This window comes from Mytilus trossulus, chromosome 6 (assembly GCF_036588685.1).
Source record: "Mytilus trossulus isolate FHL-02 chromosome 6, PNRI_Mtr1.1.1.hap1, whole genome shotgun sequence".
NCBI classification, from domain to species: Eukaryota; Metazoa; Mollusca; class Bivalvia; order Mytilida; family Mytilidae; genus Mytilus; species Mytilus trossulus.
This window is the reverse complement of record NC_086378.1, coordinates 72,207,866-72,279,954: the sequence shown is the minus strand read 5'-3', so window position 1 is coordinate 72,279,954 and position 72,089 is coordinate 72,207,866. Positions and strand designations below refer to the sequence as shown.

The following is a 72,089-nucleotide window of genomic DNA, read 5'->3' as shown; positions in this document are numbered from 1 at the left end:
TCGACACGATACCAAGCAGTTTGAAGGCCATATATTTATAAGAAACAAATATTACCGTGCCATTACCTATTTTTGATTTTATTCTTGTGCTAACTTCTGACTTCAAAACAACAAAAGGTATTACAACATTTAGGAAGTAGTTTCATTGCGTTTTTGTTGCTCTAGCTTGTCCCGCCAGCCTTTGTCGTTTTCGCAATTTTTAGGCAGTTTTTCATTCTAACTTTAACAATACTAGCGCCATCGTCGTGTCTTCTGCAAACAAAACGCGCTTATTGCGTAAAGAACTGTATGCTTAGTATCGGTCAATAGTTATCAAGTAGTTCTTTTCTATGTATGTTTAATTTGCGTTTGATTTTGTTAAACTTGTTTCTAATGTTCCTTTTTCCCTCTTATAGTTGATGTTTTCCCTTGGTTTTAGTTTCTTATCCGGATTCGTTTTCTGTCAATCGATTTATGACTTTGGAACAGTTGTATATTACTATTGCCTTTTGTCATCTTTTTTAAAAAAAAACTTTCTTATAATTTGTCTTTTATACTACTATTTGCTGTTGAGGTTGTTAGTTTATTTTCAAAATAAGCGTTTAATTGTGCCTCCCTCTGGTATCATTCCCCCCTGTTTTTTTCATCCGAAAGCTACTTTGCCGTGTAAAGTCATATGAAACAAGTGACTGGTGAAAAATAATGTTTATCCAATTCTTGAACCAATGCATGAATATATCATCAACTTTGTCTTCTGTTCAAGATTTTAGCAATGTGTATTCATTTATATTGAAAAATTGTAAAAAAAACATTTTATAAGTGATGTATAAATATAGCACTTAATTAGATCTACTTGTCGTGTTTTATAACATGAAAGTAAACAATCAACAAAGAATCATGGATATTAAACACGTGTAACATGTACAATAAGATAATGGTTTGTTTCAATGATAGATCCATGCGTATAGCGACCCTCAGATTTTCACGAGAAAGGGCACACTGGGTTCACTGCAAACGGAAAACATATTGGCGAAATGTTTACTGGAAGCAAACAATTAAAAAAGTCAATTCTTCGTAATACGGACAAATTATAAAATTTTCTTGAGAATAAAAATTAATTTTACAACACAAACTATCATATATTTTTTTGGTCTATCTCGTAGCTAATGCCCCTGTAACAAAGGTATATTTTAGAATAATTACTTTGCAATTGTACTCATTGATATTATCTAACATGTTTCAAAATTGTTTCAACAGTTAGTAAATAGGTGTAAAGAACGCTTGACATATACAAACCTTTGACGATTTCAACCCAACAAAAATTGTATAGCAGCACAACTTGTCAAATGATTTGCAACCCATACACTCAATCATTTGAAACGTATATTTACTTTTTTCCTTGAAAGAAACCCAGTCATTTGATTGTAAAACTAACATAAGTAGTCTATTGTTTTCAATTTAAACTTGCTGTTCTCTTTTGATTGAAGATGTGTTGGTTCGTATTACTGTCTGATTGACGTATACCCAGCATATCCCTTTATTCTTATTTCTAGTTGCTTGACATATTTTGTATTGCTTCCTTTGTTATAAACTTAAATCAATTTCTTAAGGAAGATTGTGCGTTTGTTAAAGCATTCACCGTAGCAGCTCAATGCAAATTTGTCTTATATTTACTGCTTATATAAAATCTGACTAGACATAGAAAAACAGTACAAACCAAAGGAGTGAACATTCTTATATTAATACAACATGGATGACAAAACCATCTTTGTTTGGGATCTATAAAAATAATTGAATTGTATTGTAATTGTTATCTGCTCCTTTTTTACCACACATTTATTAATGATATTGTATAAATTGTCCAATATCTTAAAACCTTCCCAATTATTCCGCGTTAGTGAATTAGACAACTGAGGAAGCAATTTCATTGGGAAACGTCAATAATCTTTCTTTAATTGATATATTCATACCTATAATCTAACCTTGACCACTACTTACAAAGCTTATGAAGAGATCGGTTATTCACTCTCCCTCAGTTGTAGTTTATAACCCGGATTTGGGTTTTTTTCTCAATTGATTTATGAATTTCTAACACCGGCATACTACTGTTGCCTTTACATAGGGTTCACAAAATATCAGAGATCAATAATCTGCATCGTCTACGATCTAAACAAGTTAAATATCGACTGTTATTTCATATATACTGTTTGGTATTGACATTTACTTTGTAAAATATCAAAGAAACAGAATGGTTTAAAAACTTAAATTTGGAAGTTAAATTATGTACGAAGATCACATGTTTTTTTGTAAAATCTAATTAAACAAATAAAAAATCAACTCTGATTTCCAAATTTATAAAGAAAAAACCTCAATCCCATTACTATATACGCCAACATTTTGAAAACAGCTTCTTCCTAACGCAAGAAATAAGTGTTTATTCAGGAAGCATAATATTTGAACATTTTGAATTCATTAAGTGTAAGAAAAACGTTTCATGGTTGAAACAACTAGATGCATAAGTTCTAAGATATATGAAACGTATCCATAATGTATTTGTAATGTATTGCTGATGAATCAATAAACTAAATTTCTTTCAAATTATATGCAGTTCGACAGTTTTTAGGTAAACCCCGAGGGTATCACCAGCCCAGTAGCCAGTACTTCGGTACTGGCTTGAAAATACGGATTTTTTGTGTTATTAAAATTTGCTGTTACAAAATATTAGAAATTATTATAAATTAAGGAATGTATCTCCCTCATGCAAAGCTCTGATTCCTTTCACGGATTTGGCTATACTTTTTGGACCTTTTGGATTATAGCTCTTCATCTTTTATATAAAACTAGTTCCTTGCAGTAACCAGAATAATGCTGTCCTTTTATAGTTCATACTTCGGTATCCATCAAAATGACTCTATCTGATTGTACCGTCAGACGGTGTTTGTTCACTTGACATAGTCATTCGTTAATTGTATTGTTATCTACTCTTATCATAGTTTTTGACGTTTAACATAGAGTCCTGCATTGCATTTTATCCTATTATATTCCTTTATCGCCATAATACAGAACACACAGAAACTTCATGTTTAGTGTCATTTATTTTGTAAGCTATTTTGCGACAATTTTGATAATATATACACAGTAAAGTTAGTTACTACGAAAATAATTATTGGTTATTATTTATATAATGAATGTCGAAATGAAAACAAGTATATGCTGGAAACATGTTATGTTTACTTAGCTTACAAGCAGAACAAATATCTCTATGATGCTTGTTGATAATACGTGAAGCCAAAACTTTTACCGGAAGTTTTGAGTAATCCATCGAATTATATCGTTGCAATCGATATGATAAATATAAACAGCCTGCATGTTCAAACATATCTACGCGTGAAGAGAAACATTTAAAAATTATATTTTTCTATACAAGGAAAAGTGAACTTCTATATTGAAAGACCCTTACCATCTAAAAAGCTTATCAAAATAAAAAGAATAGTGTGCATTATATATGTGTATGACGTCACTGTTTTTCAGAATGATTGGCGATATAAATCAGTTCATTGATCCTTCAAAATTAAGATATTTTCAGAGATAAATTTCTTTTGATCTAGAATAATAAGAGTATTATAAATATATTGTTGTGACCTTCAAATTGTTTTATATTCTAACATTGAATATAAATTAATTGATTGACTCTGTGTTTGATGCAACATATACCTCGAAAAGATTGTTTAGTTTTTATTAGTTAACATGCCGATTGTTTAACAGAGGACTAATTGATAAAATATTTACTCAGTCAAAGAACATTATATCTAAAAACAAATTGTTTTACATAAAATCTATTAATTGAATAATTAAAAATGTGTTAATAAAATCGATTTAACCACATGCTTTAAATGTTCATTTTTAACATTTCAAAGAACATGCGAGACATTTAAATTGTACAATGGGTATTGGGCAGTACAATGGGTCTAAGGTAATTAAATGGGTACCGTTAATGTTATCAAACGCATTAATACTATCCTTTATTTGTTTAATATCTCTAAACAAATTGTGTTGATTAAAACGTTAAGGAAATTTGCCAAATGAAATGTTTCATCCCCCCTTCCTTTATTGTCAATGAAAATGTAAGTTGTTTATGTTCTTTATAAATTTGTGATGTATTCAATTAACAGCGTTACGATTTAATTGATCTATTATTGAACAAATTAAAAGTTATCCCGATAAATAATTATCAGAAAAATTAACATTTAAAACTATATTTTTAGAGAATATGGCAAAATAAATTGCATTTCAATAATATAATCACATAAATATCAGTCTTGTTTCAATTATATAAACCTTAAACCCAATTTGAAAAATCCTTCATTGAGAATATTCTGGTTTTGTAATATTTTGAATACTTTTATTTGACAATGTCTTTATAAAATTCTACATTCAGACAAAAAATCCTACAAACTTGACTTAATACAGATACTGGACATCATTTAAATTGAGAAATAGTGTAACATGATTTTTACAATTTTCGAATTAATTTTGTGTTTTTTTCATTGACCGTCATCTGACTTTAGTTAAGTACTGGAAACTGTAGCAGTGCGACATTGATCTTTAATTGTCATATCAATACTAACCAACATTGAATTTGAAACGAATCTTTAAGTTGTAAGACAAATATTATCTTATGAATCCAAACATTCATTTCCGTGCACGAGTGTTCAAATTTCAACCACTTGCATGCAGGATTATTACGGCGAAATTCGATGCATTTTCATGAAAGATTGGTGTGTATGTCAAAAGGAGGGTAGGATAAGTCTTTACCAATGTGTTGTGCTTTGTCGGTATGCCATTTTGTTTTTCTTTGTTTACATTATTATTTCTTTTTATACTGATTAATGTAACAACACAATAGTGGCTGCAGTACTCCTATTTATGACTTTTTACCTTAAATTCTTAAAAATTGAGTTAGGAAATTGGGAATATGTCATAGAGACAAAATCCAGACAAAAGGGCATATACCAGCCGGAGACCACCAATGGCTCTTCAATGCAGCGAGAAAAGTTCGTACACGGAAGTGGGCCTCATATGGCCTCCAAATAAAAATGTGTACTAGTTCAGCGAAAATGGATATCATACTTCACTCCAAAAAATGAAATTAAAAATCTTACAAGACTAACAAAGGCCAGATGCCTGTCCGTCTGTTTTGTTCAAATATTGATGTCAATATAATGCAGTTTTAGGCGACTGTCAAACAAATGAGGGGTTAAGCTAGCTATAAAATCATTTTCTTCATCGGGGAATGCATAACCAAGTCAGGAATATGACACTAGTATTTCGTTCGTTTGCCATTTGATAAGAGCTTTCCAATTTGAATTTTTACTGGAGTTCGGTATTTGTGTTATTCTACGTTTAATCAAGGTTAGATAATGATTTTGACCTTGACCTTTAAGTTTGAAATCGCAAATAACAAAATAAATTCTAAATTATTCATATTTTTGAAATTGACACGTGTTATATTATTTCTTCGTGCTATCTATTATATGACTTAGATAAATAGTCAGTAACTTCTGCGTTCTAATTAATTTCCTTTTCAAAGTATTCACATCATTCAATTGTAGTGAAATGATGTGGTAGCATGGGTATTGTAGTCGTATTAATCAGTGTATGGATACAATTACAATGCCCGGATGTTGTAAAGATGTCTGATTTCCATTTGCTTTTATTGCTAGAGTTAAACGACGTTTATTATTAAAGAACATTGATAGCTTCTGTTGTAATTGAATTCTCTTGTATTTATAAGGAAGTTAACGTAGCTTTATTTATAGTATCACTCACTCCATTGGACAATGTCACGTCATTTTAAATGAATTAAAAGTTGAACACAGAAACAAACGATTGAACAAAAATTGAATAGGATCCGCTGTGTTCAGTACTTCAAAGAGCTTTCATTGAAAATTTTGAAAATTGCAAGCAGGGCTAAAAGGACTCGGATGCTTCAATATTAAAGTTCTTTTTCGGAAGTCTACATTTATTCTTTTATTTTTAGTATTCAGACATGCTGAACATGTATATGCGGAGCTTAAATGAATCATATATTGATCAAACTTTTAAATACAATCAACAGTAGTTAACCGTTGTTCGAAATTCACAAATCGATTGAGGGAAACACATCAAATATAAGAGGAGAATAACGACACAACAGAAACACACCAATAAAATGTAACAAACACAGAAACGAGCTATAATATAAAAGTTATCAAAGGTACCATGATTATAACCCAGTACGCCAGACGCGCATGTCGTCTACATAAGACTCATTAGTGACGTTCATATCAAAGCATTTACAAAGCCAAACAAGTAAAAAGTTGAAGAGCATTGAGGATCCAAAATTCCAAAAAGTTCACCTAAGTTCATGGCTAAGGTCATCTTTGTCTGGGATAAGAAAATCCTTAGTGTTTCGAAAAATTTAAAAACTGTCAACAGGAAGTTTAGAAAAAATGACCACATTATTGATATCCATGTTTACACCGGAGTGTTGTCACTGGGCTGGTAATACCCTCGGGACGAAACGTCCACCAGCACTGGCATCGGCCAAGTGGTGTTAGAGATATCAAAGGTACCAGGATTATAACCGAGTACGCCAGCACGCGTTTCGTCAACATAAACTCATCAGTAACGCTCATATCAAAACATTTATAAAGCCAAACAAGCAAAAGGTTGAAGAGCATTGAGGATCCAAAATTCCAAAACGTTGTGCCAAATACGGCTAAGGTAATGTATGCCTGGGATGAGAAAATCCGTAGTTTTTCGAAAAATTCAATTTTTTGTCAATAGGATATTTAGAAAAATGACCACATTATTGATATTCATGTTAACACCGGAGTGTTGACTACTTGGCTTGTAATACTCTCGGTACGAAACGTCCACCAGCACTGGCATCAACCCAGTGGTGTAAAAGTTATCAAAGGTACCAGGATTTAAACCTAGTACGCCAGACGCGCGTTTCGTCTACATATGACTCATCAGTGACGATCATATTAAAACATTTATAAAGCCAAACAAGTAAAAGGTTGAAGAGCATTGAGAATCCAAAATTCCAAAAAGTTGTCCCAAATACGGCTAAAGGAATCTATGCCTGGGCTAAGAAAATCCTTAATGTTTCGTAACATTCAAAGTTTTGTCAACAGGAAATTTAGAAAAATTACCACATTATTGATATTCATGTCAACACCGGAGTGATGACTACTTGGCTGGTAATACCCTCGGGGACGAAACGTCCACCAGCACTAGCATCGACGCAGTGGTGTTAAAGTTATCTAAGGTACCAGTATTAAAACCCAGTACGCCAGACGCGCGTTTCGTCTTCATAAAAAGGGACGAAAGATACCAAAGTGACAGTCAAACTCATAAATCTAAAACAAACGGGAATTTCTCGTTACATTGAAGTACTGGTGGTGACCTTCTGCTGTTGTTTTTCTATGGTCGGGTTGTTGTCTCTTTTATACTTCCCCATTTCCATTCTCAATTGTAAAATTGTTTGATTAACTTGTTGCAGATGTGTTTAGTAGTTACAATCAATAGTCCTATCAGAAACCAAAAGTGCCACTAATTTTCGTCTCTTCTCTTTATTACTGTTTTTTAATCAAATATATTAAAATGATGACCTTTACTGAAAATAAAATCACAAAAATACTGAACTCCGAGGAAAACTCATACTGAAAGTCCCTAATCCAATTACAAAATCAAAGGATAAAACACATGAAACGAATGGACAACAACAGTCATATTCCTGACTTGGTACAGGAATTTCAAACGTAGAAAATGGTGGATTGAACCTAATTTAACAGCGTTAAACCTCTCACTTGTACGTCAGTCGCGTCAAATTAAATAATATTGATAATGATGCTTGAACAAAACAAACAGACATCACTTAATGATTGAGTGACTAATGACAGGATCCAATCAAATGAACTTGTTACAATGACATAATGGGTAGAGTCCAGTTAATATTTAAAAGGACAATAAGGGTTTTTTTAAAGATAGGATCTAGTTCAGTTTTCAATTTGTGCCCTTTCATTTTTTGTGGATGTACATTCCAGAAGCACCTGCAAATGTAGTATTTTCACCCAGTTGATGTTATCCATGTGTTGCGTTTCATATCCTAATTCCTCTGAAAGTGTTCTAATAATGAAGCTGTTTTAGGATAGGATTCAAATGGTCACTTCTTCTAAAGTTGTACAGATGCTGTCATATTTGTTATACCTGGTTTAAAACACATGTGCTGCAGATGACCATGGACACAAAGAACGTTTAGTTTTCTTTTCAAAAATACATCATCAGAAGATATCAAGACCTAGTTGATAGATATTTTATATCAAAATCACAAATTATATATGATGGTAATGAGTATAGATTCTAGATAATGACGTTGTTTATCATAATAATCACGTGTTATAGTGCTATTTATTTTGTCTATGTAAAATAACAAATGTTACTGTTAAGTCCATTTTGTTAATATTCTTTAGGCAAGGCTCGGTACTTATGCAAACCGTCAATGTGTTTTTGTGCTGTGGTCATTTTGTGTCTTCTTGTTTTTCATTTTTAAATATGTGCTTTGTCTATATGCCATTTTGATTTTCTATGCTGACATATGTGTTTGTTTTCATAACGATAAAGACTATAACCCAATGTTGACTGCTGTTCCACATTATTTTTGAAAAAAAATCCCTACTGTGTCTGTTTGTTTTTTTCACACACTGACTTGATGTGATGTTAATGCAACTATCGTGAGGGCTATGAGACGTATTTGAACCACATGTTTTACACATATGCCAGTAGTTTTTCATTTGTTTGATGCGTTTGAGGTTTTGATATTGCCATTTGATAACGAACTTTGAATTTTCCTTGGAGTAAAGATGTTTTGTCATTTTACTTATTCATGTAAGAGGCCTCCTGTACAATCCAAATGGAATGACTTTCTTCATGATAGACAATATGGCCGCTCTAAAGATTAGAAAATTACACAACATTTTGACATATGATAAGGTGTGTTAATTACATAAAAGGTTTAAATCCATCTTCCTTTCGTTTATGTTTAAAACAAAAGTTCCCAAATACCTGCAACTTATGGTTGAATGAATCCTAAGCAAACAAAAACACCCAGTGGTTTTGCTTATACATTGCTTCTTGTAATAGCATTAATATATATATAAAAAATGTTTTATTACGTAAGATTTGGATAACAGATGTCGAAAAAGATCATACTATTTGTTTACTTTTGAAATGCGATTATTGTGGTGATTTATCTCTTAGACAAGTACTTATATTTATTTTCTTCCAAATTGCACGTCTACGGTTTCCGTGAAATATGTTATATTGGATACTGTCGAATCATTTGAAAGAAAAAAAACAGATAACACTCAACTGAAGCGGTACCAAGTACATATAGGTTCTAGTGGTACGAATGTCCTCTTAACCAAAAGCTGTTGTATAATGCTTGACCACTAGCTTGATCATATTAGTATGTTTCATGTGGAGTAACGTGACAAATATGACAAGTGGAGACGCATCTACTGCCCTTTCAGGAGCGGAGCACCTCAATTCACCATCGGTTTAAGGTGGGTTTTTTTTGTAAATTAGCCTAGCTTATAGGTTACAATAAACTATAAGATTTTATAGGCGCAACCATTTCAGAAACATCACTTGGTATTCAGAATTAAGAGTGTGCCCAGCAGACACATCAACGTTGATTCAACATTGAATAAACGTCAGATTAATGTTGAATAACTAGAAAAGGGTTAATGTAAATTGAAACTGGAAATATGGTCAACGTTGATGATAGGATGTTGAATATTGGTTAAATTGAGGTTTGTAAACACCTAAGTTTATTAACCCTTATTATATCCACCAATGCCATTGTATATGTCGCAAAACATTCGCAAAACTGTATAAACTGAGTAGGAGTAGTTATATTCGGTGGTTGATGGCTACTCCTGATTGGTCGACATGTACGCGCCCGTTATTTTTTTTCGTCATTAAATAAAGAGACTTCGTGCACTCCGCATTATACCAAATGCAAAACAAAATATTTTCCTTAGCCTAAACGTAACTGAGATGTCTTGTGAACGCTAGGATGAGACACGTGTTTTAAGTGCAAAATTGTAGGCATGGGAGATAAGTACAAATTACTTTAAGAAAAGCAACGTGAATATTTATTCTTTTGTTGTTCTCTTTGTCCATAGTAATATTTTTCCTACTGCTTCTGTTTTTATCACCCCTTATATATTTTATGTCTTTCTATCTTCATTCTATTGATTTAACTGTAAAAATAAAAGTGTTTTTCAAAAGCCTCGTCAATCTTAAAACAGTTTAAAAAAACTCATTACGAGATGCAAATATTGTTTTAAAAGCCCTGACGTATTAGAGCGGTAAACATAATTAAAAGAAAACATAAAATAAAACCACATCAGATAAAATAATCATTTGCAATGCAACGGTTTTTACAAGAAAATAATTGCAAAAACATTCTAATGGTTTTGAAAAGTGAAGTCAAATCAACATATTTTGAAGATACGCACGTTCAGTTGACACATTATTCAATTGAATTTAATGAAGTGAAAATACTATATCAATTTATACTTTTTTTCAATTATTTGAAATTTCAATCTTAAAACTTTTTAAAAATCTTTTAAGTTCGTAAAATGGCCTTTTCCATACGTCTGCCAGGTAATGCTGTAAAATCTTTTTAATGGTCTTAGTGATAGCAAAAATTCACTACCTTCATAGTGTTTATCTGAAAATGTAGATTTGAAAATTAATTTCCATTTGCAAAACTGTCTCTTCTTTATGTGCTTTTTTAAATTAACTCAGTTTTCTCGTTTTTCAGTTTTTCTCCAGTAAAAGTTCAGGCAACCTCTGTTACAAATAAAGGTTACAGTAGCTTTCCGCTGTTCAAAAGTCATCAATTGATTGAGAGAAAACAAATCAGGGTTACAAGCTAAAACCGAGGGATACACATTAACTTTTATAGGAAAACAACGGAACACCAGAAAAACTAAAGTGCAACAAACGCCAATATACATTGAAATGATTTAAAATTGTTTTGATCTACAACATTTTTCGATGAAATGGTGTGTGAGCCTTGTATTATATCTAGCCAAACCTCCCGCTTATATGACAGCTTAAATAATTTTTGCTAAAATGACGAAATTAGGCATATTAGGTGACAAAGATACAGTACAAACAAACGCAAGAACCTCAGCAAATATAGGTCACCGTACGGCTTCTTCAATGTACAAAGACCATTACGCATAGTCAGCTATAAATTAAAAGTCCCCAAAATAACAATCGAAAACAAATATAGGTCACCGTACGGCTTCTTCAATGTACAAAGACCATTACGCATAGTCAGCTATAAATTAAAAGTCCCCAACATAACAATCGAAAACAATTCAAACGAGAAAACATCGGCCTAATTTATGTACCAAAAAAATGAACGAAACCCAAATATGTATCTCACCAACAGGACAACCACTGAATTACAGACTCCTGGCTTGGTACAGCCACATATATACATACATAATGTGGCGGGGTTAGACATGTTAGCGGGATCTCAACCTTTCCCCTAAAATGGGACAGTGATGAAACAGTTCAGCATAATAACGATGCCTAATTTAAAGAAATGATGTGACGACGTCATAACTATTTGGTATAAACACAACATCTTATCTATGGAAAATGAAATTTCCACGAATATACTGACAAATAAGACATAGTAACGTACAATGTACCAAAAAGAGAGTATTATAACACATAATACAATATCAAACAGTATCAACAAAGTAACATTATAACTAAATAAATGAATATTGGATGTATAAATATTATACCAAGACACGTCTAAGACGTGGTAAAAATGTTGTGATAAGTTTAGACACAGACATATCGAATAAATCAACTAATTTGTGACGTTCTTCATACAATTTTCAATCTTTCCGGCACATAATACTGATGGAGCAGTCTAGCAGGACAATCCTGTAAATGAAATGCGTATAGTGTGGACATGCACGAGCTTTACGTTATTAATTGTGGGGTATGTAAACACCATATGACGGAGAAGAAGGTATGTTTCTGCTGAGAAATGTAAATTTTTAATTGGGGAGTTGAAATCATCCCGTGTGTCATAGATTTGTGTTTGAAGTCGTTTATATGTATCAATGTTGAAGAAATAAGCACGATTTGAAGCAGGCCGTCGCTCTCGCACAAACCACATAATTGCACCAAAAAGTAATCGGTTGCTTATTAAGAGTTTCTTATAACTAAGACCAATTATAGTTTACAAAAATATTCAAAAATAAACATTTAAATGTGGGCATGTCTTATCTATGAATAATTTAACATCGTTCTATGCATATATTAATCGAATTCGTTTTTTCATGTAAACATCATCTTCTATTGCAATGATGTTAATCAGTTTTACAAATGAAATTAGATATCTTTTGTATTTTTCAAATTACTGAATAACGCAATAACCACCCCCACAGTAATACAGGGTAAGGTTTATTATTCCTTAATGATTTCATTATCTGCATTAGAGTATTCTAAGTTCATAAGGATGCTATTATTAAACAGATTTTATTTTTGTTACATAATGCAACAGAGGTAACAAACTTGGCCTATTTTATAACTTTCATTTCAATTTACTGTCGTCATTAATTTATTGAAAAGCATTTCATTTTGTTTTTTCTGTAATCTCCATTTCATAAGTTAATGTCATTGTGACTGCTCTCTAGTGCATTATTAACCTTAAATAGTTTTATTACGCTTGTTGTTTTGCTCTCCAAAAAGTTTCATAAATTGTCTTTGACTGTCTAATTTTTATTTCGAGTATACTTGGACACAGGTATATGATATCCTTGTTATGCCTTTTTAGGGACATAATGCTTTTCAATCTTTGTGTCCAGCCGTCCGTCTGTCTGACCCGCTTATATTTAACGTTTTAGTTCAAGGTAGTTTTTGATGAAGTTGGAGTCTTATCAACTTGACACTAAGTACACATGTTTTCTGTGATCTTTCTTATTTAATTTCAAGTTAGCGTTTTAATTATCATTTCAGGGTCCACTGACCAAAGAAAATGATAATGTGAGTGGGTTATCTATGTATTATAGACACGTTCTTGTTTTATAATAAATAATATTTTTTTTTTTAAATTATATTTTAAACGATGAGTTAACTATTTTTTTTAGTTTATCGTGAATACAAATAACACTGGCTGTTTATATCAATTTCATACGTCAGAAGCGCACGATCAACCTACACTAGGGACTCAAAAACGCTAGATTGTATAGCCAATTATTTTCCTAAAAGTGACCTTAAAGAAAAGACTCAGCATTAATCTAGGGAGATGGAGCATTACATTTTCAGTTCCAAATTAATCAAAGACGAATTTAAGAAAGGTATGTTATCCATCATGTACAGCGTTGACTACTTAGCTGATGATACCGATACAAGCTATGAGTATCTAACGTTACATACATGTAACGAGCGTTGACTACCTAGCTGGTGATACCAATACAGGCTAGGGGAATCTAAACGTTACTAAATAGCGGTTCTGTGTGCGAATCAAGCCTCATGAAAGAGCTGTCTAAAATATAATCAAATTCAGCTATTATTTGTGTCCTTGTCATTAAAGAAAAAAGGAGACTAAAAAATAGGGTGTTATTTGTTGTTCTTGTGCCAATGCACATGAAACGTATTGTGCATATATTGAAATCGTTGAAAAAATATTGAAATAATCTTTAGGAGGCATTTAATCAGAAGTGAATAACATTTCGTTTTTTGAAAAGCGTACATGATGATAGTTACACTTATATGTATAAATATTGCGTCCGGTATGACTGATGAAGTTCAATAACTCTGGACTCCCAAACCAGACAGGAAATATAAAACGAAATCAAAAGCAAGTATTATTTAGACAATCATAACAGTAGTGTTGAGTGTGTAGTAATATTAGTCAAAGTCTCATAACTCGCGGGATCTCAAGTCGTTTTTTATAAATCGAACGGTTTGTTATGGTCTCCATGCAATCCAACATTTATCTACGTAAAACAAAAACATATTAAAGTTATCATGGTTATGATATAAACATGTGAAAAAAATCATGAAGCTGACAATTTCCCCAACACGCTAGAACAACTTACCAGAAAATTTCAAAAATCAAAAGGAATTTCCATTTTCAATTTGTGAAAACCAATCATTACAGAGCGATATGTTATAAATTATAATTACCTCAATATCTTTTGTGTGAGTTGTTTGTGTGCCTCGATTCGGTCATTTGACTTAAGCCAAAACTAATCGATTTACAAGGTTGGTGGTTATGTTGAGCTGTTACACCACTGTTTTATTTAAGGAGTGTGAGCACTCAAAATAATGTCACAAGAGATACGATATATCAACTCGACCAAACAGACATTTGAACAAAAGTATGCAATGAAATTGAGAATTAAAATGGGGAATGTGCCAAAGAGCCAAGAACCAAACCAAAGAGAAGAAACCAGCTATAGGTCATCATTGGATCTTCAACATAGCGAGAAAACCCCGCAGCCAGAGTTGGGCATCAGGTGGAACCTTACACATCAATACGAACTGTAACACACAATTCAAAAGGAATTCCGGGACCGAAGTCAGAATTGGAAACACAAAAAACTTATCAAAATGATAATGCTACATATATTAAAGAAAGACTACTATCAATTACTGACTTTCGTGATCTAGACCTCAATCAGATTTTTTGAAAGAAACATACACTAATCGAATAAGTTTGATCTATGACACAATATATGTACAATATTAAAAAGGTAAATGCAATATAACATAGACGGTGCAGGTTGTAATAAGTAGTATTATATAATGAATGAATATTCGTCTGTATATAATCTAATTTTAAAATGAGTGATCTATTTTTACGTCCGACAATCCAAATCACCTTAGAAAAATGACATTTTGAAATTCATTGAATATAGATATCAGTTTTCAGAACATACGTATACGCCAGAAGCACGATTTGCCATCACAACCCTTCCGTATCTATGTTTAAAAGCCCAAAAAAAGGAACGAAATTTAGGTCAGAAAATGGCCATCGTTATATAATACAGAATATGGCCATCGTTATATAATAGTTCGTTTCTGCGTGTGTTACATTTTAATGGTGTGTTTCTGTTGTGTCGTAGTTATCCTGTTATATTTGATGCGTTTCCCTCAGTTTGAGTTTGTATCCCGGATTTGTGGAGTTTTTTCTCAATCGATGTGTTCATTTCGATCAGCGGTATACTACTGTTGCCGTTATTAAAGAGCAATTAGCCAAAATCATATATTTTTCTCAATACAAAAAAAGCACCTGATACAAAAAGGCTTCAAAACAGATACATAATAGAAAATTCTTAAAAGATACAAAATGAAAGACATTTCATAAAAGCATCAATGCATTTTCAGCATTATAAAGTCAAGACCAAATTGAACAGAAAGTATTGTTCTTCGTTATGTCAAATCTGTGTATTTGCGGTAACATTATACAAATAGAAAAGTTACTCGTCGTAAAACTGAACTTTGAAAAAATTATTTCATGACCTCAACAACTGCGCTGATCTTATTCATTTAGAATATGATTAAAAAGTTGAAATGATGATAGTCAGGTAGACAAAGTCAAGACGACAGTGATAAGTTATAGTTATTAGTAAACGTAAGCTATATCCCTTCTTCCTTGTGAAGTTAGAAAAGTGTAGTTCATTGGTATATAAGCTTTATGACGTAGGATTGTTATTTAGTTGGGGAAATTTTTTATTCTGAACTATTTTACAAATTTATCATTTTTAATGTTGTTTTTATATGTCTTTATATTTATAGATCATAAATTAATTTGTTTAGGAGAGACCTATATAATTTGTGATAAACGTGTCTGATTCTTTTTGTAAAACGTAGTAGCAAATGAAATATGTAATATGAAATGAAAAACTACGTTCCTATGTTTGCATGTAACATTCTAACTAAACAATAACATCATTAGACATAAAAATCTATTTTGATCTTCGTAATATCTTATACAAGCATGTTGAAACCATATTACTTTTCAGCTATCTGAAAATGAATTTGATTGCACCTTTGTCATGATTGAAAAATTCAACGGACCAAATAGTGAAACCACACTCCTAATTGCGCATTGCTACTTTAAGGTTTAGCGGTCATTAGCTTGTAATCATGATTTTCTGGCCGATTCGTGTAATCTCTTACTTATATCTTAACACAGCTTGCTTTCATTTCGTATAAATCTTCAATACCTTAGCATTAAATTCTTACATTAACAGCGTTTTAAAATAAAATTCATGTTCACAACATATGAATGTGAATGTTAAGCTTTTAAAAGCCCGTATTTTTCCTCGTGAAAGAAGTTATACGTCATAGCTGTGATGGAGTATATTAAAATAACAAGATGTAGCATAGATACTAATGAGACAACTCTCCTCCAGATATGTTTTTCTGAATATTTATACGAAAAGTAAGCAAGTAAACATCATGTTTTGCATGAAACGCAAAACCGCTTCTTGATTTGAAATAATTAGTCACTGGCTTTCTTCTCGTATACATTTTCAAAACCACTGCCTTCAATTCTTATATTTTCAGATTTTCGAAACGGAAACTATATTCTTATATATGATCATTTTGAATCTGAAAGGGAAAATTTAAAAACAAAACTTCGGCAAAAAAAGTATGGTAAAATTAAGGATGTTTGCTCCTCTTTTTTTAAATTGTTGATAGATTTTCGGAATCCTCTGGTTTTATCCATTAAAACATTTTGCCCACTGAACCCTAATTTTCTTTCATAATTTCATTACATAAAGTTCAAAAAGCCATATTTCAAAATTTTATAAAATCCTTGTTATTTTTTCATAGTTTTTGAAACAAAAAAGATGTTAATGTTAAATGTATGAAAAATCAAGAGATAATTATTACCCGCCACATTTTCTATGGTTTACATGTCGAAACAACAACACGGACCCTTCATTTTTTCTGCTTTTATTGTTTCTTTTTTTATATACTATCAATTCATAACAGTCTTATAAAAAGCTTATTATTTTTAACAGAGTAGCGAACATCCTTAAAGTTGATATTTCCATGTGACACTGAATCAGTTATAATGTGTAATATATATCGAGTATTGACGTATGAATTTGTCTTTTCCAAAGAAGACGGCTCGTAACATGTTTATAATTTGATAAAGATTAAAACATATTAAGATTACTTTGCATTAACAGTAGATGTCTCAATACTTTTTTTCGGATAAATTATCTAGTATCTCAATTTTTATTTTAGTTAGCATTAAAAAAAATGAGTTTGTTTATTTGGTAATTGAATTCTACATAAACCTTTAGATACAATACATGCTCGAATTTTGGTGTTCGATTGGTTTTAATTGGTTTGAGTATACTTTTTTTGATAGAGTTCATGAATTGTAGGTTTCGTGGAGTCAAAATCTATAAATACAAATATTGCTTTTAAGTTGAAAACCTTTCACAATCAACCAACCCTCATTTGTTATAAATCAGATTAATAATGTATCGACATTTTATGGTTATAACTGCAAGCATCTTATGAAAACTGTTTAATCAGAAATAAGGAATTGAAAAATAAGAATTCATTATAATTATGCTGTTAAATTTTCTTTTCAGACGTAGCTATTCTTGTTCGAACCTTGAACTATTTCGTGATGGTGGTAACATTAGCACATGAAATGAATAAATAAGTTTCAATTTATTTCCTTATAATATACTTGATGAATAACGATTATTTTATTATTTTTACAGTTTTCAAATATAGCTTAAACTATTTAAAAGTTTAACCAGCTCAACAATTTAAAATATTTCCTGGAAATTAATTTCATGCTTATTTTGAAAACTGATCAATACGATTGTAAATTTGGATACTTAGTAGATAGGACGTCACGAAACAGACTTTGAGAGTACAAATTTACAAAGTACTCTATCTAAAATGATATATCCTGGCATTCAAGTCAACTAATAATCCATTAACAAATAATATACGATGGTCTCGGAGTACTGAGTACTGAAGTTGTTTATTATCTTGAAAACGTGTTATAGTATACTTTAATTTGTCTTTATGAATATTATTGTTTCTGTTTTGTCTGTTCTTTTTTAGGTTTTCATTTGACATGGCTCTCTACTAATACATTCTGTCATTGTGTTATTGTTCTATGACAGCTTTTGGGTTTTTTTTGTCTTTCGTTTTTTTTGGTGTGCTTTGTTTTTATGCCTATTTGTGTTTCTTTCTGGCAAGTATCGTAGCTCTCTCTAATTATACATACCGTGTAATTGTGTCATTATAAATGTTTTTAATATATCTGTTTGTTATTGAAATGATTATCTTGGACATTAGTACCTTTAATGTCAGTTTCTTTTGTTCACACATCGTTGTCAATATAGTAGATTTGCATACCACTGTCATACAAGTGAGATGTTTGTCTAGCCATCAATTCAGGTTTAATTCATCGTTGTTTACATTAGACAATGTCTGTACCAAGTCAGGAATATGACAGTTGTTGTCCATTCGTTTGATGTGTTTGAGTTTTGATTTTGCCATTTGATTAGGGACTTTCTGTTTTGAATTTGATTAGAGTTCACTATTTTTATGATTTTACTTTTTACTAGAGTTTTAGTAAACTTTAGTTCAAATTCGGGGTTCTTTTTATCAAACCAATTCCTTCTGCGCCTAAACATTAATTTTTTTTTAATTACTAGACCATGTTATATGTTTATTTTTCATATAGTTTACGTTTTGATGTTATACTTCAAAAACAATGTTGCAACACAACAATCGCATCTTCTTTAGACTTATGTCTGCACTAAAACGCAAATGCGAATACTTGTTCGTCATCTGTTTAAAATGATAACATTTCATAATTTATTCACCGTTTAAAGGTTCGGGCATACACTTAATGAAAGTTAAAGATACAAATATTCTTTCTGTACCACAATAATCCAGTGGTATTACAAGAAATCATAGACTGGCACTCTGTCCTATATCTGGGTTCTTTTTGAAATAGGGATTACTTATATATAATTAGATATGTGTGTGCTGAAAGGTAGATAACCTGTCTAATTGAACCACAAAGGCATTTAAGGTTGAGAATAGTTTTATAATGGTACAAAATTATATTGTAGTATGATAAAGAGACCTTCACACTGTGGTCGGAAGGAAATACTTGCAGATAATACTGCACAGCAAATCAATATATGGTACCAAATACCATCATTCAGTTAACATGGTTAAAGATTATAATATATGAAATGAAAAATATAGTGACAAAGTAATTAAAGCTCCAAATAGACATAATAATTGTATGAGATTATGTTGAAATCAAATAGATGCGAGTGTGAGTGCAAATGAAACACCACTCCATCCAAGTCACAATTTATAAAAATAACCATTATAGGTCAAGGTTTTCAACACGGAGCCTAGGCTAAAATGTCTGCCGTCATACAGAATACAATGAAAATGTTGCAATTTTTTTTTTAAAGTATGTTCTTTCACTGGCACATATAAGTTTTCAGGAAAATGACAAAATTTACTTAAATATATAATAGACAAGAAAAGGAATTAATAAACCAGAACTCGTGTTATCGCATACAGTAAATCATGAATATAAATTCTGCGGCAGTTTCATTCATTTCATAATCGAAATAAAATTACATGCTATAAGTGAAAATACAGAACTGAACACTTGAAGGCCATGGATTAATAAATATGTAGAAAAAAAAGACGCTTGATGACCAAAACATGTCATAAAGCATGGTTATCTTTATCTAATGGAAACTTTGATTGAGTGATTTAGAACTTTAGTTTCTGAATAATTTCTGATTTGATCAGCATGAAATATAAGAAGATCATGTTAATAGTCAATTCATTTACAAACCCTTGGACACTGACCTGATGATAACCCCTAGAATAACAGTCTTCTCAATAAAATGAGGAACTTTGAAAAAGTAAATCATATTTTGTTGATTTTTTACACCAAATCATCATTTATCTCCCAAAAATCTAAACCTGACTTATTACTGATGTCATTGGACATTCGGGATTATTACCAACGGGGCGAATGTCTTCATGCGAGGTGTTAAATCGAAAGCTGCATTGTTTCTTTTTCTTTCCTTCGTGAAACATTTCTAAGAATCCCTACCAAATCAGTTCCACAATGTTGCGTTCCCTGTTGAAATGACTGAGAAATAGAAATTACATCAAGCCGTAATAATATGATTGTGAATAATTTAATGTGATGTTACAAGGCCATTTCAAAGTAATTCATTTATTTTTCAGTCATAACAACAAGGGTGAAAGCAGACGGTATTGTACATAACCAACGATGAACTGCCGACCTGTGGTGACAATGTCATGTCAATAATACAGCTTTCAGCCACGACATTTGCAAATCAGATTTACAACTGCAGTGTCCGTCACAAACCAAGTCGTTGTAGAAGACAGATTTATGCGAAAAACGCTCCCTTTAAACTGAAATGCAGCAGAATTCACTACATAGAATCATATTATTGTATTCTAGTTCAACCATATATATGCAAAACACACCAAAACGGATGAGACAGAACCGAATCAGAAAATACAAACTTCTCGAACGGAAATGTCCGAATGGTGATCACCATTTCGTCTTTGTTCACCCTATGTAAGATGAATATCTTGAAAATAACATATTAACCCCCAAGTACTTCTTTATTTACATTATAAATTATATATACATTATTATACATGTACCTTTCATTATATAGAAAATACTTGTTTGGTCAATACGGAATCACGTGTCAGAGTTAAATTTTGATTTTTTCCCCAAGAAATTTACAGGAACAATGAATAAATAAAGGCAACAGTAGTATACCGCTGTTCGAAAGTCATAGAGATTAAGAGAAAACAAATCCGGGTTACAAACTAAAACATAGGTAAACAAATCAGCTATAAGAGGAAAACAACGAAACAACAGAAACACAGAAAGACAATAAAAAAAACAAATCGACAATGCAACATACACAGATTCGAACTAAAAGATAACAACTGCCACTGCCATTTTCCTGACTTTATACAGGACATTTTAAGAATAATTACACCTTATGTAAGAATCCTGGGTTTTGATTGGTTGATAGCCAGTGTATTGTTCACCAATTTACTGTTATCAACTGAATATCTTTCATTTTTAACGCCGCAAGGGTATTTTCAAAAAGGATAAGCCTTTTTTACCCTCTCTGCCGTGGTATTTGCCAAAAAATAATCTATCCGACTGAAACGTCACGATCATCGATGCGTTTTTTAACATTAACATTCGGTGTAATTAAACAGATATAGCATGTTCTTGAGAGGTATTTGCGAAAAATACCAGTCTTGAGAATGAATTTTCGTCGACCTATGGCTCGCGAAATTTCACTTTCTTTCGACTTGTATTTTTCGCAAATACCCCTCCTTAACATATAAATATATCTGTTTGACAATGGTGGGTTGAAATTGGTTGTGTTGCTAGCCAAACCTCTCGCTGTTATGGCAATGTTTAATATAACACTAAAATGACAACATTACATGATAAGACCACATTACAAATAAATGCAAAAACATTCAGGACAGGGAAATACACAAAACCCGAAGTCACTATCGACCACCCCTTTTATTCCTCGGTGAATAACCCCGACAAATTGAAGCCTCTTTCGAACAACCCCTTTTCCTCACCGGTGAATACAAAATGATCAAGATTTGATTCCCTTTAAAGTATGACGTCAGAGAAAAATAAAATAAAATAGCAACAATCAAGATAAAAGTCCTTCAAATAACGACGAAACACCATACCCTACAATACCTGGAAATTCATCTAGTGTCGATGATATCTAGTGTAAACGGCATTTTTTCGGGGCCATCTTAATTTTACAGAAAGAGTCGACCTTCGTTGTACATTCACATGTCAATAGACACAAAATAGTTTTCTAACGTAACTGTTTTGACAATCCCTAACAACATTTTACTTTTATTAGAAAAATGTTTGTTCGGTTTAATACAAAAATTATGGCCCATTGAGTCGGTGAATATCCAAAATGATCAACCCGAGTAAGGGTTATTCCCCTCGGGCGAAAACCCTCGTGGAATAACCCTTACTTGGGTTGACCATTTTGAATATTCACCTTCTTAGCGGGCCATAATTGTATATTTATTCAACTATATTGTAGTTATCTAGTTGTGGTTCTCTAAACGTAATGTTCGAAGTCGGAGTCCAGAATAAAACAGAAAAGTAATAACGCTTAACAGTAGTATTTATTTTGATCTGTAATGCAATGCTTATCCTTTACAGATCAACAAAAACCCGAAGGCTGTTTTATTACATGAAGTCGTTATGAAATTATGGGAAAATATATCAAATTGTTATATTTCTGTTTTCTGTTTCCTTGTCATTGACCGCCAAGATGTGTTGTGACAGGCAATGACATAAACAGTTTATTATTTGATTTATACAAATGTCTTGGGTTGATGGTCTCAATTCGTGTTATTTTTTTTAATAAATACAAATCATTTAAAGGTGTCATACCACCAATTAAAAGTCCCTATCTGTTCAACCAAATTTTACAATTTTCACAGCTTTCTAAATAGTTTACCTTATGTTTAACTTCATAGAAACAAGATATATCCTGAATCGCACATGTATCAGCTTTCTACAAGCCAGTTTTCAACAATTGTTTAAAATCGTATAAAAAAAGAAAAGGTCTTCCGAAAAGAGGTACCACTAAAAATAACCCCTGGTTTTCTGGAAGTCATAAATTAGTATACTCTGGAGTGCATTAATCCTCAATTAAGAATGCAAACTCATAAATAAGTAAATTCTAGCTCAAAATGGTCTTAATATATTTCTCTTTCACCAAAATTTTCATTTCTGCCAATTTGTAGATTAGTTTATTCAAACAATGACATCAAATGCACTATTTTTTGTCCGAGTAGGCCTTTTTTCAAATACGTTCTAAATTTGAGGGAGAAATTGGTGGTATGACACCTTTACATATGAGCAAATTGATATATGGGTTACAAGATCAATAGACAGTAACCCAATAAGAAACGAGGCTCTACGTTTGTCTCACTATATATTGCTTCGAGTTTAGATGGTTAGGTTTTGCTTGAAACAAACATATAAGTCTACTTGAGATCTGTTATTTCTTCTTTGAAGGACACAAATGGTGATACAATTAATTAACAAACGGGGTTCAGGGTTTAGAATGACCACATTATTGTGTGTAACAAAAGCTTGCGTAGCAATACGCAGTTTGGTTTCACACTTATACCCGATGATTTTTTCGGCATGTTTTATAAGACTTTTTTCAGTTTGCCTGTCTGCATTTTTACACCCATACTTGCTTGAGATCGTAAGTTACGGCAATGTTTTCATACATATATATTTAAGCTCCAGCTTCAGAAAAGGTTTATAACAAAAGAGGGAAATTCTTCTTTTGACCAAAATTGAGGGCATTTGTAAAAGAGGGACGAAAGATACCAAAGGGACAGTCAAACTCGTAAATCTAAAACAAACTGACAACGCCATGGCTAAAAATGAAAAAGACAAACAGAAAAACAATCGTACACATGACACAACATAGAAAACTAAAGAATAAACAACACGAACCCCACCAAAAACTAGGGGTGATCTCAGGTGCTCCGGAAGGGTAAGCAGATCCTGCTCCACATGCGGCACCCGTCGTGTTGCTTATGTGATTACAAATCCGGTAAATCGTCTAATTCGGTAGGTCAAATTCATGAAAGGGAAGGGGATTGTAGTTACGACGTAAGGAACATATCCGATATCATTTGTGAAACGGTTATTCCATAACGGTCAACCAACTCGTGATGGCGTCCGTAAAATTTACGAAGGGATGATTTCAACTTCACCATTTGGAACTCTTGGTTTAATAGCTTCCTTGTGAGCAGTAACCCTCTATCAAGAAAATCATGATAGGAAATGCAAGCACGGGAATATCGTATCAATTGGGAGATATATACCCCGTATGCAGGTGTAACATACATGTATTTACTCTTTTCGCAATGCTTTGTATCAAATAAATGCAGAGCTTGTTGCCATTGTTTTACCACAAAGAGATTTGATATCCCCATTTTAAATTTTGAAAATCATATCTTTGGAAGATAGGTATTCCGTACATATGCACAGACATGACTTATTCTTATTTGTAAGAAAGCAAGTAGTAATTATCAATAGTTACATAGTGTATTAGTGGCCTTATACGATATCTATAGGGTCAGTAAATTCCATATGGAATGAGAGCGAAATTGAATCCCCATATGGAATTTACTGACCCGATATATAGCGTATTAGGTCGCTAGCACACTATGTAAAGAATTTATCTTACCGAACATCTTAACATGTGGTATTAAGACTAGTGTCCTATAAAAGTGATTAAGTCTGCAATACCGTTAATATCAATATCCTACTTACATTGGTCTATACAAAAACAAATGCCAACAACAACATCGTGTAAGCTTTTAATGTATTTTATGAATTTATATCAATTGTTAATTATCAATTTCATCATCTGTTGAAACCTTTAATCTTTAACACCGTGTTCTTTGTATAAAAGGACATACGGCCACTATTAACCGTGTAGTAAAACGAGCACCGCCTACTAACCTAATATGGAATAAACACGGTCTCCACGGGGTTGCTTTTAATCAATCATATTCCTAGAAATGTATAGGAGGTAAGATAATGTTAGTTACAGCATGACATAACTTAGTAAATACATAGAATCTAATTTTGCGTATATCTATTATATATACCAATTGTATCCCCTGTTATATTGAATGTTTGGCGTAGAACATATTAGAGACAGCGGGATTTTCATTTGGGATTTAGTTTTTAGAATCTTAAATTATGATTTTTTTTCTCCACTAAAATTGTAAGAGTTAAAACAAAAAAAATGGGGGAAAATTTGGAACATTACGATACAGATTTATCACATTCGGTTTAAAACCAATCTGTTGACATTTTTAAGGGTTTATGTCATAAGTGTTTTGAATATTTTAAATTTGCTTACAGTTTAATGTATGTTCATGTTCCGGAAATGAGGTCGTTTGCAATTGGTTGGGAGACAATTCACTTAAGAAATAATGCAGCCAGTAGTGCTCATTTGCAAAATGAAAATATGTTCTGCAAGTGTTTCGTGTGATACACTGTTTGAACCCTGCGTGAACATAAAATGTAAAATTGCTTACTGTTAATAGTTATCAAAAGTACCAGGATGATAATTTTATACGCCAGACGCGCGTTTCGTCTACATAAGACTCATCAGTGACGCTCAGATCAATATAGTTAAAAAGCCAAACAAATACAAAGTTGAAGAGCATTGAGGACCCAAAGTTTCAAAAAGTTGTGCCAAATACGGCTAAGATAATCTACTCCTGGGGTAAGAAAATCCTTAGTTTTTCGAAAATTTCAAAGTTTTGTAAACAGAAAATTTATATAAATGACCATATAATTGATATTCATGTCAACACCGAAGTGCTGACTACTGGGCTGGTGATACACACATAATGACAGACATTTTTTTTTATTGTTATTTTTATTGGATGATTTTATAACGTTTTTGATCAAATACCCCGTCTGTGTTAACAAAAGACCCTACCTTTTCACAAATTGCAAATTTATAGATATAAAAAGAATAGTATAATAAGCATATGAAATTAAGATATCTGATAAGCAATAAAGACTCGTATATTGTTTTTGGTTTTTCTCCTAATACTTATACATTAACGTATACATACGTTTCGATACGTTATAATGGTTATAGATTTACAGAACTCTATTAAAGATAACTTTACCAAACAATCGTTAATAATCCATGTTAAAACGAATTTTGATTAGTATAATTAGTACTCACAAAACAAACTCCAAAGTAGTATTGGTCTAGCAAATTTCGTATTTATATTTTTTTAATTTTCTTTTTGTATATGTTTATAAAATTAACATAATCAAGTGAACAATAATACTGAGTGTATTTTTTGTTAAGGTTACAATAAAAAAAAATACCCTTACGTTTTGAACATGTTATCTACATAGTAGTGTTATACTATACCATGTTCAGGACAACCTTGACGTAACCCTTTACTTATTCCGTCTTACATTTGTGGTTGATCCCCTGAACCTTTCAGGATATAATTTGTGAAATTTGTTATTTCCTTAACTTTTGTCATATATTAAAACAAAAACTGTGTGTTACGTTAGGTCAGTGTCCTGGATATATACTACTTCGTACCTGCCAGATTACATGTTCCTTACTGGTACACATATCGTTAAAATGTCACAATAGTATAAATATTTTTAGGAATAAATTGGGTACTTTTTTAGACGATTAAATGCACCTGGACCACCTTGCGTTTCGTAAAGCTCTTACTATATAAAAGGTTGCAGTGAGCGCTTCCGTGATCACACAACCTGGAAGTGAGGTGAAGTATTAAATAGCATGGATATTTCCTTATTTTTTAAAATGAAAGTGAAACGGAATTGCATCATGCTTTACGTATGTCAGTAAATGTTTTTTTTATTCAAATTGATGTTTTGAAAAGAGCACTCAGCTGAAATTAATATGGAATCTACATTTTAATAAAAAAAAAAAAGGATTTCGTGCACGTGATTTCTTATATACTTTACAAGATATGTAAAAGGTATCTACTTGGTGGGGTAAATTATGTTCATGTAACACTAGCGTCTATGAACATTTATATTGATTTCATTTCTATTAAAATATTGCATACAGTAATTCAACATAATGACAATGATTGAAATATTTCTCTAGTGGTATGCTCCATGCTAATGTTAACATCTAGAAACATTATTTATGTCAATTTCTTGATAACGAGGGGACCCAAGTGTAAAATTTGACAAATATGATACTGAGCGATGTTAGAATAATCAAAAGCATGATATGAAAAAAAAACAATCTAAATTATATAGTTCAACTTCACCTTGTAATGGTATCAATTGTTTCGATCAGACAATAACGTTTAATAAAAAAAAAAACGTATGTTTTGTGATTAAAAAAAGAACTTAAGCAAATAGATGCATACCTGATGTTTCATTGAAATCCGTAGTCATCAAAGAGGGACGAAAGACACCAAAGGGACAGTCAACTTTCACATATTTATTCGTTAGGATTTTCAGCGTCGCTGAAAAAAATTTAACTATTATAATTTACCAATGTTTGAATTACAAAATCTTCAATTATCATTACAATTATTTTGAAATGAAATATTCTTGATTCAATTACGTTTAAACATCTTATGTTGATAAAATTTCTAATTATTCGAAACAAGAAGTAGGTTTTTTTTTTGCGTTGAATGGATGACCTTAATAGCAAGACTTGACACATTGTTGTGACTTTTTGGTTTTTTAAAATGATTTGATTTAACGCCACTGATGACCGACATATTTGGAGTATATCTTATTTGTATCCTTGATTATATTCAAAAGTGAATCCTTTAATTTTTAGGTTATCTTTATAATCAATTAATAGTGTTTTTTATTTTTATTTTCATAACTAGAAAACATCCAAATATGTATTCTATGGCCGCCTAATGATTTTTTGAATATTTTTTCAGACAATGGCGTCTTATTTCCTATTCCTGTTTCTTATTCCGGCGTCAGCACTTATTATGGAGGACACAGTTCCCCCAATGTTAGAGGAATGTTACTCTGGGCAAGTTCATAAAAATATAACCCCATATGAGGTTCAAACGAGCTGTTTAGAAAGTTTTTTAGGACAAATGTACAAAAATACTAGTACGTTACGTCTAGGGAAGGAAGCCTATGCCTGGTTAGATTCTCTTGGAAGAGATATACATATTCGGCTGAGACGACAGTCAAGAGGGAGGAATAACCAGTATAACAGAAACATAATGCGCGTACGGAAGGAAATACGAACATTAAGTGAAGACGAAAGGGAAGATTTCTTTGACGCAGTAAGAGCATTGAAGGCAGATAAAGTAAGTCTATGACACTGGTTAAAGATGCTTGAACTATTCTTATAATACTTGTTAAATGATCTGCAAGATTTCGGAAAAAAAACAATAACTTTAAATTAACCTGTTATTGATTGTATTTTTTTTAATTCAGCAACTAGTATTTATTTGAATTTGACACTAAAACACATCGCCATTAATATATTTGTACAGCCGATATTTGTCAAGACAATTTAATAACACACTCTTCGTACAGTACCGTCTAATATAAAAATAAATATTTGCTCATGTTATCTAACGCAATGATAAGTTTGAACTTTGTTTTTGTTAATTTAGACACATTTTCCAAAACACCAAAAAGGTGAAAAATTATATTTTAGCAAAACTCATTTATATGTAATATACTCTTTGTTATACACTTAAATTTAATATCATGGAATGATTACGAGAATTATAGTTTGCTATTTTTTTCTAAAATGTATGTTTTAGTCGGTCAATCCAAACCAATATGATGTGCTTGCATTGATGCACCAAGGAGACGCCGTCGATTCTGCACATGGTGGCCCAAACTTTGTCAGTTGGCATAGATATTACCTCTTATTGTAAGTTGCACATTATTTCTTATTACATATACTAATGATTCTTATATGATTTGCATATCAAATATTCTGTAGTGTACGTTTCAATGCTGTCGCTTAATTAACACCTCGATAAACGTTGATGCCGAAATTCTTTCGTAACTTATTTGAATACTAAGTTCTATTCATGGGCGATATTCATGCATCAGTATAGTTTCGTTTACGATTGTATTGTATGTATGGACAATTTTGGGATTTCGACCAATCAATATTGTTCTTATGTCACGACATGACAACATTTAGTTTTACGATAAATAGAAGCCAATGAAAATCAAATGTGATCGAAAGTTCCAAATATTCTGGTTAAAAAATAAAAGAGTCAAAACATTTTTGCTAGCGGTTATTTGTTGGTAAATTGTTCCGTTGCCTCACAAAGTTTACATAAAAGCATTGCAATTAATTACACCATCAAGATATTATGTGTTAATCCTAAAGTAACTGATTGTCTCAATTAGGAAATTTTAGTAAAGAATCAACACAAAATAATCCCCTAGCAAAATATGTTCAAATACTTCGACAAGAGGTCAATTGATGTCAGATATTTGAGGAATAATTTAAAAACAAATTCCATATATCAGTGAGGCAATATACTTACGTGAACAGTACTTGATTACTCAGTCGATAATGCGATAACAAAACACTAGCCCACAAAACGTTAGAATGAGCAATTCAAACCCCGCCATAAAAAAACGAGGAAATCAATCTCGTGGATGTACAACTGGTCTTCATATTTATTCAGGGGAAAACTGACATTTTGTGTTTATGAGATACGTTGTGATAGATTCCTCATTATCTTATTTCTTAGGATCCTCATTATCTTATTTCTAAGGTTCCTCATTATATTATTTCTAAGGTTCCTCATAATCTTATTTCTAAGGTTCCTCATTATCTTATTTCTTAGGTTCCTCATTATTTTATTTCTAAGGTCCCTCATAATCTTATACCTAAGGTTCCTCATTATCTTATTTCTAACAAATAAAAAAAAGTTAAATAGCATAAATTGTACAAATTGTACTGTAGCAGATGCGAATTTCGTTATTCACTGTCTATTTAGTGAAGCACAGATTTCCCGAAACCTAACACAAATTTCAAAACGGATAAAACAAAATTTGATAAAATTTGACCAAAACATTAAGCCTGACACGAATAAGGAGTCAGATCTATTAATCAGGGAGACAAATTTCATAATAACATCTCAAAATGATATAAATTGGATATAGCTTTGCCACTATTATACCTGTTCAAAATTTCATAAAAAAGGTCAAACAGATTTCGTATGCCTTGATAGAGCGTTATTGTTACTGGCACGGAACATCATCGTAATCTACAATTATACACGCTTTATCGTTACAGAATTATATGAATTTTCAAACGTTCTTTTTCTCCTTTTTTCTCTCTCTCCTCTTTTTACCTATGAAAGCTAGTATTATATTCTATAAACTGTTTGCTCTATATGCATGTCAATTATATTATACTATTATTATAATTTTATATTGTATTAGGGAGAAGATTTCATAAGTATTATTTTTCTTGTGTCTATTCCACTCTGCTTTAATTCAGCAAATAAAATATGTTTAAACTAAACTGTTATATATGATATCTATTAAGTTGTTTTGTTATTTTAAATATAAATTATCGTTAAAATATCACATTTTGAAAATACAGGTTCGAAAATGCTCTTCGGACGAAAAAAAGACGAGTGACTCTTCCATACTGGGATTCAACTCTAGATCACTTGATGGACAAACCAGAGGATACTATCTTATTTACAGAAATATTTTTGGGGAACCCAAAAGGCATTGTGTATTCAGGTCCGTTTGCACTATGGAATACCCCAACAGATCCACCAACTATTTTGAGACGCGACATTCCAGGACTCCTCAGTTCTCTTATCAATCCGCAAACATTACAACAAGTTTTTAAAAAAAAATATCACAGAGAAATTCTTTCACCAACAAATGTAGAGGATGATGCCAATCTTGAGTACCACCATGATGGTGTTCACGTGTGGGTTGGAGGTGAGGATGGACATATGGGTGGCGTCTATACTAGTCCAATGGACCCCGTTTTCTTTCTTCATCATTGCTATATAGATTATCTTTGGGAACAATTCAGACAACGACAAAAAAGATTTGGAATAAATTCAGAAACTGATTATCCACCAACAACTGACACGTACCATTCACCAAGTAGAATTATGGATAATTTGAAACCACCAAAAAAAAATAGTGATGGATACAGTAACTCATTTACACGTAACATTTACAGATATGAACCTGCTCCGTCTTGTAAAAATAATTGTGGAAGAGCGAAAAAAGGATTTTTATTTTGTGATAGAAAGAAGAGGGCATGTGTTGCAAGATCTAGATACGATTTTAGGAATGAAGATGGATTTAAAAGTGTTAGAAACTGGTACCAGGGTGGGCGAAAGATTAGAATACCACAGAGTGTTCAAACTGTAGAACCTGTTAGAAATATAAACCCCAATATTCGAACCTTAGCCGGACCTGCAGCTGATAGTGAAGGAGGAGTTCCCTCCGGATTTGATTTAAAAGTAGACCAACAGAAAACTAGAGCTAACAAGGCTCCAAAACTTACACGAAAATTTAAAGCACGTATCGTAGATCCTAGAACTAAGAGTCGTCAACGTAGATCAATTGATCAAAGGTTTGCAAGTAATAATGTCAGAATTACTTTTGATATAGATATGCATCTGAGACAAGAGATGGGAAATAATAATTCATTAAATTGGATCCCATATAACTTAGACAATTGGGCTGTGGCCCCAATTGCAATTACAAACAAACATGACAAACTACATACACTAGACCAAAATCAAAGGACATTCAACATAACATTTCAAACTGATGGATTCTCCTATCGTGGTAGACATACGGAATACATTACTGTAGACGAACGAACACTCACTTCTGAATCAGTTGGTAGTATTGCCTTTGAGAATCCAGTGTCTGGAGAAACAAAAGCATTTGTAAGAGCATACGACTCCTATGGTAAACTGTGTAAACCAAGTTGTCTGGTATCGCAATCAAGGTATAAGGAATGTTCTGGGATGATAAAAGTCACATCCGATTATCCTCATATGTACGTTGATTCATATAATGGTGCTTCTGATTCAGATATGAAACCATTTTTGAAGTTCGATTGTATGAATTAAGTAAATTTTAACTTTTGTTATATTTCTGTCAGACCATACAAAATATTTTAATATAATGTACTAATTATTCTAGTATAAGATGAAAATAAAAAATAGAAGGGAAAAAGAAAATTATTTTTCGCTACAGTTAATTTTGTTTGTCTTAAAAAAGTCAAATAAAAAAAAAATACCGAACTCCGAGAAATATTCAAAACGGAACTTCCTTAGTCAAATGGTAAAATCAAACGCTAACACACATTAAACGAATGGAAATGTCACATTTCTGACTGGGTACAGGCAAAGATTGAATTCGATTGTGTTATTTAGATAAGTGATCTTAAAATGTAAACTGTATATAGTGTGCAGGATGATTTCCCGCAGATCTTACCATATTATGAATGAATACAACTGATGTGCTATAGTCCTGGTACTATGTTTACTCGGATATCAATTCTTGTCTTCTTTTGATTTGATTGACAAGCAGCTGTGTCCTTTGAAAGGTGTATTTTATGGTTTTCTTTTCCAATAAGGAGATAGGGGATAATTGTAGTATGTCAACAACGCTTGTTTTGCTGAATAACGTTCCTGTAAGTAATCAATATCATTTCATACACTACCTATGTGCAATTATGCAGACCAAAACCTTCGAACTGACTAATCAAATGTTAAGCAGAGAACAGCAGACTAATGTAAATTATCAAATATCTGCATCATATATATACATGCACCAAATATAAAACAAGAACTATCTTTAAAAAAGATATCCGACGTTTTTAAATTTGAGTATACATGTATTTTAAAACTATCATTTCAATAACCTTCAGAAGCACAATGACTTAATGATGCAGAACCTCTTTAATAAAATCTCCATCTGAATGTAACTACAAGAAATTCTTTACTAAGGCTTGTTATATTAAGGCAATAATATATAAGAATATTGTGATGACACCTAAAAGTTTTATTTGTCAAAAAATCTAGTGCAAATATAAAGAAACAAATATACATTTACTACTGTTTACATTAAACTTAATTCATAGTTAACAAAGCTAGAAACTATTGGTAGTATAAGTAGTTTCTTTCTGTTTACATTCACCAAAACCCCGCGGAAATTTCACATGCGTAGGTGCGTTCTAAAAGTCATGTACGTTCGTACAACAAAGTTTACATTAAAAATTATATAATTATATCATTGTCCCGAATAAACAGCTGTCATTGATGCAAAGATCTATTGGAGAAACAATTATTTTAATAAAAATATAAATCTTTGTAAGATCTAGTTCAAATATTTATAGTTTTTAACTTGCTTTCCATCACGATATAATTTTCGAGACGTTTCTTCAAACACAACCAAATCACCCACCAGTACAGCATTTTGTCCAATCACAGAAAGGATTTTCGAGCATGCGTAGTCTGTTGTCATAGTGAAGCGTCCTTAAGTTTAAAGTGCAAAAACCGAAACTATACCGACTACGTCGGGACTACGTCGGAAAAAGATGAGGAATGATTGCCAATGATACAATTTTCTACCAGAGACTAAATGACATAAAAATTGACAATTTTAATCCATGGTACTTCCTTTGGGATAGTCACATACAGAATGTTCGGGTTAAAATAAAATAACTGTATTCTTATCCCCCATTTTCGGTGATTTGAATATAATGAAGGCATTCACTGTTTCATATTTTATATTTCAATTTTTGTCTTATGGTTACACAACTAAAACACAGTGCGTTAACAAGAGTTTGGGTAAAACACATTTGTACGACTAAACTTATAAACAATGGACAATTAAAGACTTCATTTTGATCGGACCTAATTTGAATAACATATTTTAACAACACATAAAACAATACAATTAGATGATAAATCATTTAAAATGCAGAATGATTAACCATGTACTTTGGACTGAACCTCATGTTAAATGCTCAATCCAAAAAGTGAAGGTTTTATAAACAAAAGGAAGTGTATTGACTATACTAGAAGAAATTTTAAATAAAAGCCACATACATCTAACGTAAAAAAAAAAAAGAAGATAATACGATTTACCTAACACTGATGATCATGAATATTTTCAAATTGCAACGACAATAATTACGTTTATCTTTCAAAATTCACTTACTCCGACATATCTCCGAACGTTAGAGCGTGTAGAACAAACATAGCGATCGTAATGTCTCAAACAAATCTTCTCTTCTTGTAGTTATAAGTTCAGTAATAACCTTGCAATATAGGACACTTATAACAATTTACATTTGAAAAAATTGGTGAAAAATTTTAACATTCAATGAAATTTATCATCTGAGTAGTACCGTATAGATCAAACTGGCGGCCATAACAAAAACAATCCTATATGAAACCGTGTCACAAAATGCTTACAGCAATAGTATTGAAAGGATTAATGAACATATTTCTTGACAGTTTCTATGCGAGCGTGTTTACTTATCAAAAATGTAGCCAGTATAGCAAAAGTATTTAAATGAATGTTGCCGATATGAATCTCATAATTGACTCCAAAAAGTAAAATCACAAAAAAAGTAACTCCGAGTAAAATGAAAAGTCCCTTTAAGTTATTAAATGGGACAATCAAAAGCTCAAACACACCAAACGAATGAATAGTAACTGTCATATTACTGAATTAGTACAGGGATTGTCATATGCAGATAAAGGGGTATTCAACCTGATAGTATACAAGAAGCTAGATTAACCTCTCACACCTAATTCCATTATATTCCAAACACGTGCAAGTCGAAACAGTTTGGTATAATAAAGGTTTCCATATTTGAAAGTACTTGAGTGTTCATTTTCTCTGAACTAGTATATATTTGTTTAGGGGCCAGCTGAAGGACGCCTCCGGGTTTGGGAATTTCTCGTTACATTGAAGACCTGTTGGTGACCTTTGTTCTATGGTCGGGTTGTTGTCTCTTTGATACATTCCCCATTTCCATTCCTAATTCTATTGATGTGACTTGAGATGATTACCAACAAGATACGTAATATGTCAACGCACTTACCTTTATCATTCATTTTTGTAATAATAAGCAACACATTATCCCGGTGTATTGCCCCTGTGTGCCAAAAATCAAAAGCCTATGCATACTAATAATGCCATGTGCCAGAACATTTTATACAAATATGTCATGAACCAGTCAATCATACACAAATGTGCCCACACCCGCAAACTGGTATCTTATATAATAGAAACATAAAGATAAAACATGAAAAAAAGGTTATGATTGCAACTCAAAATATTGTTTGTCTATCCGTATATCACTACGCGAATCATTCTTCTGAACATAATCATAGTCTACAATATCTCGTTGTTTCTTTATTTGTCAACTTAAAATGATGAGGTATGATTGCCAATGAGAAAATTTTCCATCAGAGCTCTAGTTATGCATTTATGTGCATCAAGGTAAAACTCTTACATCGATTTCGTTTAGGGAATTTGTTTTCATGATAACCCCTCAACATCGTACATCAATTTATTTTTTGTTGATCGGTGAAGTTTCCGGTAAACATTGTGGGTCAAACAATTTTAAACTGATTTAAGTTCAAATCAAAATAGTAAATAAAGGTTGATATTAGTAGTTACAAAACAAGTTTATTTCGATGATGTATCCATGACGTATCTTTCGCATATATCATAATATATTTCATTTACATGTAAAAGAGGTACGAAAGATACCAAAGGGACAGTCAAACTCAATAATCCAAAATAAACTGACAACGTCATGGCTAAAGATGAAAAAGACAAATAGACAAACATAAGTACACATGACATGCATGACACAACATAGAAAATTAAAAAATAAACAATACGAACCCCACCAAAAAATACAATGATCTCAGGTGCTCCGGAAGGGTAAGCAGATCCTGCTCCACATGTGGCATCCGTTGTGTTGCTTATGTGATAACTAATCCGGTAAAAGTCTAATTCGGTAGGTCACATTCATGAATGGGGAGGAGATTGAAGTTACGACGCATGTAACATATCCGATATCATTTGTTAGACGGTTATTCCATAACGGTCAACCAACTCGTGATGGCGTCCGTAAAATTTACGAAGGGATGATTTCAACTTTACCATTTGAAACTCTTGGTTTAATAGCTTCCTTGTGAGCAGCAACCCTCTATCAAGAAAATCATGATAGGAAATGCAAGCACGGGAACATCGTTTCAAATGGGAGATATATACCCCGTATGCAGGTGCTGCTGGAATGTTGATACTTAGAAATGGAAAGTGTACAATAAGAAAGCTGCAATCATCTCTTTTGTCGTAAAGTTTTGTTTTTAATCGACTCTCATTGTCAATTTCTAGATGTAAGTCAAGATATGAGGTCGACTTAACTGTATCTGTAGTATCCTTTATCTTGAGTTCGATGGGATAGATGCGTTCCACATAGTCACCAATTTTGAATTATTTAGTGAAGAACATCATCTATATAGCAGAAAGTAGATATTAAAGGATATTGCCAACTTCTTGTATTTCTTCCTTAGAAGTTCCTTCATGAAGCCAGTAATAATAAAGAAACAAGTCGGCAAGTAGAGGGGCACAGTTTGTTCCAATTATTTACATGTTAAGTCAACAACTTACTGAATAAAGGTACTGAATAAAGGCAACAGTATTATACTGCTGTACAGTAGACATCGATCGATTAAGCGAAATAAATCAAACTATTAAAAGAAAAACAACGGAACAACAGAAACACTCAACTTTTACAAATATAAAGGTAAACATACATAGAAATGGACTATTTGATAACAACTGCCATCTTTATGACTGAAACAGGAAATTTTAAGAAAGAAAAGATGTGTTGAACCTGGTTTATTGGTTAGCCAAACCTCCCGCTCATATAGCAACGTATACAATACCGTTTAAGTGACAACATTACGTGACAGGGATACAGTACAAATAAATAAAAGAACACTCAAGGCAGTAAAATACATAATTAAGTAATATAATAGTACATTACTACATGTAAACCACAGAAAAGCCATGGAAACTTCCAATTAAATTGATTTTTTTATTTGATTTGATTTTTGGTGTTTTAACGCCACTTTTGAGCACCGCATTTCGGATTTTTCGTGGCGGCCAGTTTTTATTGGTGGAGGAATCTAGAGTGCCTGGGGAATACCACCGACCTTTGATAGGAAAACTGACAAAACCTAGTCAATTGAAATTGGAGTCGAGTGCACCCGCATGAACGGGATTCGAACTTACAACATCAGTGTTGACTGGCTAGGGATTACAGTAGTAATTACTAGACCACTCGGCCACCGGGGCCTTTTTAAATCTACGACAGTTCACCAGTGCAACTTTATAGAGTTCTGAACTGTGCGTCACACGAACGTATCAACGCCACAAAAAGGGACGTATAATTTTTGGTGTTTATTTTATCACATGTAAACTTCTTTAAAAAAATATAAATTGGAATAGAGTTTGTAAAAGTGTGATTATTTGTATGATCAAACAATGTCGGTTTTTATTGTAAATCAAAACTTTGTAACCAATCATTGCGAATGAGACAGCACTACACCAGAGACCTAATGACGTAAAGATTAGAAATCCTTCAGTAATCCTGCCTCACATGAACAAATGACGTAGCAAGTTAGCAAGCAATGATTAATTCTGCCTCACATGAACAAATGACGTAGCAAGTTAGCAAGCAATGATTAAGTCTGCCTCACGTGAACAAATGACGTAAAGATTAGAAATCCTTCAGTAATTCTGCCTCACATGAACAAATGACGTAGAAAGTTAGCAAGCAATGATTAATTGTAGATAGTTATCAAAAGTACCAGGATTATAATTTTATACGCCAGACGCGCGTTTCGTCTACATAAGACTCATCAGTGACGCTCAAATCAAAATAGTTAAAAAGCCAAACAAATACAAAGTTGAAGAGCATTGAGGACCCAAAATTCCAAAAAGTTGTGCCAAATGCAGCTAAGGTAATCTACTCCTGCCTCACGTGAACAAATGACGTAAAGATTAGAAATCCTTCAGTAATCCTGCATCACATGAACAAATGACGTAGCAAGTTAGCAAGCAATGATTAAGTCTGCCTCACGTGAACAAATGACGTAAAGATTAGAAATCCTTCAGTAATCCTGCCTCACATGAACAAATGACGTAGAAAGTTAGCAAGCAATGATTAATTCTGCCTTACGTGAACAAATGACGTAGAAGGTTAGCAATCATTGAGTAATCCTGCCTCACGTGAACAAATGACGTAGAAGGTTAGCAATAATTGAGTAATCCTGCCTCACGTGAACAAATGACGTAGACGGTTAGCAATAATTGATTAATCCTGTCTCACGTTTGTAGTTGAAACCTTGAATTTTTACCTAAACCATTTCTATAATTAAAAAAAATGAAGTTGTTTTTCAAAATAAGAAGCAGGAAACATTTGATAAATATTATTTTTTTTCATCATACATTTAAACTCAAGATGAACAGTTTGTTACACCTGGACAGCATCCGGGATACTTAATAAACCTACTTTGTACCTGCCATATTATATGTTTCTTACTGGTTCGAATATCATAAAAATGTCAAAAATTATAAATATTTTTTTAAGAATAAGTTATGCAATTTTTTTAGACGATTAAATGCACATAGAAGACCACCTTGCGTTTCGAGTAGTTCTTACTATATAAAAGGCTGCAGTCGGTACTTCCGTCAATAGACAACCTGGAATAAAGGTGAGTATAATACGACACAGATGTGTTCTTGTTTTTATTTCAAATTTGAAAAGTAATTTTTTTAAAACAATAATAAACATCCGTGGAATTTAAAGTTCCAGTTGGAAACTTTATCTAAAATTTTAAAATGTTTAAGGTATATCCGCATGAGGATTTTTTTTAAATTAAACTATAGAGAACTCACCTCTCCTGGTGAATTAAAAAGACGTTTGAATGAAAAATAAATGCTTTAGTATTTTGGAATATATGCTGGGATAAAAATGGACACATAAGAATTCACTTTGTAAATTCGTATAGTGGATTTTGTTTTCTAATTTTTGAAATAATTTCTGTATTAGAGAATTTTTTTTTTCAATCAAAACATTTATTTTGCACAACTGAAAAAAACCATTCAAATGTGTATTCTATCGCCGATTTATGAGATTTGTTTTCATTTTTTTTTCAGATAATGGCGTCTTATTTCCTTTTGTTGTTTCTTATTCCGGCGTCAGCAATTATTATGGAGGACATAATTCCACCAATGTTAGAGGAATGCTACTCTGCACAAATTGCTAAAAATGTCACTGCCTATGACGTTCAGACGAGCTGTTTAGAATCTTTTTTAGGACAAATGTACAAAAATAGTAGCAGGACACGCCTAGGAAAGGATGCCTTTGCTTGGTTAGATTCTATTGGGAGAGAAATACACATTCGGCTAAGACGACAATCTAAAGGAAAAAATAAATTGCGCGTACGGAAAGACATTCGAACATTAAGTGAAAACGAAAGAGAAGCTTTCTTAGACGCAGTCAGATCATTGAAGGACGATAAAGTAAGTTTAAAACGCTTGTTCTACATACTTAAAATATTAGCTTCATAAATGCACTATTTTATATGATAAATACATATTGATATAATTTATTGTTTATAGATATACTTTTTCTTTTAATATGAATTTCTTTTATTAAATCACAAAATTGAGACATTAGTAAACTATATCTTTTGAATATCATAGTTCCTTATATAAAATAGGCCTGTGCGCAAATTCTTAACGTAGTAAAATGTCATAAAACAACATTTTCAAACTAAAACTATCTAAAATATTCTCAGTTGCTTTTAGTTTCTTGGATGAAAAAAAGTTTTGTTGACTTTTTTTCAAATTCCAATACTGTCACAACATTTATGTCCTTGAAAACAAGTGAAAAATACAGACATTGTAGAGATCTTCCCTTCTGATAGGCGGCACATAAAATAAACCTATATAATTTGTTAATAAGAATAAGAATAAGAATAAGAATTTTATTAGTTTGAAATCCAAACAATAGGATTGTTACTAAAATACCCAACAAAAAAAAAAAAAAACAGGCATATTAAAATTACAAAACGATAGTCAATAAACAGTTACACTACAAACATGTAGCATTGAAAGAAAAACAAAAACATAGATTAATAGTATTAATTATAATACTATTTTTGACAGCATGCCTCCTCTTTAAAGTTATGTATTAAAATATTATGCTTATGTATCAAAAAATATGTTATAATATACATTACACAGTTCATATATTGACATTATAATTGTTTCTCTCATTATACATTTCACTTATGTAGTTAACAATGATAAGTAAAATATCACATTCTTCGCAGGAAAATATAAAATCAAATTTATTTTCTTCACTCATGGAATTAAAACAGGGGACAATATTAGAAATTTCATTAAACATTTTGATCCTAGTTTTATTAATTTCTGAACATGTAATGATGAAATGAAATTCATCTTCCAACTCTTTTTTATGATTATTATTATTCTTTCTGTGTTTTTCTGTCTTTTTATTGCCCTGTATGTCACATTAGGCATTTGGTATATAGTTTTAAAAAGTTAATACTGTTAGGGGACTAATATTGCTTGCCTGAACTGTTATCTTTAAAAACAAAATGTTTGCACTATTGTTCGCACCCATAAAAGATAACAACAACTTATTTTTGGTTGTTACATCCTCAGAATATGGAGATTAATTTTTATATATGCAAATTATAGACTCCATATGAGAATTATATCTCTTTTGTGTATTTGATTTGATGTATGTGCATTTGTAAGTGGCAAACCATACATTGGTTCTTTTGATTTGATGTCAAATATTACAAAAACCGAAAATGAAGTCAAGGTTAAAACTATGAACTATTTTTTTCCACTTTTGCTAGCTTAGTTTTTGAAATTTCTCAATAACCATACTAAATATCTTTATCAAAATCTTATTGTATAGTTAATTAAAACTTTTCCTTATTGTTATAATTGCTCAAAAGGTTATAGTTTTATTAATAGTGGGTTTTCTCCAAAAAGTCCAAAATTCAGGCAAAAGGTTATTAAGAAAGGGACTTTTAATGAGACTGAATAATGTATGTACTGCCTTTTTATTGCATAGATTGATTTCCTCTACCTTTTTTTTTTAATTGACAAATATGTCGCTTTTACGGAATAAACATTTAGTTTAAGAAGCTATCATTAATCGTAATTCTATCTATTAATTTGACTAAAAGAAACGAATAAAATCATGTGAATAATCCTAAGGGAACTTTCAAACCTTGAAAGAAATAAGACCGGCATGGCAAGACAAGTTAAAAAAAATACTAAATAGAAAACAAGACTAAACAACAAGAAGTCAACCAAAACCTGGACGTGATCGTAGGTTCTTCTAATGATAATAGTAGCCAGAGTTTGGACCCATAAGGACTTTTTGTAAACAGATTTCTTTCAAGTAATCAAAAATATAAAGTATGAGGTGAACTATCTAGAACTTCCGCTTATTTCAACATAAAGTCTGCATTCATCGCTACAGGGTGAAACCCTCTTCCGTTAACACTGTCACAGTAGTAAATTTTCTGAATTTTTAGCACGAGTGTAAAATCATCCTGCTTTTTATTCAGCTTTCATCCCCATTTCAGGGGGTTTTAATTTATTATAAGTCTTCCCTCTTTAAAATATTCAATTATGTTCAACCTGTTTGCATTCTCTCTTGTTTTCAGAGTTAAATAACAAAATTACCTGACTCCTATAAAAGTGGAAAGTGGAAAGGTTATAAACAAATGTTAAAATATCAAACGAATGGATAACAACTGTCGTATTCCTGACTTGGTACAGGCATTTTCTTATGTTAAAAATGGTTGATAAAAAACAAATAGACACAATTCAATGATAATTCTAAAAGTATATTTCTGTCAGCATTTAACCATTTAAATTGCAAATGATGTATGTTTTAGTCGGTAAAACCAAACCAATATGATGTGATTGCATTGGTTCATCAGGGAGACACCGAATATTCTGCACATGGAGGTCCAAATTTTGTCAGCTGGCATAGATATTACTGCCTAATGTGAGATATATATCATTGTTAATATATGCTAGTAAATGATTATTATTTCAGAGCGCCTGCTTTCAATCAATTGTTTTTTTCTTTTCGGGGTTGTTTCCGTGAAGTGAATGTTGATTGTTGTATGCCCTCCTGTCGTTTTTCTATTTCCCATAGTTGTTGTTTCGTCTACTTATAGCTTGTATTGATACTTTCGCATCTTTTTATTTAGAGGTGTTTCTAATAAACATCGGTTTTAACAATGTTCAAGAATATACTTATGAAAACTTTAAAAAATCTAGAATTTAACATTGATAGTATACACGGTATAAGCCAGAAGAGCAAAATAAAAATATTGGAATGTTATGGAGCTTATATTTAAGACAACTTGTTTTTCAAATGTCGAGAGAAGGCTGATTCGGACTTTTACTTTTACATGATATTATTAGGTTCTAAACAAAACAACTGAAGAATCTGCTTGAATTTCGGTAAATAAAATTTTATGAGCTATTACAGTCTAGGTAAAGAAAAAATGGGTGTTGAAGGGCAAACTATTTTACCCTGTATCGGAAGGAAAAAAACAAGAAGTTCGAACATCTGACAGAAATTCCTTAAGATGCATCTTTAAATACGGCATATTGATAAAAGATGATAATTTATGATGTTTGATTGTTTGATAACCTAGTACGTTTCGTAAACATGGTTTTACTTGCTAATGCATAGCGATTTGTTTAAAAATACTAATAGAGTTGACATTGATTTTACCCAAATTTGAAGATTTTATATTCTTGCCAATTGTACAACTTATTACCCTCTGCCAATTAAATGTAAATGCTTTTAATAATGTGAGAGAAACATATAACATATAGACAGTTATATAGGGCCCCGAAGTGATATACTATGAAATAAATCAAACAAAAACAATGGCCTTATCAATACCTAAACGAGCTAATCAAGTATAACAAACAGCAACCACTGACAACCACTTACTTGCAGCCTTTTTACGTGGGATAGTCAAATAAAAACTGTGTTAGCATTAAACATGCCCTCTTTCGACTTCAGACAGTAGTGTAATGTCACAACAGAAGACCAAACAATAAAAAATGTAAATCACAAACTCAAAAAAACAACTGACATAAAAACAAAAGACAGATACAGTACTTACATACACTTGAAGTTATTTCACACCCCATTATTATAATTAAATATATATTGTTCCTCCAAACAAATTAAATGAAGATAAGTGTAAGTGTTGTCATAGCGTCAATATCATGGATACTACATGTTTGAGGTAACAGGTTATTATTAGATATAGGTATATGTGGTACGACTGCCAATGAGACAACTCTCTATACAAGTCACAGTTTGTAAAAGTAAACAATCAAATTACGGTCTTCAATTCGGAGCCTAATCTCACACCGAACATGCCTGAAATGACAGACCTAGTACTACTTTTCCTCCGTCTTCTTTTCTTTACCATAGGAAGTCATCGGCAGTTATCAAAATTCACTGAAGAGAAATTGTGATAACTTGTTAGTATTGTAACACCAAAAATCTGTAAAAAAGATGTCCCCGCACAATGAATCAAAGCTATGCATGAGGGAGATACATTATGTATGTGAAAATCATTTCCATATGTAGTACAATAGCACATACATACAAATGTAAACAAGAAATTAAAGGAACATAGCATTAAAAAAAATTATATATATATAACCTATTAATTTATAATTAGTAGTAGAAGCGTTGTTTATATATCAAACTTTGAAATTACAGGTTCGAAAATGCTCTTCGAAAAAAGAACAGAGGAGTCTGTGGCTCTTCCATACTGGGATTCAACACTTGAATTCTTGATGGAAAACCCAGAGGATTCTATCTTATTCACGAAAATCTTTTTGGGAAACCCGAAAGGCGTGGTATTTTCTGGTCCATTTGCGTTCTGGAAAACTCCTACAAAACCGCAATCACTATTAAGACGTGACATTCCAGGACGTTTCAGTTCACTTATCAATCCTCAAACACTACAACAAGTTTTTAAAAAGAAATATCACAGAGAAATTTTAACACCGACAGCTGGATCAGACGAGGCAAATCTTGAAGCACATCATGATAGTGTTCACATGTGGGTTGGAGGTGAGGATGGACATATGGGTGGCGTCTATACTAGTCCAATGGATCCCGTTTTCTTTCTTCATCATTGTTATATAGATTATCTTTGGGAAAAATTTAGGCAATGACAAAAAAAGTTTGGAATAAATTCAGAAACAGACTATCCTCCAACTACTAATTCCTACCATTTACCAAATAGACCTATGGATGGTTTGGGACCACACACGAACCTTGATGGGTATAGTAACTCAATTACACGTAGATTTTACAGGTATGCAGACGCCACAACTTGTAAAAACAAATGTGGAAAAGCGCATAAAGGATTTTTATTTTGTGATAGAAAGAAAAAGGCATGTATTGCAAGATCTAGGTATGATTTTAGACGTCAAAATGGTTTTACAAGTGTCAAAAACTGGTACACGGGGACAAAGACAAGAATACCAGAAAGTGTTAAAACTCTAGCACAACCTTCTGCCGGGGTGATGTCAGATGTCGGGTCAGATGGAGCCTCTGGATTTGATTCAAAAGAAGACAAACAGCGATCTACAGCTAACAAGGCTCCGACAATTACAAAAAGGTTTACGGCACGTCTCGTAGATCCTAGAACTAGGGGTCGTCAGCGCAGATCAATAGATTCAAGCTTCGTAGGCAACAATATCAAAATCGTCTTTGATAGAAAGTTGCACCCGAGACAAGAGATGAGAAATAACAGTTCATTCAATTGGATTCCAAATGATACAGACAATTGGGCTGTGTCCCCAATAGCGATAATAACCAAAAAGGCGAGAAATTGTATTCCAGAATATTATCGACTAAAAAACAAAGGAACATTCAATATTACTGTTCAAACTGATGGAATCTCCTATCGTGGTAGACAAATGGAATACATTACTGTAGACGAACGGATACTCACTTCTGAATCAGTTGGTAGTATTGCCTTTGAGAAGCCAGTGTCTGGAGAAACAAAAGCATTTGTAAGAGCATACGACTCCTATGGTAAACTGTGTCAACCCAGTTGTCTGGTATCACAATCAACGTATAAGGAATGCTCTGGGATGATAAAAGTTACCTCCGATTATCCTCGTATGTACGTTGATTCATATAACGATGCTTCTGATTCAGATATGAAACCATTCTTGAAGTTCGTTTGTGTAAATTAAGTTAATCTTGAATGTTCACTCAGTTAAATCTTTAAAACAAAAAAATTGTTGTTTCACTGTGCGATGATAATTCTTTATGACAAATAAAAAGAAAAGAAACGAGAATGTTTATTGTTTTCACTGCCTTTCCGATGTTTTTATTTCACAGATTTAATCTAATTATATCAAGTTAAATGATCCTGAAATTCAAACTACGTAACATTTCAATGATCAGTAAATAATGTAATTTCTAACCTATATTAGCGTTACATTTACGAGATGAATGTGTTACATCGTATAAATGTACAAGTAACGAGGAAATTACAACGAAGCTAATTTTATCTCGTAGAATAAAATTCATAATGGGAGCTAGCAAACACATTTTTCAGAAAATACAATATCAATCAGATGTATCAAATAAGTAAATACAAGTACCTGTACTATATATATGTTAATACAAATAAGAAGATGTGGTATGATCGTTAACGAGTCGACTTTTCACCAGATACCTATCGATGATACCAATGAACAAGTATCTGAATAAAGTGCTTTACAAATATTCTATTCAAATATTGTGATCTATAAATGCAGGTCTTAACCCTTCAACTAAATGACCAACTGTTTTACAAAAAATAGTTTCAATGCGTAGATTTCTGCATTCAAATGCCAAATATCTTCTCAAACTGTATTATTCACTTCCCTTTTCGTCATTTGAATATGATAACGGCATCCACTGTTTCGTTTATTATTTCGTTTTCTACATCTAACAAACAGCACGTTTATCATAGTAGTGAAAACTGAGTTATGTCGCTTTGCTCGACGAAAATCTCATTTTGTAGAGCAGGCTCTATCCTTATAAAATAGATTTAAGTGTTTGTTTAGATCATTCAAATACATAATAAATAATGAATCAAGGCTAAAAAAAAAAGTAAAGACTTCATGGAGTTTGATATTTTAAAATAAAAAAATGCTTCGTTTGGGCGAGCAACATATAAAAACAAAAGGAACTCGGTTCACAGGCAGTTATTATGTTCTATTATAATGATTCAAGTATTGGTGTCTTGATAGTGTGATGCTGAAATTTTACGGGCTCCATCATATCTCGGTTGACGATTATATCATTTAACTGACACTGATGATCAGAAGAATGTATGATATCTTTGATGAGTTTATTTATCAACCATCGCATAGATTATGCTATAAGACACTAACTACAACTTATTGACATTGTGTTATGCACTTAAAAAAACATAGCAAAAAGTGAAAGAACTCCAAGCAAATTTCAAAACGAAATTCCCTATCAAACTGCTTATTCAAAAGCTCATTACATACACATCAAAACAAATGGAAAACAATTGCTACATTCCTGACTTGGCACTTGCATTTCCTTATATAGAAAATGACTGATTAAACCTGTGTTTATAGTTAGCTAAACATCTCATTGGTATGGAATTCCATTATATTGACAACAATGTGTTAGCAAAACTAAACCTATAGTAACACAATAAGTAAACATGTCAAAAATTGATGTTCAGCCGTTAATATTGTGTTATATTCCTAATCATGTGTTATATTCCTAATCATTATAAAAAGACAAACACCTTTATCAACAAAGAAAACAAAATTACATATGGACACTCTATTATAGACGACGCACATAAATAAAAAACGAAAGACAAGAATTCTGCAAAACAAAATAGAAAGATGTATAAACACCCAGCCCCGTTAAGAGGATATCACCGAAAATGGATTAAGCATCAAAATTGTAGACAATTCCTTATGTAGAAAAAAATGGAATTGACCTGGTTTTAGAGCCTTCACTCGTATGACAGTCGCATAGCATTCCATTATATTGACAACAATGTGTGAGCTACAAAAAAAAAAACATTACATGTAAAAATGTCTAAAATTGGGATACAGCAGTCAGTATTGTGTTATATTATATCACGTGTTTCATTGTTTTTTACGTATCTGACGATTTGTTTCATTGTTTTTTACGTATCTGACGCCTTGTTTCTATTTATACGTATATTGACGCTATGTTTCTATTTATACATATATTGGTGGTTACTAAATTTAGATTTATGACGTCACACATAACAACTACGGAGGAAGCGCCACATACGAAAAATAATTTTGCAAGTTTATCATGAGAATTAAGGAATAACAGTACTGTAGTTGAAGAATTGCCACCGTCAATTGTAGATTTGACGGTCGCAAATGCAGTTTTACTGGCGGTGGCAACTCTTCAACTACAGTACTGTTATTCCGATTCTAATGCATTACAAAATGAAAAAAATACGATAAAACTTGAAAAAATGTCTACTTTGTCAAATAAAAACAAATCCGCGAAACTTCATGAATGATTTTGGCTCAAAGACGTCATAGCTAAACGTGACGTCATACAAATAAAAACTTACACACTGGAGGTTATTACGTTACCTGTACGCTTCAAATTCGGATAAAATTACATTAAAACGGCGAATTCGAGGTAGGTGTTGTTTTATTTTCTATTACATAGTAGTAATCGAACATTTGTTGATTCAATTCAAAATGGCGGGTCCCTCCTTAGTTACGCCTGGTCAACTCTGGATTTGACGGCAACTTTTAGCCAATGAAAAACATTGTTACATCCAAATTGCTTTAGAATCAAGAATGTTATGTTAGTGTAAACATATTTTATTAATTATATTCAGGTACATACATAGGCATTTACATAATAATACAAGTAAAATAATTAATAGGATCCAGAAACAAGCTCTTAGCTTATATTAATCCGTTTCCTAATAAGAACATTTCATATTTTAATACTCAAAGGGTAAAATGTTATAAAAATAACAATGTTACACTAGATGGAAAGAAGAAAAAACATATAATAAGGTTTGTGACACACAAGAAAGAAGAAAAAAATATATACATCGGAATAATAAAATGTATGTATCTGAACGGACACAATTATAGATATAAGTATTACTTGTTGAACAAGATGTGTGCTATCATATGACAAATCTTTTGCTACTGAGTATAAATGTTTGAACTGCCAAGAATATTTCGATGTTTTGTTCGTAGCTGAAGTCCGTTGTACCGTGTAGCAAGATTTCTTCCGACAAAAAATGTATTATATTGATATTATAAAAATGCTGTTCACGCATAATGTGAAAACGGGGGCAGTGCAACAAGTAGTGCGCTGTAGTTTCTATAGCACCACATAAACAAACTGGCGAATCCACTATATTTTTAACAAAAAGATGATGATTTAGAGAACTGCATTGCATACGAAGTCTTGAGTGATAAATTTGACCTAATCGCTTACCAATGTAATAATAATTTGGAGGTTTAATCGCCCGAGACTGGACACAATTCCTGAATGCCCCCACCGAAGTACTGGTCTTAGAATTCTCAGGGAGGAGATTCCATGAACGTACAGTTGCCGGTAAAAAATAATTAGAATACAGGGCTGTTCTTGTTCGAACAGGGGGGGGGATTAGGGACGAGTTTCTCGTATTATGATAATGTATGGCTGCATGGGACTCTGGAACTAAGGTTGATAAATATTCCGGAGTAATGTTATTTTTCATCTTGTAAAAATAAATTAACCTGTGGGCCTCCCTTCGATCTTTAAGCTTTTCCCAACCCGTTTCGAGATATAATCTCTCTAGGGACACCAACCTAGTACCCCCAGTTACGATCCTGGCAGCCTCTGTTTGCACTTTTTCAATCTTATCAATCAAAAGATGTGTGTTGTTGTCCCAGATGACATCAGCATATTCTAATAATGGTCTTATATATGTTATGTATATTGTCTCGAGTGTCCGTCTGTCAAGGATAAATTTAAATTTTCGAAGAACATTCAGTCGTTTGTATGCCTTTTCGGTTATTACATCAATATGTTTGTGCCAAGTGCCATCGTTTGAAATATGTAATCCAAGGTGTTTATGGGTTGATACCTCAGTTACAGTTACGTTGTCCATGTTAAGTTTTGGATGATCAGGTTTGTTAAGTTTCCGTGAAATTGTCATAGTCTCGGTTTTCTGAGGGTTAAAGGTTACTAGCCAGTCTGAAGACCATCTATGGATTTTTGCGAGATCACTATTCAAGTTGTTTGCTGATTCTTGGGGGTCATCTACTATCAAATATAAACTTGTATCATCAGCAAACAACTTAATAGAAGACTGTATATCAGATATGATATCGTTAATAAATATCAAAAATAAAAGAGGACCCAGGATCGACCCCTGGGGTACCCCAGCCATTATATTACCCCACTCGGATGATACACTATTAATTACAACCCTTTGCTTTCTATCAGATAGATAATTTTGTACCCATGCCAAAACAGAACCTTTAATGCCAATAGCTTCTTATTTCCGTAACAACCCCTTATGCCAAACTCTGTCAAATGCCTTACTTATATCACAAAAAATTACTCTAATTTCTTTCCCGTCATCTAATGCCTTCCCAAACTCATTTGTAATATTCAGCAATTGATTAATGGCTGAGTCCCCTTGGGTGAATCCTGATTGGTTGGGTGTGATTATCTGGTTAGCTATTAGATAGTTATGAATATGCTTAAAACACATCTTTCCATGACTTTTCCGATAACGCTTATCAATGATATCGGTCTATAGTTTCTATAGTCGCTTGGAGAGTCCTTCTTAAATACAGGGGTAACATTAGCACATTTCCAGTCGGAAGGAAATTTGCCGACTGATAAAGATAGGTTAAATAACCTGCACAAAGGATATTTCATAATTCCATATGCTTCTTTTAGAAGTCGTGGGCTTATACGATCTGGTCCCGATGCTTTTGATACATCCAAAATCTTCAAAATGTCTACTACCTCGTTCTCAGATATTATCATATCACCGAGTCCGTCTGTTCGTGTGTCAGGTATGTCTGGAAGGTGTGTATTAGAGTCATCAAGATTTGATTGACCACAAAAATAATCATTAAATATTTTTGCCTTTTTTGTATCTTCACAGATCAGATCATCATCTATCTGTAAAGGGGGAATGCTGCGACTGTCGCTGGAGTCACATTTCATCAAAGATTTAATAAGACTCCAATATTGTTTGCCACCATGAGTTTCAGATATAATTTTGGTTGACAATTTTGAAAAATAATCAGTTTTAGAGTTTAAAACTAGTTTATTACACTTATTCCTAACTAATCGAAATTTTGTCCAGTCCGGAGCAGAATTTGTTTTTTTGGCTCTTTTATAGATACGATTTTTTTTACGAATCATCCTTTTGATATCAGCGGTAAGCCATGGTGGTTTATCTTTTCTGACTGTAATAATTCCGTTAGGAATGTTTTTATCTGCCTTGTCAATAAGTTCGTCCGTTATGGCACGTGCTATGATATCAACGTCATTGGAAATAAATAAAGCATCCCAATCAACAAGTGATAGCTGGTGTCTATATGAGTCATAATCACCTCTATCATACATGTATACTTTACGCTTAAAAACTTGATGTAACTTGCATGGCTGGGTAAGGATACCTATTACAGGTAAATGATATCGTATTTGATCAAGTAACGGGGCCCCAACATCAGAAAATAGGAGGTTAACAGGGTCATTTACTAAAATAAGGTCTAGAAGTGATGAACTGTGTTCTGTAATATAAGTTGGATCGGAGATAACTTGATGTAGACTGAATTGTGCTTAAAATAAAATCATGCTAATTCTATCATTAGTGGTGTTCCTTAACTGGTTGGTGTTAAAATCACCTGTAACTATGATATCTAAATTGCATGATAAGGCAAGGTCGATAGACTGTTCTATGTTGTCCCATACCTGTGAGCTACTGTTAGGTGGGACGTAAAAGGTCCCATAAAGATATTTTTGGTCTTGAATCTTACTTCGAGCCATATACACTCAGTACCACAGACCACTAAGTCTCGCCTTTCGGAGCAATTCAAGTTATCTTTAACATATACTATAACACCTCCCCCTGCCTTCCCCACCCGATCTCTTCGGAATGGTGTTTTATAACCCGGTAATAAAATGGCTTCATTGCTTACTTGCGATGAAAGCCAACTTTCGGTAAACGAGAGTAATTCATGGCAAGAATATTCAGCGGCAATCAACTCAAGCTTCGGAACAATACTCTGAATATTAAGATGCATAAATGAAACAGCATTTTTAAAAACATCATCTTGGCTACTATTACTACTAAAGCTTGACTCTGTAGTCAACGGACCTGCATTTGGCTCAATGCCTGATATCAATAACAAGATACAAACTATACTGAACGAGCAAGCTATGATAATATCACAATGATCATGTAAACGGTCGTGTGAACACTTGGAAATCCTAGCGTCACTTTTATCAACTTGCTGTGAAATAATGCTACGTGTATCGACTTGGTGAAATACAAAATGTAACAGTATAGTAACTGGTAACATACGGATACCGTACTTTGTGAAAAGTGAAATGCAGATTATGTCAAGAAACGATAATCTCTTTCCCTTCTTGACAGTATGCGCAGCACATAAAAACCGGCCAATACTCTCTCGGTAGCATGATACGTCAACCCCCATTAGGTGACTCCCGAGGTGTGCACATAATTGGCGCGAGAGAGCATGAACTGTACATATGAGCGGATCATCCTGTTCGTCAGGCGAAATTTTTCAGTAGCGCGTAGTCCGATTCGAAGTGTGTCACAAAATTTAAGAAAGAATGTAAAAAAAATGAGAAAAATCAAGGAACAAAAAATATAGGTGAACATAACAAGAACAATATATTTTTGAGAAATTGTTCGGGGGTTCTGAATACAAAATAATGTAGTTAGTATAATCTTGCATGAAATAAATATAATATACGTGGATACGTACTAACATTTTAATGCTTGTGTGCATAGGTATAATAATTTTGACTGTTTTTCAACAATATCGAGAAACGAGTATGAGTGGCCGTTCATGTCATTTGCGCGATTATATACGCGTATATAATTTTCAACGCGTATATATACGCGTATATTGTGGTTTTCAACGCGTATATTGTGGTTTTCAACGCGTATATTGTGGTTTTCAACGCGTATATTATCGTTTTATACGCGTATATTGTTAAAATAAACACGTTTATACTTTATTCCAATTTATTTATCATATACGCGTTAATATACGCGTTATTTGCATAAATATACGCGTTAATATACGCGTTAATATACGCGTTATTTGTGTTAATATACGCGTAAGAAATCATTATATACGCGTTAATAAACATTCGTTTGTCTTATTGTTTTAACCAATAAAAGCTGCGTTCTTAAACTGGTTTGCATTTTAAAATCAATCGGGTCCAGGACCAATCCAGTATATCTTATCAAAATCCTTCGTTTTTAATTCAATTTTCTATGTGCATACAACTAGAATAATTAAAGATGATAAATATATATTTCCGATTATTTAATATATTTTTTCAGCATTTGTTTTCGTATTTTTCTAGATATACACAATTGCATGTTTGTAGTTTAATAATTATTGTGTCTGTATTGAAAAAAGGTGTTGCGGTTATGGTCATGTTGACCTAGGCTTATCCTCGTCAGGTATCCCTAGCCTATTTGTTTCTTCCTTTGTAATATGTAGAATAGTTTAAATTTGATTTCTCTTATGGGGATACGACACCTGTTATATGTTTTAGTTCGTTTCTTTCTTTTTTATGTTTCATCTGTTATTTTGTTATTTATTTCTCTTCTAATATTTTAGCAGTGTTAAAATTTAATATGTGTGATATTTTTATCTTTTATTTGATTTTAAATTATCACACTATTTTCCATTTTAGAATTCGTTAAATATTCTTTTAGATTTCTATGTCTTTTGTACGCAATAATTGGTGGTTTTGGAAACATCGTTTTAGTATTCCTGTTTTGTTCGATTAGGTGCCAATGTTTCCTTAACGCTCTTCCGATTCCTTTAAATGCTGGGTTAAATCTAGTTGCAAAAACGAGTGGTGGAGCCGCTTTCTTATTTTTATAATTGTATTTCAAAGTTTGTTTCCTTTCTCGTTTTGTTGTATTAGTTATAATGTTGTCAATCTCATTTTCGTAATGTCCTCTTTTAAGAAGTTTAGACTTAAAAAGTTGGACTTCTCTATTGAAGTCATTTATGTTATTGCAAGATCTTCTAACACGAATAATTTCTGCAGTAATAAATCCTTTGAAATTATTTGAAAACATTGGCACCTAATCGAACAAAACAGGAATACTAAAACGATGTTTCCAAAACCACCAATTATTGCGTACAAAAGACATAGAAATCTAAAAGAATATTTAACGAATTCTAAAATGGAAAATAGTGTGATAATTTAAAATCAAATAAAAGATAAAAATATCACACATATTAAATTTTAACACTGCTAAAATATTAGAAGAGAAATAAATAACAAAATAACAGATGAAACATAAAAAAGAAAGAAACGAACTAAAACGTATAACAGGTGTCGTATCCCCATAAGAGAAATCAAATTTAAACTATTCTACATATTACAAAGGAAGAAACAAATAGGCTAGGGATACCTGACGAGGATAAGCCTAGGTCAACATGACCATAACCGCAACACCTTTTTTCAATACAGACACAATAATTATTACTACAAACATGCAATTGTGTATATCTAGAAAAATACGAAAACAAATGCTGAAAAAATATATTAAATAATCGGAAATATATATTTATCATCTTTAATTATTCTAGTTGTATGCACATAGAAAATTGAATTAAAAACGAAGGATTTTGATAAGATATACTGGATTGGTCCTGGACCCGATTGATTTTAAAATGCAAACCAGTTTAAGAACGCAGCTTTCATTGGTTAAAACAATAAGACAAACGAATGTTTATTAACGCGTATATAATGATTTCTTACGCGTATATTAACACAAATAACGCGTATATTAACGCGTATATTAACGCGTATAGTTATGCAAATAACGCGTATATTAACGCGTATATGATAAATAAATTGGAATAAAGTATAAACGTGTTTGTTTTAACAATATACGCGTATAAAACGATAATATACGCGTTGAAAACCACAATATACGCGTTGAAAACCACAATATACGCGTATATATACGCGTTGAAAATTATATACGCGTATATAATCGCGCAAATGACATGAACGGCCACTCATAAACGAGATACGCGTTTACCACAACTTTTACTTAAAACAATGTGGAATGCTGTAATTAAATTTTCAATTATATAATTGAGATGTAAAATGTTTATCAGAAGAAAAGACAAAATAATGAAAATGAAACTATCCACGTATATGCCATACGAATAAACGAAATACAACCCTCATAACACCTCAAATTTTAAAAGTCTGCATGTACACAGGTAATGTTTGAATCGAAAAATCGATACAGTCTCTAATGTGGTACATACAAAATTGACATCAACAATTGCCGTGTGAATTCATTTACTCATTGGCCAATGAAAAAAGAGTATATGACATGGTCAACTCGATTGGTTTAAATATAATAACCTTCACTTCATAGGAATTTACTATGGATATAAAAGTAGTAAAAAAAAACACAATAAGAAAAGAAAAAAACCAACACACACACCTGTTTCGTTGGTTGCAAAAGAACGTAGTATTGATATTAAGATGTCATTATCATAGTTAATCAAGTACAACACAAATGAGTTTATTAATACTGCTATCATGTTAGACTAACATCCGTCTGGTGTAGTGTAGGACGGGTCTAACTTGTCGACTGCTTGCACGAATCTAGTTGTAGTTGTAACATCATAGTATTGATCGTGTTTGTCAAGCATATATATTTTCCCATTCGTTGTCCATAACTGTTTAATTTTGTTCTTTTTCAACAGTTTTCTGCAGTGATAGAGTATATTGTTGCGAAGCATGGTTAAATCTTCATTGATGTAGACGGACTTAAAGTTTGCATTTTCTTTCAGATGTTTTCTACATTTAAGTATCCTGAACTTGACACCAGGTTCTGATAATCGAACAATTATCTGACGATGTTTTGGGTCAATGTTATGTTAAATGCAGACAATAAGAATACAAGAATACTAATGGAACAAGCTAAACAATATTAATTTTTTAATAACATGTTAAAATTCTTGAAAAAATATAATTAAAAATACACAGAAAGAAAATTGATGGTCACTTTCGTAATACATTATTTACATATGTAATATAGAAATTAAGGACTTCCACTCAGTCAATTCGTATTATATGGACCTGATATATAATATTGACACTCGGACTCCGTCCTTGGTCAAAATAATCTGAACAGGTCCATGTATAACGTATTGACTCGTCAAAGTTCGTAATTGATAAATAATATTAATCGCTATAAAAAATGCCAACAAAAAAAAACTTATTGACATATAGATGCTCTATTAACAACGCTCATAATCAAAAATTAAAAACAAAAGTTACCATAAAGAATGACACAATAGCGGTGAACTTTGTAAAATAAAACAGTAACGCGAAAAGGATATTAACTTCATTTACCAAAAATGTACTAAGCAGTAAATGTTAAGAAAAAGGACAAATGCGATGACTTAACCAAAATATCTTGCCTTTTGTAGTTATAATTATGGTATATTAATCTTGCAATCAAAGAAATATATTGCATTTTACACTTGCCAAAATGGGTTTAATAGATAATCAAACAAATAAACCCCATACTTCATTTTACCTTGTAGATATAGTCATAGTGCGGTGACAGAAGTGTAAAATATTGTTTAAATTTCGAGTTTAATCCCCCAAATAATACACGGCTAAATACTGTCTCAACTTACATACAAATGTGTCCACCCTGCCAGTAGAATTTTGTATGGTATAGTTACAAAGTTACCAGGATTATAATTTAGTACGCCAGACGCGCGTTTCGTCTACATAAGACTCATCAGTGACGCTCATATCAAAATATTCATAAAGCCAAACAAGTAAAAAGTTGAAGAGCATTGAGGATCCAAAATTCCAATAAGTTGTGCCAAATACGGCTAAGGTCGTCTATGTATAATGGATTGTTTACAACCCGCCTATTATCAACATGAAAATTTGAATATATTTGCTTACGTTTAATAATATATTGTAACGTTCCAGGGTTTTTCTTGTCAGGACATACTCCTGTAGTTACTTTTCTGGGCCTCCGGTGAAGGAAGTAATAATAAAAATCATATTTGGAAGTTCATAAAATTGTATTATTTCTATTTTAACAATATATCAAATACAGCGGTGTGTGAAACAAAATATTATACGTTAATTGTTATATACAATAAGTTATACAGCAAGGTGCATTCATTACACCAACATTCATTACACCAAGTTTAATAAAAACAATTCTGCTAGCGCTCGGTGCAAGAAGATCTACTTGGTGCATAGCATTCAAATAAACAGCGTAGTCGGTGCAACAGAAAGTTGACGAAGCAGAGCTATGTAAAAAAGTGTCTCGGCATTTAAAAAAAAAAAAAAAAGTTAATCGGAAGGTACACCATGGTTTTGAAGTATATATTCTGGGTACTGATGTTATTTATCATCTTAATAACGTCATGAACGTGTTATACTTTCTTTTATGTGTCTTTATAAATATTTCTTTTACGGTTTAGTCTGTTTATTGATATCAATTTGACGTGGCTTGGTACTTAAAGATCCCATCACTGCGTTTCTGTTCTATAATAATTCTTGTCTTTCATTTTTGCTAATGCGCTTTGTCTATATGATTTTTGGTGTTTCAATGATACATATGACGTGTCTCTGTACTTATAACTCCCGTTATTGTAAAACATTTTCGCATTGTCTGTCATTTGTGCTAATGTGCTTTTTTCATACACATATGACTTTGCTCAGGACTTATGCATCTCGTTTTTGTGTTATTGTACAATGGTAAATTAGTGTATTCTTGATTTTAATTTTTGCTTTGTCTTTATACCATTTTATACTTCCTTCATACAATTTTGTTTGATTTAATAGTGATGATGATTATAACACATATGTTTGACTGCTGCATCCCCATTTTTGACATGTTTACATATTACGTCTGTTTGTTTTGTTCACACATCGTTGTCTATATAATGGAATTTGATGCGACTGTCAAGTGAGAGATTTAGCTTGCTTTAAAACCAGGTTAATCCATTATTTTCAACATATGAAAATGACTGTGCCTAGTTAGAGTTATGACAGTTTTTTATATATTGGTTTGTTATGTTTGAGCTTTTGATTTTGCCATTTGATTAGAAACTTTCCTTTTTGAATTTCCCTCGGAGTTCGGTATTTTTGTGATTTGAATTTTTTGCATAGGTTGATTGTAAGCAGTGTGACGTCATATGAATCATAAAGAAAAAAATACTATACATTTCTTTGATTATAAAAAAACATGTCACAATGTTTTGTTAAATGTTTATATCTCTTTCGGGTTTCAGGCACATATTCTGCTCCACATTTCTGCTAAACTTGGCACGGTGTGCTTGAAGTGATTAAGACTAAGTACTACTTAAAAGCTTTGCATTTATTTCTGCTTTTTCTGCTTCTAAAGTATTTTTTAGGTTAATTTCCATATTTGGTGAGAATTTCCATTTGGCCTTTTTAATATTAATGTATTTCATTGTCGATTTTTCAGATTTTTCTATCTCCCATTTCTCTGCCCAAAATTGCTGAATGCCAAACTAGACAGTTGTTTTCCATTTCCCCTAGTTGGTTGGACAAATAAACTGTTCCTGAGCTATTGGTAGTTTGTATTTGGATATAGCAGTTTCTAATCTACTAGTAAATGTATAAGTAGTTTGGTTTGACTAATAAACTGTTCCTGAGCTTTTGATAGTTTGTATTTTGATAAAGCAGTTTCTTATCTACTAATGCATGTATTAGTATTTTGTTTTGACACTATAAGTTGCCTTTCTATAATTATATATTCTATGCTGGTGTTGTCATGAATAATGCCCCATAAAATTGTAAGTAGAAGTCGGTCCACAGTTGACTGTATTGGTTCTATACCAAGTACACTATAGTTGGTAGCACTAGCAACTCTTTCTGACAGTCCTTGTATCTGTCGGCATATTTGTAGTTGTAGTCTCTCCAATTTTGTTATGTCCGACTTTGTGTAGTTTAGGACCTCGAACTCAATGCCATACAGACTCCTTGGCAAGGCGTAAGTTTGCCAGAGTTTTGCCGAGACAATTGGCGACATTCCCTATCTCGTACTAAGTCCAGGACTAAGCATACAATGAAGCATAAATGGTACGTCAGGATTTTAACCAGTCTTCTATACTCACTTTATTCTTCATAGTTCTAGATCTTATAAGACCAATATATTTAACCTCTTTCTTTTCATCAATTTTATTGTTTCCTAGATAAACTTTCAGCTGTTGCCGGTCTTTTGTTAACGGAACAATTTGTAGGTCTGGATTGATTGACACAAAGTCTTTGTTTGTCATATCATTGACTATATCTAGTATCCTGAACCTCATGATCTTTTCTGGCCAATATGACAATGTCATCCACACACGTTTGAGCGACAACATTAATGTTGCCTATTCGTTCACCTATGTTTGAGCTTTTTAATGCCTCTAAGATATTGTTGGTATGGCGTTTATATAGAACAGTCGATAACTTGCACCTTGTCGAACACCTATTTTTTTGTGTAAATTTATCAGAAAAGCTATAATTCCACTTGAATTTAACAGTTACATTCCTGCACATATTTCTTAGCAATAACCTGGTTTCGTGATGTAGCGTATCGAAAGCCTTTTGCGCATCTAATTTAAGTAATATGAGTTCTTCCAAGATCTCTTTGAAAATATCTGCAGCAGCAGATACAATAACGGCAGTATTTAATGACGATGATTTTTCCGTGATGCCTCTTTGTAGCTTGATTTGAATTTTCAGTAGTTTGGGTTCTAACCTCTATTTTAAAATACCTTCTATTAGGATAGAAAAGGTATTGTCTACTGTAATATCTTTAACTATACCATTGTTGATATTTAAGGTTCATGTGAGCACTGTGACTAAAATTACTGCCTTTTTGCCCCTAAATTTACTCTAAGTTCAGATAAACCTGTACATCTGGATATTTTTTATAACAAATAAAATTCAATGCATTTTATGTTTCAGAAAAATCAAAACTAAACTGGATTTTGACGTGTATTTTTTTGGTTTTTCGTACATGCAGAAGATGAAAGAAAAAATTATGGTTCAAATGATGTGATCCACTCAGTTCACCAAGTATCTAATGTCCATTTTTTGTCCATGTTAATTAATACAGTTCACTGTGGGGGAGTTCTCAAACCTCTTTCACCACTTAATTTATTTTTGCACCTTTTGTAGTAAAAAAGTGCACTGCAAAATCCTGTTAATTGTTTTATTTTCTATAACATAATATTTGGATTTTATTTATCCGATAATAAGGCAGGTTATGCATTGAAAAAGTTCCAGATACACAGATTTGTCTGTACTCGGAAGTTATGTGGTGAAAATGCAGCCATTTAAGCCAAAGGGTCGACCACATAAACCTTAAGTAAGTTGTGATGAAGTATGGCGGGGAACTTACAAGAAACAAATAAATAAACTTGTGGTTATATCAAATTATGATACAAACCGGTTATAACTGGTTGAATTGCATACAGATGTTATATATATAAATGATGCATTGCTGTTTATATGAAAACAAGAAGTAATAAATAAATAGATACTGCAACGGTTAGTTATAAATGTTCAAGGTAAAATCTTCTGGTAATTGGTTAGAAAAAACTAGAGCAGACGGAACAAATTAGTAATTGTATATATCACTTTTACTATTTACAGGAACATGGTCGGTTTTCACCGATATTTATATCCCTGTAGCATGCATTACTGCCTTCCACGGTTTCCCGAATTAAATCTGGACAGAATAAATAAAATTCCAAAACATGAAGATAGAAAATGGACAACAATTGTAATTGATGAAATTTTTTTTTCCGACAAGGTTACTATGTTTCCTCAATTGCGATAATGATGCTGCATTTTACACAAGAATGATTGGTCCTCGGTAAAGTAAAAACAAATAATAATGCATGTCCTCGCTTTACTTATACATGTTATAACAGGCCTTGAAAATCCAGGTAACTTCGGTCAAATTGAGTACTAACTTGATAAAGTTTAGGACCTACAGATTTACAGAAGTCACAAATGGCTGTTCGTTAATTTATTATTTCAAAAGGCAAAAGAAAAAAAAAATACAATTAAAAACTCGTTCACTTAAATACAAAGATTGTGAAACACGAATGAATAAAAACATTAAAAACAACAATTCTAAACTATTGAGAGTACATGTCAGATATTAGAATTTCAATCGCTTGAAGTAGTACCTTTTCTGAAGCTGTTTACATATATATTTTCTTGTTAATTCGACCTGTTGATACTGTTTATAATGCTTTTTTGTTATTCTATATTTTATATGGATCTTGTCTATATACCAGCTTTGATTATTTTGGATATCTTCAAATTTACTTCTTACTACATTTGTATAAACTTCAAGATTTACCTGCATTATTAAAACCGTTTTTTTTTTCTAAAGTGAATATTTTCGAAGGGTTACATATTTCGCAGTGGTGTTTTGCCATGGCTTTGTTTGATTTTGGCCTTGAATGTTTGTCTCTTAAATTTTATTAACTGTGCATTTGCATTCAGATATCGCCGATCAAATTTATTGTTCATAGTGTATTAATTTACGTTTTTTGATTGAGTTAAGCCTGCCAATTGATATTTTTTCATGTGGTTTTTCTATGTTGTGATGTTAATATGCTATTGTTTCAGAAAAAGGGAGAAGGTTTGGATCCAATAAAACGTTTAACAGTAGTTGTCGTTTGTTTATGTTATTAATATGTGTTTCTCGTCTCTTGTTTTTTATATGGATTAGACCGTTGTTTTTCCCGTTTGAACTGTTTTACACTAGTGATTCGGTGTGAATCAAGGCTCCGTGTTGAAGGCCGTACATTGACCTATAATGGTTTACCTTTTTATGCCCCACCTACGATAGTACAGGGACATTATGTTTTCTGGTCTGTGGCTCCGTTCTTTTGTCCATTATTCTGTTTGTGCGTCCGTTCGTTCAGGTTAAAGTTTTTGGTCAAGGTAGTTTTTGATGAAGCTGAAGTCCAATCAACTTGAAACTTAGTACACTTGTTGCTTGTGATATGATCTTTCTAATTTTAAAGCCAAATTAGACTTTTGTCCCCAACTTCACGGTCCACTGAACATAGAAAATGATAGTCAGAGTTTCAGGTTAAAGTTGGTCAAGGTAGTTTTTGATGAAGCTGAAGTCCAACCAACTTGACACTTAATTCACTTGTCGCTTATGATATGATCTTTATAATTTTTAAGCCAAATTAGACTTTTGACCCTAATTTCACGGTCCACTGAACATAGAAAATGAAAGTGGGAATTTCAGGTTAAAGTTTTTGGTCAAGGTTGTTTTTGATAAAATTGAAGTCCAATCAACTTGAAACTTAGTGCATATGTTCCCTATAGTATAATCTTTCTTATTTTAATGCCAAATTATATTATTACCCAATTTCACGGTCCATGGAACATGGAAAAGGATAGTGCGAGTGGGGCATCCGTGTACTTTGGACACATTCTTGTTTTAAATTGTTATTTGGATTGCGAGTTGTCTCATTGGCACTCCCACCACATCTTCCTATATTTATCGTTTGGTTAATCCAATGAAAATCATATGTCTTTCATCTCATTTTTTTGTAAAATTCCGTCAAAAACTGTGAAGGCTATCTTAAAAAAAAATCCAACTTGTTGCTTATTTAATTAAAAACCATTAGATATGTAGATATATATTGATTCAATATTTTTGAACACCAATTTGGTGTATTTGATATTTTTGTTTCAATAGGGATTTCGATTGGTAACATTTATAACTGCATATTTAAAGATAAAATGATCTGTGATTCATCAAAATCAAGTTAGGGATAGGGTTAATGGTAAGATAGCAATACACAGTTAATGTTTGCATTTATTAAAGGGGCACTAGCTACGAGATATATAAAAAAATTAAAGGTATGATTTTTTTTTTGTTCAATCATCAATAATAGTGAAATAGTGAAATAATAATTTGCTTTTATTAGCTAAAATGCTTCAATTTTGTCAATTTAAGCTAATAAACATTGAAAATGAATTATTCACTTGCAAGTGAATAATTCGACCTCATTAAATCCGTATTCATGTGAACTCCGATTTAACTCCGTAGAAAGAGATAAAATAAGCATGCATTGTCCATGTACGGGTATTTAAAGGAAAAGAATGTCAAAATTGAAAGTGAAACAAAGGGAAATAATTTGATTAACTGATTCGATCAACATAAAATTATTCTTTTAAAGGTAAAAACGACGATGAACATAAATTGTTAATCTATAATACAAAATGAAATAGACCTTTAAAAATCCAATTACACGAGTTTTTAATCTATTTATATCTATTTTTATGTTTACATTGCTTATATGGTCATAGAAAGTCAACTCGATAGTTTTAAAATTAGATGACGTCAAACGAAACGAAGCTATATCATTGGGACCATATCCTGTAAATTGTTTATTTTATACTTTTGATAGTATTAGTTTAAAAAAATATTTTACATTGTTATAAATAAATAAAATTGAGAATGGAAATGGTGAATGTATCAAAGAGACATCAACCCGACCATAGAAAAATAACAGCGGAAGGTCACCAACAGGTCTTCAATGTAACGGGAATTTCCCGCACCCGGAGATGTCCTTCAGCTGACCCGTAAACAAATATATACTATTTCAGTGATAATGAACGCCATACTTATTTCCAAATTGTACACAAGAAACTAAAATTAAAATAATACAAGACTAACAAAGAACAGAGGCTCCTGACTTGGGACAGGCGCAAAAATACGGCGGGGTTAAACATGTTGATGAGATCTCAACCCTCCCCTATACCTCTAGTCAATGTAGAAAAGCAAAGTATGAGAATTTGAGTAAAATCGGTGAACGTGACTTTGGCAGCTAGTGTCCCTTTAAGACATGTCGGTGCAAGTAAGCTATGTATATTAGTAAGTCAATTAAAGTAATCATATTATGTCATAAAATAAGGATATATGTACTTTAACGGATTTAGGTTTAACTTTGCATCTTTGACAAGGAAATAAACAACATGATATTTAACCAGATTGTTATATAAATTCATATTCTTGACCTTTTCCTGAGCTTTAACTGTCGGTAATTACATTTTACCTGGTGTAAATTGTCTCTAAGCATATACATGTGACATAATACATTTATTCATCATTTGCTAAAAGCATCATGTGGTGTTATTAAATGATTCTGGTAGCATAGTCCCAACATCCTGCAGCCGTCAGTAATATAAACAACGCAATTTTTATTCTTGTGAGATAAGAAAGTATCCTTCAACGAAAAAGGTAATATGTTTTCCTAATACAAATTTTATATTTTAAATGTTTTTTTATCTTCACTATTTAAGTTATGCTTCTTTCGTATGTTCGAAGTTTATCTCACATCTAGAGTATATGGCTGATTTCAATGTGTTGCGTTGTTTGTTATTTGATTTTGCCATGTGATTATGGACTTTCCGATTAGATTTTCCTCTAAGTTCAGTATTTTTGTGATTTTACTTTTTTCTACCCTTCATGAATCATGTCTGTTCAATATTCATCAGTAAAAAGACAAACAATCTTATAGTCATATTTGGTTTTCACATATTAGTTGTTTTATATTTTGCGCTTACTGCAATATTTATTTACTCTTAGCATTTAGTTGTACGAAAAATACTAGCTTTTATATAAACTAATACCTTTACACATCATTTTTCTTCATTAATATTTTTTTAGATGCTGTTGGATACATTCTGTATTTTGACCTTTTTGCCCTTGTTGGCGGCTGTACACCTTCGTGATGATTTCATTAATGTTGTTTTAAAAGATTGCTATTCGTACGAAAATAATGACAATGCCTTAACCATGGGGACACTGGAACAGATGAAGTGTATGACGCATCTTATCTTAAAAAATGACGAAAATTTTCAACTCAACCCGATCGATTTGCTTCGAATCCATATCAGCATGACGCATTTAAAGAATGGTGGGCCCCTAACTCTGGACATACCACCAATAATCGAGAAGAAAACGTTCGATCTTCTCCCAAAAGTACCTGTTCACCTATCGGTAAGATAAATACTATGTAATGACCTTCACTGTACTTTGTTAATAGTTTACATATATACATATTATGTCTTTCTTACATTACTTTATAGTTTATGTGTTAAATTTTAACTTTTGACCTTTTGGTATATATATAAACAATTATTTATGTTTTTAAGTCGGTCAACAGTTACTTATACTTATTAAGATGTATAATTGTCACCCACGCTACCCGTTGCGGGGAACATTAAAAAAAAAATAACAAATGTTCTATCAAGTTTGGTTTGTAAGCCACCATTTACATATCATGATATAATTTTAAGCATATCAGTACAAAATTAATGTCAGATAAACATAACTTAGGCTTGGAAGTCCATCAACCTTAGCCTAGAATGTGTTGTTCTCTATTTTATGTTCTTAGTTAAAGATGTTCAGCCTAAAATAACATATATTTATATGCTAACTTACTCTAATTTTCTTGTACAACTCTTCCCTAATTTCTGTTCTAAACTGACTCATATTGTATATATCTATATAAATAAGACAAGACTATTTCTGATACTAACAGGCACGGTGATCAATTTGCATATATATTTTATTCTCTTGTTAAACAAGAAACTAAAATAGATCAGAAAACTCATACGCATACTTTAACGCTAGCCTAGACAGTGTTGTTCTTGGTCTTTTGACCTCGGGTTTTGTGTTGTTCACCCCATCCTTATTGCAGATGGATCCTGAGCCAATGTCATTGCCCGTCGCCATTGATTTCCCCGAACTAGCACCGTTAAAAAATGCAAGTCCCAGGCGGATAACCCTGGCATCACAACTTTTATGAACTTTTGGTCCTCGGCGTTCCTCAACTTTGTAGTTGTTATGACTGTCTAACTTTTTTCATCTGGGCAAAGTTTTTTGTGGACGTAGCGCGAGTTTGGCGTATGAAAATATTTTTTAACCTGTTACCTTTTGATGGTAATTACTTCGTTTGTTTCTCTGTCCTATATTTTCTCCCATTTATTTTTTGAAGCCCTGTCGTGTAATGTTGTCATTTTAATGTTATAATTAACACTGCCATTAAAGCGGGAGGTTTGGCATGCCACAAAACAAGGTTCAACCCACCATTTGTTTCATAAAATGCCCTGTGCCAAATCAGGAAAATTGTCATTTTTACATTATAGTTCGTTTCGGTGTTGTGTCTCTGTTGTGTCGTTGTTCTATTTTATTTGATACGTTTCCTTAAGTTTTAGTTTTTAACCCGGATTTGTTTTTTCTCTATCGATTTATGCATTTTGAGCAGCGGTATACTACTGTTGCCTTTATTGGCTTCTTTATATATTTTTTTGTGTTTCCTAAGATCGAAAATATCGTTATCAATATAAAGCTTTTCTTTAAGCAACACCGCCTGGACATTTTGATTTCGGGCTTCGTTTAAAATTAGGATCCCATTTTCCGTTATGTCCAATGTAAGAATTATAGATGAATACTACTCACTTAGACTGAAAGGAGACCCCTATCACTTATAAGCAGATCAACGCACTTTTCCCCGGCCCACAACATTTCAAACGATGCAAATATGGGTGACCAGGGTCGCTGCTTGAAATCGCTTTTAATGCGTCGGACATTATGTTAACACATTTAATTTCATTTATAATGTAAATTTCAGAACAATCATACTTTTTTTAATAAACAGTCGATGTTTTCACCATATTTTCCAATAAAGACCAAGGTATGACTCGGACATTTATACCGGTATTGCATTTCTTGACAGGATAATTTCAGTTCTTCTTTGTGTGTATTTTATGTTAAAGTTCTTTCCGTTCTCTGGACTACCGGACACATCAGCGTAAAAAGCTGTGCACATATAACTCTTCTCTCCACATACACGTAACTCATCTTTATATTATGAAAATCGGATGTGTTTTGAATTTCAGTCATTTTAATAGGAAGTAAGGTTTCCAATACCAATTTAATTTTTCTTTATTCGAATATTGAAGTTCTCAATATTTTCACTTTAAAATTAATCGATATTTCGGTCCATTTCTTCTTATTTACTCAGCAGGTCTTCTTCTGTTGTGATAGATTGCATTTTATGACTGATTGTGTTGTTTAAGTCACTGATGGGGCTGCCAACTATATGACGGGTGTGGTTCAGTACGAGCTGGAGGGGTCAGAAAAAGGGGGCCGGTACTGGTGCCGTGTACTGATTTGCGTATCGTAGACATTTTTTCTGGTGCATTGATTGAACATGCCATTTGGGTATTGTATTTTGAAAGTGTATTTTTGATCCCTTTGTATGAGGTTGTTGTGATGGTGAATCAAATGAAGAGTATGTTAGTTAACAAATCTTTCAATTTACATGTGACATCTTTCTGGTCATTTTAAAAAGAACACAAAGATTTGAAAGAGTAAGTCCAACACAAAAGACGGCTAAAATTTATTTTACAAGAGTATGATATAATGTAAACAATTATTGCAAGGATCATAATTATGCGTACCAAACCTTTTTATACCTTGCTAGATATACGAGAAATAACGATGGTTTTTTTTGTTGTTTTTTTCAAACTACAATATCTTCCTAACAGGATAAAGATCTTCTAGGAGAGTCGACGTTTAAATATTATTACTAAAAAATAAACAACTTATTATTGTTTAAATTCGATACAAAACTACACACGACCTTCACTATCCTTAAACATTATTGTATACATGTACCTATATACCATTGTGCGTCTTCCACTGACGTTTTGCAAGCCATTTTCTATGTCGAGATCAGCCGAAGTCAAATGATATTCAAGAGCTCTTACCGGCCTAATCACTCATTCCACTTTCCTTAATTTAAAACTTATGTAAATCGGTTGACCCTTCCCCTGTGATTTACAAACCAGGAAGAGCCTCGATGTGGAAAAATTCAAACATGTTTACATCTCTACCTTATGCGCAATAATAGAAACCTTCAAACATGAAGAAAGGTCATGTAACATACAAAATTACCAGAATATAAAACCACATCCGTCAGGAATGCTTTAAATGTAGGTAATATACGAGAATGGCATTTGACGAAGTATTCTTATAGGCATACAAATTCGTTTTAATATAAATATGCACTCAAGCTGTCAGAAATTTAAGCAAGTTAAAAAGATTTTGATGCGTTTAATGAACATATCGTGTTTCATCTTCATCAGTAGGACTCAGAGCCAAAAGGTCACACAGAATAAACAGAATATAAATTATACAAACTTGGTGGATACATGTAGCTGTTTAATTGGCAAACATAACAAATCTCCTTATTTTTACATTCTGAACTTGGGCAGTGATAATAGATACACTAACAATGGTAAACAGATGGAAGATCCTTAAAACATGAAAATTGGTGTTTTCTTAATAATCATGTGCACTTTTAAAGAAATCTTGTGACTGGGAAATATGACTGTTAAAACCATATTTCTTTGTTCTCCAATCGGACAATATATTTCTGTCAGATTTGCTTTCGTTCAATTTGCTTTTATTATTACAATATCGGCTCTTTTTTAAAAGCCTTTTGAAATTGTTCTGTCTGCACCAAGCTTCTTCCTAAATATAGCAAAGGTTTTTTCATAGTTATATATAGAGAATGGCAAAATACCAGATCAGATGGTGATCATTTAAATAAGAATTCAGTTTGGACTTTCGGAACTCTTCGTATTCAGGAATTACATTTGAATTTGGCTAGTTATTTTGACATCATACGACAACACCTTAACAAAGGAGGATAGTTCTGTCTCGATTGATCCACTTGTTAAATATACAAAATCATGGTTTTAGATCTCATTTTTATAAAGAATGTGGAAACATGCATGAATTCTTATAACAGTTTATTCAAGATTCAAAGTTTTTTTTAGAGTCGATATTCAATAAATTACATAAACGCAAGCTCTAGGTAGCTTTGCAAATCGACTTTATAACAAATATAATACACACATACAATACAATACAGTTCACACATACAAAAGTCACGAAAATACACAATTTAATAAATATAATGCATAGTAAGATACCTTAAATGACATCTATAAGTTAAAAGCATCGTACACTAAAAACATAAATAATAAAATTGCACAAATCATGTAGTCACACACAAAAAAGTTAAATAAAACGGGCATAAACACTATATTCATGCACTACACTGGCATGAGCTGTTACTTGGATCCCATGTTTGTACCAATTTTTGAATTGTTCGAAAGATGTTTCCATTCGACAATGGTTCGGTAGCTCATTCCAGATTTGTGCAGCATTATAGGGATACGATCTTAAGCCATACTTAGTAGTTCTAACTCAATAGAGTACTGCTGTTTCCTGGGATCTTAAATCATACTTATTAATTTTTATATCAATCATAAAATCATGAAAGTAGCTCGGACTTTTTTTGTTAATCATTTTAAATGTTCCTATTGCAATTGTTTGTATTCTTCTTATTTTTAAAGATGGTAATTTAGATTTTTCTAGCAGTTTTTCGTAAGGACTATCATAATCTTCATACATGAATATTAGAAGTCTTTCTTATAATTTTTCCATTTAAAAAGACTTTTTTCACTACAGTAGTGCCAAATTACTGGACATTAGTTAACATTCGAAAGAATGACTGAGTAGTTTGCTGTTAACCTACCTAGTCTGTTTAAATATCTACCCATACGTTTTAGAACATTTAATTGTCTTGATATATTTTTACATATTTCAGATATATGTTTGTTAAAGTTTAAGTCCCAATTTATTGTTATTCCAAAAAGTTTAACATTTTCTTCACAAGAAATTTTGTTTCCATATAAATCAAATATCAAATCATGTTTAATTGTTTTTGTTCCAATGGGTATAGCCTGGAATTTGTCAAGCCTTCATTAAATTTATAGAAAATCAGTTTATTAGTTTTAAACTGTCAGATTCTAAACTTTCAACAACTTTATCTAAATTGTGATCACTATATGATACAGTGTTGTGATCAGCATAATTATAAATGGTGCTTTTTTGTACAAAATGAAATTGTCATTTATGAAGACATTGTAAAGAACTGGACCAAGAATTTACCCTTTTGGTACGCCTTTAAACATAACAATCCCATTTACTGTAAGAACTTCCAATTTTAATGCGTTGTTTTCTGTTTTCTGAATAATTTTAAAGAATTTTTAGACAGACTGTTTGCTTCCAATTTAAGTGAAAAATCGAGCTTTCAATTGATTTATTAACTAAGATTTTAATAGGATTTGATATTACTGGCTGTGCCAATTTTATAATTTTTGATGAAATATTGTCATATCCAGTGGGTTTTCTTATATTTAACCTATATAAGAAAAATTAATAAGAATCAAAAAAGAAAAAAAAATCTAGTACATACCGGTAATAAATTTCGTTATAACAAGCTCTCTTGCCTAATCTTATTCGATGTATATATTATGATGATTGTATTATATATATATATGTATTACTCTTTTATTTTCATTTTGTAAGACTCTTATAAAATATTGAATCGGAATCTGCTTTACAGCCCGAAGTCACAAGGGGGAACATTTAGTACAATTAATGCTGTATCAAATAGGTAGTAACTCAAACAATTCAGATAAAACATACTTTTTACGAAATATTAACGTTCTGTGCCATATATAACAATTCATATTAAACATCCCCGTAACAAATTATGATTGTTCTGTGAATTACAGCCGATGTCAATGAATGTGTAGTTTAAGGTAGTATCTTTGGTTAGCTTGCTTGCTATCTGAACCGTGAAGTCATTGTTAGGTGAGGTCTACTACCCTCCTTTCGAAGTTGGCAAGTCCTACATACAGATAAATCGGTTATCTGTCAGACTAGTCTACTTTTGGTGGAGGGTAGTTTACCTAACTTAACCTGATAACCTAACAATCACTTCACGGTTCAGCTAGCAAGCAAGCTAACCAAAGATATTACATTTGCTTACACACTCATTGAAATCGGCTGTAAAAGATATTTAATATTGAACAAATTTTCAGTATGGTATGTCAAATGAATTCATTAATGCCCAAAAAATAATTGCTATGCACTTCAATTGAAAATATATCATTTTAATGTTGCAGGATTTAATAAAGCGAAGAGTCAAAAGGTCGAGAAGATATGGATATGATCGTGGATACGGACGTAAACAATATACACCATCAGAATTGCCAAACTCCGATCTTAAGAAGATTATTAAAGAGATCTTGGATTCACCTGCACCTGTTATTACGACGCGTTTTAAAACTCATTGGAATTTAACAGATCCAAGGACATATAATAGATCATCTAAAATTAATCGGGACCATCCGGTCAACCTCGAAAACTTAAAGTCATATCTCAAACGTCATTATCCAGACGTTCAGGAACCAGATTATCAAAGGATTATTCAAAAGATCATGGACTCACCTGCACCTACTATTAAGAAACGATTTAAGACCAAAGAATCCATGATAGACCCAAGATACGGAGCGAGAAGGAATTCATATAGAAATTCGGGCTATCGAAGAGATGGAGAAAACTCAAGATATGGGTGAAATGTACTATCAAAAAATATTCGAACACTATTTTCCAAATGTTAATGACTACTTCATTTGAATTAGCTAACTGCTGTAAAATGTATTGTATATTTAGGAGATAACTGTATTGAATTTTAAGCTCCGACGGCATCAATTGGGGATTTGATGGTCGTAAATTAACGGTTAAATTGCGACGCGTTAGCGGAGACAGTAAACGGGTATTTGCGACCATCAAATCCCAAATTGATGCCGTCGGAGCTTATAGGGAAAACGGTAGTATTTATTCTGCCATAGGCGACAATACTAACATTTTCTAAATTTACCAGTTTTTATAATAAAAACTTGGATAAAACAGTTATGTGTGGTGTTTGTACTTTATTACTGTATTCTAAAAATTGAAGCCAAATAGTATCATGACCAATTTCCAACGGAGCTGGTTTATGTTATCCATGCCCACCGTCATTTTGCACCAAATTTATGAAATTTTGGATGCCTTTTCAAATAATTCTCTAGAAAATATTTCAATAGGTTTTAAAATTTATCTTGTAAATATACAAACTGCAGTTATTCATAGATAAATAAAAAATATATTGTACCCTTACATCCAATCACAGCGCTCATTAGTTGACTTCCTCCACCTGTCTTGGGTACACAAAAGGCCAACCTAATGCTGGGAAAATGTAATACTACCGTTTTCCCTATACTGTGACACAAAGCTATAAAGAATTCTTATGACACCATCAATGCAATACTGGGTTATTGTGGAAACCTTGACTATAACTAATACTTGTATATCCCCATTACTTAAAGAAACATGGATAATTTTATGTCCCCACCCCAACATGCTGATTTACCTCTTTCTCTATTTCTTTTAGAAAAGGCCAAAGGAACAACCTATTTCCAACTATATCTTATCTTATTTAAGAATAGAAATAAACATTTCCATTTAAACAAATAAAAATGACAATTCTATTCAATTTGTATACATTTTATCCAAAATTTACAACATAAGCACAAATTCAAGATTTGTCATACTAATCTCCATTCCATGCTTTAGTATATGCCATATTGTGGTTCAAAATTTCAGAGCTGGTTATAAAATCCATTATTGTATCTTGAGATTATAAAAACAAGGATATTAGACACTTAAAACATTAAATCTGCAAAATACTCAGCTGTAAAGTTGCCTTTGTTGCCTGTATTAATCTATGAAAAAGCTGAATTATGTCCCTTTGGAGTATTAAATTCCAACAAAAGTCCTTTCAAACAGTTCAAAATGACAAATTGTATATGTCTGATGTAATAAAAGATAGAAACTACAAAATGAAG

At 32.2% G+C, this 72,089-nt stretch overlaps 2 protein-coding genes and 1 pseudogene across 2 annotated transcripts; all 3 read left to right on the top strand.

The window, feature by feature from the left end:
- The first annotated feature begins 26,510 nt into the window (after nucleotides 1–26,510).
- On the top strand, nucleotides 26,511–31,943 carry LOC134721806 (tyrosinase-like protein). Its single transcript, XM_063585036.1, has 4 exons — nucleotides 26,511–26,523; nucleotides 27,676–28,059; nucleotides 28,525–28,637; nucleotides 30,339–31,943. The coding sequence occupies exons 2-4, from the start codon at nucleotides 27,679–27,681 to the stop codon at nucleotides 31,846–31,848; spliced, it is 2,004 nt and encodes a 667-aa protein (XP_063441106.1). The 5' UTR covers nucleotides 26,511–26,523; nucleotides 27,676–27,678; the 3' UTR covers nucleotides 31,849–31,943.
- A 7,037-nt stretch (nucleotides 31,944–38,980) lies between these two features.
- On the top strand, nucleotides 38,981–45,127 carry LOC134722984 (tyrosinase-like protein; annotated as a pseudogene).
- An 18,199-nt stretch (nucleotides 45,128–63,326) lies between these two features.
- LOC134723731 (uncharacterized) lies at nucleotides 63,327–70,933 on the top strand. Its single transcript, XM_063587277.1, has 3 exons — nucleotides 63,327–63,510; nucleotides 63,940–64,272; nucleotides 70,326–70,933. The coding sequence occupies exons 2-3, from the start codon at nucleotides 63,940–63,942 to the stop codon at nucleotides 70,776–70,778; spliced, it is 786 nt and encodes a 261-aa protein (XP_063443347.1). The 5' UTR covers nucleotides 63,327–63,510; the 3' UTR covers nucleotides 70,779–70,933.
- Nucleotides 70,934–72,089: the final 1,156 nt, after the last annotated feature.

Bases quoted from the DNA above. Each gene is read 5' to 3' on its own strand.
- LOC134721806 (XM_063585036.1), top strand. From the start codon at position 27,679: ATGGCGTCTTATTTCCTATTCCTGTTTCTTATTCCGGCGTCAGCACTT. The intron at 28,060-28,524 runs GTAAGTCTATGA...TGTATGTTTTAG, and splicing joins GAGCATTGAAGGCAGATAAA to TCGGTCAATCCAAACCAATA. The intron at 28,638-30,338 runs GTAAGTTGCACA...TTGAAAATACAG, and splicing joins CATAGATATTACCTCTTATT to GTTCGAAAATGCTCTTCGGA.
- LOC134723731 (XM_063587277.1), top strand. From the start codon at position 63,940: ATGCTGTTGGATACATTCTGTATTTTGACCTTTTTGCCCTTGTTGGCG. The intron at 64,273-70,325 runs GTAAGATAAATA...TTAATGTTGCAG, and splicing joins AAGTACCTGTTCACCTATCG to GATTTAATAAAGCGAAGAGT.